Source organism: Ambystoma mexicanum, chromosome 4p (genome assembly GCF_040938575.1).
Source record: "Ambystoma mexicanum isolate Mex_15411 chromosome 4p, UKY_AmexF1_1, whole genome shotgun sequence".
NCBI lineage: Eukaryota > Metazoa > Chordata > Amphibia > Caudata > Ambystomatidae > Ambystoma > Ambystoma mexicanum.
The window spans coordinates 218,372,283-218,444,371 of record NC_090927.1 but is presented as its reverse complement, the minus strand read 5'-3'; positions in this window follow the sequence as shown (position 1 = coordinate 218,444,371).

The following is a 72,089-nucleotide window of genomic DNA, read 5'->3' as shown; positions in this document are numbered from 1 at the left end:
GGGCTGCATAAAGAGCATTGGAGGAGTAAAAATAAAGTTGAAAAGGGGCGCAATACTACCTAGAGTGAAGCAGTACCCACTATCAAAAGAGGCAGATGAGGGCATGTACGAAACCATAACAGCCCTGATAAAAAATGGCATATTGGTACCATCCGAATCAACATGTAACACGGCTGTGTACCCAAGGCGCAAAGCTAAAGGAGGGTCTTGGCGTTTCACCCAGGACCTCAGGCCCTTGAATTACATTGTAGAGGCAGAATACCCCATAGCAGCAAACCCAGCCACGAATACCAGCAGAGGCATCACGGTTCACCGTGATTGACCTAAAATGCCTTTTTCTCAATACCTCTGCACCCAGATTCGCAAGATTTGACAAGCTTCACATACAGGAATACAAAATGGAAACACACCAGGTTACCACAAGGGTACAGCGAGTCACCCTCAATTTTCAACAGAGTAATAAAGAGGGATTTGGGAAATATTGAAATGGAGAGCACGGTTCTGCAATATGTTGATGACATAATAATTTGCAGCACAACTGAGGAGAGGTGCAGGGAAGACTCAGTAAAAATGCTGACAGTGTTGGCTGAAAAGGGGTACAAGGTAGACAAGGAGAAGTTACAGTACTGTCAAGAACAAGTACTATACATTGGCCAACTTATTTCCCAGCATGGAAGAAACATTGCACCGCAAAGAGCTCAAGCTATAAACAACACACCACAACCATAAACTGTGAGGGAGCTGCAGCAGTTCCTGGGCCTATGCAACTACTGTAGAGCATGGGTTTTCGACTACAGCTCATACATAGGACCCCTGCTCAAAGCACTAAGAGAGGCACAAAAGGGGGACAAGAGGTTGGGGTGGACAAGAGAAATGAAAGAGGCGTTTGATGAGTTGAAACATGCCATATCCACAGCTCCCGTACTAGCCACTCCAAATTACGAACATCAATTTTTCATTTTTTCACATTGCGACTCAGCAGTAATGAAAGCAGTATTGACTCAGAAAACTAACATGGGACACAAGCCGATAGCTTTCTACAGCGGTCACTTGGACCCTGTCATGTTAGGACATTTCCCTTGCGAACAGGGCCTCGCCGCAGCTGCATTTGCGACGGAAAAATCATCATCGATAACAATGGGGTGCCCCACCACATTGTTTGTGGAATATGCACTGTTTGCAATTTTGAACAAACCTAAGTCCACACTGACCACACAGAGGGCGTCAGGTTATGAAATAATTTTTATCCAGACCCGAATTGACAATTGTCAGATGCAGTAACATAAACACAGCCAGATTCATAGCAGAAGTTGTTGAGGAAGGTGATTATGCCCACAATTGCACACAGACTATTGAAATGTACTCCAGCACAAGGAAGGTGGAGGAGGATGCCCTTAAGGGGGGTGAGATAATGTACATTGATGGGTCATCAACCATTGATCAGAGCGATGGGATAAGGAGAAGGAGAACAGGGGCAGCAGTAGTTAAAATGATGGAAGATTTGATGTATGTCCCAGTAAAATGCGTGCAATTACCGCAGCATTATTTGGCTCAGGCAGCGGAATTGGTTGCACTGATTTTGGCACTAAAGGAAAGTTTTGACAAAAGAGTTACTATATACTCAGCGCAGCGCATATGTCACCTCAACGGTGCACTCCGGGTTCATAAAATGGCAGAGAACGGGGTTTAGAAGAGCTGATGGCACCCTAGTACAACATGCCCTCTTACTAGCAGAATTGATGGAAGTAATTAACAACCCCCAAGAGATAGCTTTGGTTAAGTGTCAAGCACACACTAATGGAGATGACTATATCTCGATAGGTAATGAAACAGCAGACACACATGCCAAGCATGCTGCATATTTTGGTGAAATGTGGACCCCCCCAGATTCAGAAAGAGGGAGGGGGAGGTCAATGGCAAGACAGATGTTGTTGAAGGATGGGTACACTCATCTCCCTGCAACACAGATAATGGAGTTGCAGGCAGCTGCACCAATGGCAGAAAAAGAACTGTGGGTAAAGAGAGGATGTACGATGTCTCCAACAGACGCACTGTGGCATCAAAATAATACTGGAAAGGTGTTCATGCCATTGGCACTGTTGAACACCGCCCTGGCCCAGCTTCATCATCCAGCACATACGGGAAAGGAAGTGATTGCAGCACAAATTAGGGAGGCTTGGTTTTGCCCTGAGTTAAATTCTCATGTCATCTCATCGGAAAATGCCTCACATGCCAACAGTTTTCGGCCGGTACTATACCTCGGCCAGAAGGACCCTTCCTACACCTTCATATTGACTACGTTGATATGATCAATGTATGTCAAGGACATAGGTACATGATTGTAGTGGTATGTCCATTTTCCAGGTGGATCGAGGCCGGACCCTGCTCACACACGGGTGCGTTCAGAGCAGCTAAATTTCTAGTGAGAGAGGTCTTCCCCAGGTGGGGTGTTTGCGAAGTGCTGCGGTCGGACAACGGCCCACACTTTGCAAATGAAATGTTTGGGCACATCACATCTTTGCTGGGTATTAAACATAATTTTGCATATGAATACCATCCACATGCCAACAGTTTACGGCCGGTCACACGCTGCAAGTGATAAAAGGTACTATACCTCGGCCAGAAGGACCCTTCCTACACCTTCATATTGACTAGATTGATATGATCAATGTATGTCAAGGACATAGGTACATGATTGTAGTGGTATGTCCATTTTCCAGGTGGATCCAGGCCGGACCCTGCTCACACGCGGATGCGTTCAGAGCAGCTAAATTTCTAGTGAGAGAGGTCTTCCCCAGGTGGGGTGTTTGCGTAGTGCTGCAGTCGGACAACGGCCCACACTTTGCAAATTAAATGTTTGAGCACATCACATCTTTGCTGGGTATTAAACATACATTTGCATGTGCATACCGTCCGCAGGCCAATGGTGTATGTGAACGTCTGAATGGGCTATTTAAAGAGGAAATTGCAAAAATTCAGCAGACAACTAAAAAGAGCTGGTTGTACTGCCTTCCGCTGGCTCTATTTGAACTGAGGAATAGGCCAGGATCTGATCACCACCTCACTCCCCACGAGCTGGCGACAGGACGTCAAATGCGCCTTCAATTAACGCCAACATCAAGGGCCTTTACCGACCATGATAACACTGCAAATGTTTTTGGTGACGAAATGTATCAATATGTGTCTTCCTTGATTACTAGTGTTGCCTTTGTATCTCAACAGCTCGAGCGCACGCGGGGTGGGTCGAAGAGCTCTCAACAAGAAGACACCAACGAGGATCAAGAAAAGGAAGGACTATGCACTATTGCGGAGGGAGATCACGTGCTCCTCCGCAACTTCAATAGAAAGTGGAATAGCCCACGCTTTACCGGGCCCCACTTGGTAGAGGCAGTGGCTCCCAGAGCAGTAAAGCTACACGATAAGCGTGCCTGGAATCACCTAAACGACGTGAAGCCCTACAAACATCAGACCCACCCTGGCGTTGACGACAGGGCCATTACAAGGCCAGCAACATCAACAACGTCGGCTACAGACAAGGATGCGGCAACCACAGCCAAGGACAATTGTGTCACTGCCCCTGACCACTCCACAGTCACAAACACGGCCATAGACTTTGGACACTTGCCCATAGCCCACCCCATGGTCACGAGATCACAAAGTAAACAAACTTCTGCCCAACCCAGCCCCAGTCCCCCGAGCCCCAGCCCCGCCCAGGCCACCACCGATTGAAGGACATTGTACAACAAACTTGGATGTTACACACACACATATAATACACTTGTATGTTTTTCTTTTATTTTCTCTCGCACATGCAGGTACCGCATATCATTGTATTGTTTAGAAAGTGAAGTAACTAACAGTGTGCTCTGCCCAGGAGTAGATACTGCCCGCAGATGATAACACCCCTGAGGCCCTATCACACCAATTTATATAACATATAAGAAGGCCAAAGTACCTGAAAAGGAGGAGGGTACGCGTATATTACACCGCATTTGTTTTGGCCATAGAACAATCATTTCCCCATCTTCCCGAGCACTTGCCGGCTCTAAGAGATATGTCACTAAGATTAGCGTGGGGAAAGCTCTTCGCCTGGGCACTGAACGATTACTTGATAGGGAGAGCTTAACTAACAAATGCTAACAATAATAACAAGCACATTCAGGATTTTCAGGCGGGCACCATTAACGTCGCAAGAATAAGCTGCCGGACTGCAGCAAGGTAAGAGCAAAAATGCCAGTGAGATTAGCTCTTGTAATAAAATTGATAGGAGTGTTGGTCATCACTGGTCTATTGGCTGCCTCTGTATGGCAGAAAAAGTATGCTCCCAATTTTATGGCTGCATCCAAAACTAACCTACCCCGACCCACGGCTGCAACAGGTATGATAGCAGGTGGTACTAGCAACCTTAAAGGTAAGGGAAGTAGAGTTAAACGCAGCTCATATACTGACAATAAAGGTATTGATAATTACATAACAGATTCAGCACACGTTTCAAACAACATGTGGTACTAGTACATGACCCAAGTTGGTAAGCAGACAACTGAGGACAACTGCTATGTGTGCTCATTGATCCCATACGCCTTGAGTGCATCAAGAACATTTGTAGCCACTGAAATACAGGAAAAAACAGTGCAATGTATAATATATCTGGCACTATTCCAAACGAGGGAACGATTCCAAGGGACGATGGTGAGAATTCAGTGGAAAACAAGGGACACATACCCATACGAAAATAATTTCCTCAAGACATATTTGAACTACCATAAAAGCAGCTTACATGCTGAAGCATTCAGATACATGACGGATGGCCCCGAAAAAGGAGAAACGAAGAAAGTAACACTAGAACACCTGCCGTGTGATTGGTACGCCACTGAAGTTCCTGGTATACAAGGATGCTGGGAAAAAACACTGATAACAATAACTGGGAAAATATATATGAACAATGAATGGGAAATAGGGGTGGTTGGGAGCAACATGATAACAAGAGAAAATATTACCACCATACAGGAGCACAACGACAGATGTTGGACAACGTGGGGTAAATATGTACCCATGCTGACGTGGATGGAGAAGGACGAAGACCCAATAAGCATACTACCACTGACTGCACCCAAACTATGCTACCAACACAAAGGAGATGTGGATGTGGGATACAACACCAACTGTGGAAGCGTAGTGGAACTACCAGAGGGGGGTGCTGGAACGGCAGTTATAATGGACCACTATTGGGCCTGCAGTGATAAGGCATACCACACCTTGCCTCCATTATGGAATGGAATATGTACCATGGTACACATCAACGTACCATCACTGGTAGTGCCTCAAAAACATGTTAACATGGCCAATTTCCCCAAGATGGACGAAGGGAACAAGAGGAGGAAAAGGTCTATACAATCACAAGAAGGAGACAAAAATAACAACAATAACATTCTATCAAGAATGAAAAGAGAAGGAGAACCCCTGACAGGAAACTACCTGTGGGGAAGATCAGAAACAGCACTCACCTCCATCCCACCAGAACACAGATTATTTAGCAGGGCTGCAATGTTCTTCTCGTCAATAATACACCCAGGACTACAAGCATATGCGAACGCAAAATGGCTGCAAATCACCCGGTGGGAACTGATGATGACAATTAATTCGACGGTAAATGGATTCAACGCCATAAAAGAAGAGCTACGAGCGGTGGGAATGGTAGCACTACAAAACAGATATGTGCTGGATCGTCTCACGGCCATGGAAGGAGGAGTTTATGCAAAAATTGTACAATCATGCTGCACATTTAAACCTGCTAACGACGCAGATAATGGGACACTTACTGAAGCAGTATCACAACTGGCCCAGATGCACTCCAAAATGATGGAAGAAAGCAAAGGAGCAAAGAAGGATACCAGTTGGTTTTCATTCATATGGTCATGGATGCCATCATGGCTATCCGATGGACTGAAGATTATAGTTGGATTCATAATATTAGCTGCAGCTGCATTGATTGTAATAAGGTTCTGGAAGGCCAGAAAAGCATGCACTACAGAAAAAATGATAGAAATGGTCGGCATGCACCCCTTGATGCCAACTGATGATGATCAGCACACTGACATGATAATAAAGGAAAGAGAGAGACTGCGTAAACAGATCCTTAACAACCACTTGGAACCGCCATCTGTGAAAGTGGAGAATCCAAAAAACCCGAGGCGCTATGTCGGAAGGTAGGTGTACTACAAACCAGGCGGAAGCTGTGTTTATATGTACTGGTCGTTCGAAGATCATGTCAATCACTATGGACACTTGGCTGGAATAACTTAAGTATGGAGAGTAAGAGGAGATAAAGAAAAAGATATGTTTGTGGTCGACAAGTTGACCAGAGGGGGGACTGAAGTGGGAGAATGGGAAAACAAGCTCCCCCCAATCTTATCCAGACCATGGCCTAGAGGATCACGGCCCAGGCACCCCCCACGGGACAAATTCGTCTATCTACCAGATGACAAAATACCCTGGTTCAGGAACATAAGGGTATGCCCACCAGCCTGTCAGACTCAAGCCGACACCTGCAGCTTGGATGAGCTCGACTAAGACAACAGCTACAAGTATCCACATCGTTAGAGATGACATAACGACCTAGCCAACTGCCAAGAACACATGTGCCACCATGCACACTGGTCACTCACACACCAACCTACACAAATAACATATTCAGTGCTATGACGTAGGTGACTCACACACTCACTGACGTGCATCGTTGTTATTTTTCACATTGACCCTTTTTAATAGTAACGCAGAAACGCAAGACGCCTGAAGACCTCGTGTATACTCTTGCTGACGCTTCTCCCACTACTCGCCCTGTGACGACACCATCATGTATAACTAACACTGCTTGTGACGCCCTGTCAACCCACGATCTCCGTATAATGGATTATGTATCGCCATCCATGAACTAGGCCCGAGTAGGCCGCAAGCAAGAGCCTCGCCGTGAAAATCCTCTAAGAGCAAGAGTACAAGTGCTGATCATGCAGAACGAGCCCCACCGAGAGCTCACAGCCAAGGCCACGATGTTGCAATTTGCATGCTACCAGCCCAGCGCCAAGGTTACACCTGTAAAAAAGCCAAGCCCACAGAAATGAAATACAAATCTAATGTGCAGGATTCTGCTCCAGCTACGGTCTTTCCACACGTGACCAAGCCGATCTGACAAGGTGCCAGACCCACGAGACAGAAAATCTCCTGGGTCCCATGTCTGGGACACAGGTTGCAACAACGAAGCGGCAAGATGGACACCTACGGCGATTGGAACGATCCGCTCACAAGCCTATGAGCACACCTGTACGTTGCCTGCACAAACACATAGTTGCACATTGTTGCTAATGACAGGTACACCGCGAACTGGGAACGACGATGGTCCCAGGCTTGGGGGCTCGCGGAAGGACCAATCAGAACACAGGGGGGCTCATCACTGACGTCAGTAGTATTAGCCAATCACCAGGGGTCCCCTTGTAGCAGTTTTCAAGTATCCAATAGTAGGGGCAGCCCAAGTATACCACCTGACTCATCCTTAACCACTAACATCCTTCTCCATATGTACCCTATACTAACCCTACCACTCGGGGAACCAATCCAGAGTGGCAATAGGTTTTTTGCTAACTTTCCCAGGTGACGCAGATAGCGCGTCATACTGCTGTAAAAAGGGCCTGCAAGCTCCACTAAGAGTGAGAGTCTGGACGGATGCATACGATCCGAGACCCATCCCTGCCGTTGTTATAATAAACAGCAAAACCAACTTGCTCCTTCTGTGTGTCTCATACTCCTTTTGGGAAACACGGGAGGAGTTGGGGCCTCCCAGCCCGGAGGTCCGCGGATGGCTCTGCCGGCCCCGGGATAATCACCCAGACAGCCTGTTTCCCAATGATTTTCCCATTCACCCAACCTAAGCAGCACTACTATGGTGGTGATCCTACCAGACTTTGTAGACATATATCGTTTACATTCTCTCTCGGAAAAATGGTACACTAGTATGATGATGTCAATGTGTGGAAACTACTGGGAGAAGATCTACGCTTCCTGACCAGGCCATGGATTTATACTGGGCATATAATCCTGTGCCCCATAATTCTGCCTGAGACGTGCAAGTGATAGCAACTAGGCAATAAGCCAGGAGCAGAGGGGGCAAACCCGGTTCAGGTAATGCTCTCGCTTAGCTCGGGTCTGTAACTATGGGCCCTGGGGCTTTAACTGAAGTGGTAACGACCTCCCTGTGAGGGGCTTATTTCTATTAGTACCCCGGGACCGTAAGACCGGGGTACTATTTCAGTTGTGAAATACACTGGTGTTTTGAAACTGAAAAAAGAACAAAAAAATGGCTGCCAAGGAAGGGGAAACGAAGTCTGTTCTCCCTTTCCATGGTGGCCATTGAAAAAAGTAAAAATAAAAGCAAACAAACAAAATGGCCACCATGAAAAGGGAGATGGTGGCCATTAAATAAATGAGAAAAAAAAGTAAACAAAGAAAATGGCTGCCATGGAAATGAGAGAAGTGACTACACATAGTCCCTTCTTCCATTACATGGAGGCGTGTTGCAGTTCGGGAGCAGACGTGTTGGGGAAAGAAGTGATCCCAACGCATCCGCTCACAAAAAGGATACAAAAGGAGAAGGTGTGTTGGCTGGGGGGAGGGGATCACATATTTGGAGTTGGAGTGGGAGGAGAAGGGGGGAGTGGAGCACTTACCTTGTTCTCGCCGGGGAGGATGGCTACCTCCAACCCTGGGAGGCTTGGAGCAGTGGGATTACCATGTGGTAATTCCCCCGTTCCAAGCCTCCTCATTGACTGGGAGGCTGCCACCCCATTCCCCCCTGCCAGTTCTAATAAAGAATACGATGAAAGAACAGAAATTGCGGTTGAGATGTTACGAGTTGCACACACCCTTCGTTTACCATAAAAGTTATCTGAACTATGTACTAGACCTTCAACACCCACTTCCTTATGCTATCAAGCAGCACACCCCTCTACCCCCTCCCAAAGCCCCTTATGATAACTCCTAAAACCCTTCTCCAGCCCAACATCCTTTTGCTATCCCACAACACCTCCCTTTGTCCCAACCCCTTATCCTATACCACAACACAAACACCCACACACACACATCTGTGCGGTCCCACTGATGTTATCAGTGGTTACATGAACTTTCCCTTGCCCAGAGCGCCTGGGTGTGGAGGGTTAGACAGTCAGGCTGATTGACGGGTGGGGAGGTGGAATATCCTGCATGTATTCCTTCATTGGTGTGGCAGATATTGATGGTGTTGGTTCATTGAGCACAGCTATCCTGAGTTGGATGAGGGGCTGCTCCACCCTACCCAGTATTACGGATTTAGCTGTACTCTGTTTGATGTGGTTTCTCTGGCCTCCCTCTATTGCTTGTTTTCCAGTATCATGACCTGTGCTGGCTCACTGCCTCAGGCACACTGGCTGCCATTATGGTGGCCGCCTTCTTGACTAGGCCAGTGAGGGCTCCGCTGACATCCTGCAGGCCCTTGAGTGGCTTGGAGGAGGTGTCTGCCTTGCTTTTATTTCCCGTGGGCATGCACGGGTGGTCTCATGGTGTAAAACATATATGTTCTCTTGCCCAAACCCCTCAACTAAACCGGTGGTCATCAGCATTTCTGTTTTTAATACAGGATTGGGGTCATTGGTTGTCTCTGTGTCCACATGATGGTTACATGTCTTTATAACATTTTATGTAGAATGCACTTATACCAATAGATATTTACAAAGAAAAACATAACGATTTTTTTGGTGGGGGTTCAAACCGCAGTTTCCCACCCCTAAAAAACCACCTCAACTGTTTCCCCACACGATTTAAACCCTTACTCCACCCCCACATACATTTACGTGATGTTTTGTCATTGTAAATGTTTTCGGTTTATGTGCATGTCTACATAACATTTTAGTTATAAATACTGTATACCCCATGTGATGTGGATCATGAATGGGGTTTCCTCTGTTGTCATTCTGGGTGTCAGTCATGCAGGTGGTGTGGTCTTCTGTATCCTTGCACAAGACAGTGACCAACTAAAGATCATCCAAGGAGATGTTGCACAGGATGTCCTCCGACCACTCAACTGGTGCCAGGCAGGCACCCTTGATTAATACACTTCATAGGGGTCTTGCCTTTACCCTTTCCCTTACTCCCTTTGACTGTACAATGGGACTCGCAACCATTACTAAGGTGGACTTGCTCGCCATTACAGGGAGTGGTGCTGGCGAAGGTAGTGGTGTTACTAGCGACAGTGGAGTCAATGGACAGCCCTGCGGTCACAGGTGTTTGGGAGCAAGATGTTCCCTCCTGATGACTGGAGGTGACCTCTCTAAGGAAATAGAAGTGCGCAGGGGTGAGTGACATTGCAGTACATTGATGAGAAGGTGCATACATACGCTTCTTCAGCAGATAGATGCTTTGACATTGTTCTGTCATTGGCAGGTCAAGGGTTCCATTGTTTGTTAATGTATAGTGGTCCACGCATGTGGCTTCCACTTGTAGCACTGCTGCATCTGCATCTTCCTCACAATGACACATGCCTTCCATTGGGTACCCATTCCAGTGACGATTACTAGGATTGATTGGTAATCACCAGCAGCACGTAGGAACCAACCTTGACCACCGCATTGCCTGCCCTCATCACTCACGTAATGCCTACAACATTTGCTGCTTGAGTTTGCAGGTGTGCAGGAAGGGATCAGCACAGCGCCACCTTCTGCAGACATACGTTCTTTGCCTTGGTGGGATAGGGTGCCACATACACGTTGTTTCAGGTTGTACCTTCAAATGTAACACTTTTTGATACTGCAGGGGTATGATATGCTGAGACTGCCCTAAACAGTCATGGACCCTGTCTCAGAGTTCATAATGTTTTCTGGAAGCAGCTTTGGCCATGAGTATGCCAACCAACCTGGGGTCCTTTTGGCGACCTACTCTGCCAGGACTCACATCTTCAACTTGCTGAATGTTGGCTTGTATAGGCACCCATAAAAATCTTTGGATCCCTGCTGAGCCTATGGCCCTTTGGAACATGTATATAGCAATGGATGGGATTACACCCATACACTCAGTCTCTCAATGATCTTCACACTAAATATGGTCCTTATACTAAATAAAGCGTCAGAGTGACGTCATACTACGTGACAATAGTGAAAAACCTATCATGGCTCGGGATTGGTTAAGGGAAACATCTAAGTATACATTTCAATATGAGCTAGGATTGGTATTGGCTGCCTGTTATCAAGTGGGGACAACTTATGCCTACCTAATGTTAGATACCCAGTTTCTCATTGGTCTTCAAACTATAAGGTCCTTCATTATATGGACTGCTACAATTAATTGGCACGCTTGTGCCATGTCTGGAACATTCAGTTAATTAAGCAACAAGTAAGCCCAGACCCAGGTGCAGGGAGATAGGACACGACGCTACCTCATCACCCAATTGGCCCAGCATCCCTCATCACAGATGCCTTCTTCCATGAAATGGTGTTTGTACTTGGCCTTGTAGAGTATTCATGGCTTCGGGAAAGCACTAGTGTGAGGGCACTCACCATCGTTTCTGGAACTTCAAGTTCACGCTCTATTTCCATCATTGGCTCATGTGACAGGAGACCACAATCTGGTCCATTTTGCAGCTTTGAAATGCTCTAAATGAATTAACACTTGGCATCCTTCGTGTTCTTTCTTGCACCTTAACGTAAGAAGATTCCTCCTATGCACACTTGTTCTTCTTCAGAGTGGATAGCTGACCTTGATTTCTAAGATCTTGACTTCAGGTCAGACAACCTCGCCACTCAGCTCCATGAGCCTATTATTCTTGCTGCAACATGTTTTCCACTCTCCCTTCAAGGTTTCTGGCTTACTTGATTCATGATACCAATGTCCAGTTTCTGTACAACGGCGGCTTCGCCTGCATTCTATTCACTACTCATAGCTAGCTTCTATGATGACTTGATCTACCTTGCATTTCAGTATCTGTACATTCATTGAACTTTTGTTTTCTGCAACATTTTATTAATGTGTAATCCTCTTCTTTTACACTTGAGAGTTCACTCGATTCTTTACTTCCTTAGTTTCTTCAGGATCTATACATTATCCTCAGTCAATATCTCGTGACATAGTGCATACTTTCTTACAACGTCATTAGTTCACATGCTCAACTCCTCACATTCCTTGAGGGAGTTCCTCCTGCAGGTTGTCATCACTTTGAGGGTAAACTCGATAGGGTTGTCTCAATGGGTATCTTCTTTCAAATGCTCACTGCATCATTGGTACAATAGCTGGTGTTAGGCAAGGCACAATCTCATGTCTCCAATACAGGGGAGGTAGGGGGGCGGGATCTCCTGCAGATGTACAGAGCTGTTCCTCCACATTCCCCCCTCTGGTCCAGTCCTCGACAACCTAGTCGAGTTTCTCTCCTACTTTGTAAATTCTCTTTAAGAAGTGTCTCTTTGGTGTCCATATCTTCGTCACCCCCCTCAGGGTGCCTGCTGTTTTAACATGTTTATCCACACCCAGGTCATATAGCTGCATTGTCCATTTCGGGGTGCAATAGACCCATCATCCCACATATTTCTTATGGTCCATTGGATACCAGCATTTAATTCCTTCAGGTTCCACAATACTTGCTTATATGGTACCTCTGATGGCATCATCAGTCAGCACCTTGTCTTCTGATTCATCTTTTCCATCAATCATAATCTTCATTCCTACTGCTTTCCTGGCAGTTTTCTTACATTGTCCAATCATTATCCTTATCATACAGAACCCACATATTATTATCACCAATTCTGCTCCAAGGAACTTGAATAAGTTTGCAATTCAATGAGGAATACATGAAAACAGGAATGCGAACCAACTGCCATATTCAATGGCTGATGTCTCATCCACACTTTTTATGTGTAGATCTGTCAACATCGATATGGCCTCTGTCAAAGTCCTGTTCTCGCTGTCATGAGATGGTATGAATGTGCAACATGATGGCCTGATCTTGGCGGAAACACCTCCTGTTTCTGTAGGGTCATTAATCTTATGGACCTCAGCTCTTCTTTTATGGTGTTAAATTCTTTTATGGTGGCATTGTTTGTAATAGCTCCCATCTGGTGATCAGTAGCCATCTGGCATTCAATGCTGTTTGGATCGCAGGCATGAACATAGATGTAAACAACACTGCAGTTTTACTGAACAATTTGTGTTCATCAGGAATGTCATTATATACTGCTTTTGATTTTTCTGAGAAATAATTTGATCTCTTCTTCCACCAGAGTTCTATTGATGTTATTATTCTCATGTGATCGTCCACCTTTGGAAATTCTTCAATCTTTAGGTCACTTTGCGGAATCACCAATGATGGACCATGGATGTATACCAAAGAGCACACTCGACCCCAATTCCTGAACAGTTCCATATACGCTCTAGATCTGCAGGCCCAATATTGATCCATTAGGACAGCTGTCCCTCTCCTCATTCCTGGAACATCAATGGTGTTTTTGCACCTCTTGTTATGTCCAACATAATATTTCCCTTTGCCCTGAAAGCACCTTGTTGTATTAATCACTGGGACTACAGACACCGGGCCTGCCTCATCTTCCACCCATGTGAGCAGTTTGGAGTACTTAGCCCAAGATTTCAAACACTCATCATTCACCTTCTGTACTCCTTGCACTGCTTCCTTCCTCAGATGATGAGCAGCACAGTACATCATTCCAACTTCTCGTCCTTTATTTGTATGCACTCGTCCATAGGTCAGCAGTTGTGAACGTTTCCAGCATCCAAGCATTCTCGTCTTTTCTGTCATGTTTATTTCTTCAACAATCACCTCATCTTGTCCTGCAGCATGATACACAAGCATTCTGTCTGTCCATTCAGGCTCTTTCTCCATTTGGGTCTTTTTGATGTAATCATTCTGGTATGGAAACGACTGTCTTGACCTCCATCGCAAGGTTGCCCAGTTCACTTGAAATTGTCCTTGGGTAGCATATGCTCCTAGATGACTGAAGCACTTTGCATCATGCGCCGGCATCTCTTTTGAAATAAAGTGTTTTACTGTATTCATGGCATAGGGGATGAGAGAGCAGACATAGTAATTCTCATCAGATGCTCTCTCGTCACTTTTGTCATGTGCTGATACCACATATTATTCCCCAGGTGAACTGCATTATCAAGATAGGTATTTATCCCCTGATTATCTTCTTCTGCATCCCTCTTATGTCACCTGACATGCCCATAGAGGTTAAAGAAGTTGTCATAGGGGCCCGTAGTCCAAAGGACACTTGGCACCTTTTCTAGGTCTTCCTGGAAAAATGCTGGTCATTGCCGCATTATCACCATTCGCTGTCCGATTTCTCTTTTCTCGATCTTTATACAATATGTAATGCTCATAAAAAACACCACTTCATCATCGATACGTTCTTCTCTGAACATATCTTCTGTATGACTCTTCAAGAACTATCACTGTTCTCCATGATCTACCTACGTCATCCACCCCTTCAAGCATTGCTATCTCTCCTCGTCCTATAGCTGCTTCCAGTTCTATAGGAATAGTCTGTCCGTCTTCCTCATTCATAGGGATTTGTGGTCTAAATAAGAACTCATCAGGAATCCTCACACTCTTCCCCACCAGCCCACGTAGCCATGTCAATATAATGCTCACCCCATACAGGAAGATATCTGGATCTACCCGGACTCCTCGTAGAGCCACTTGCCCTGTGAATGCCAGTACGAACTCTCCTATGTTTAAATAGTATAAACTGGAGTGGAGCACACTATTCCCTGATCAGTGAATGAAATCGTCATATTAACTTTTGTCATCAAATCCCTTCCCAGGATGTTAACTGGCATCTGTCGTGAATATAACAAGGGAACTGACATGTCACATTCCTCTATAGAAACAGGTAACTTATCAGTTAAAGAAACTAAATTCGTAGCTCCAGAGAACCCCTGAGCATTCATGGCAATTCCTGACTTTGGATATTTTCCCTCCCGTATACAAGGGCGAGTTGGCCCTGTGTCTACAATAAAAGAAGAGGATTTGCCTCCTATCGTTACATGGACCCTTTGTTCCTCTTGGGGGTCTGGTGTCACAGATAGTACTCAACACATCAAGTCACCCGTGAGCTGTTCTATTGAGGGTATAAAATCATCCCTGTCTCAGTGAAAGGATTTCCTCCTACCACAGTGACACCCCCTATCCTAGGTGTCAGTATATGCCCTGTATTCGCATTTTGTTGTGTCTGCGTAGGTGCTTGTTGCGACTACCTTTGCAGTGGATGCATTTGTACTGGCACCTGCTGTTGTACCTGCTGTACTTGTGGCGCCTGTGCCTGATAGGATGTCTGATCCTAGACAAAGCCCTCTCTTGTTTGTGTGCTGTATGCCAGTGGATAAGCTGTCCCCCTCTTGAAAACGGTCTGTTTTGTTACGCATTCCGTTGGCTCCTACATACACGTGCAATATGCCCTGGCATCCCACAATGCCAACATATTATGAGTGTCCCTCAAGCAAACCCTCCTTGAGTATTTTGACTTGCATTCAGAGAGTTTTGAAATTCGTCTTGGGCATTCTGAAATCCTCCTCCTCTTCCTCAGAACCCTGCACCTCTACCTTGCGGCCAAAACCCATACCCACTTTGATCCATTGGGCGTTCATTATTCCCCTGTGACGCACCCATTATTTCTTGCGTTCCCCCTTCTTCTCCACTTGTCAATACTACCCCTTCTATAGAAAATGCAGACAATTCTTTCTAAACTAACGTAGCTACCTCTACTTTTCTGTTCTCGTCTTTCTTTTTCTTCTATTGTAATAACTGACAATGATGCATAATGGTTAATTGTATTTCAGCCCGTGGCTACGCTTCAATCCCTACTTGTTTTTTCATTTGTCTCTGTACTGGTTCCCAAGGTTCACGCATTTCAAGCTGCCATTTCTCTTGAATATCCTGAATATAAGCAATTGCATCTTCATCTTCCTTCATTTTACCTGTTATAGTTGTACCCATATCTGATGTGTCAGGATACTGTACCCTGAGAGCCCTCCAAACATCTGCCCTGCAATTATTAAATGGCGCTCCCTCATGCGCTGTGTTTGGTGCTATCACACTTGCATACCCCGCTTATCTCCGTATGTCGTCTGCTCTCTCCCCAAAAATAGCTGCCAGTAGACCTTTTATGTCTCCTATGGCTAGCGTGTTTCATCCTGCCATTTTCTCTAATTAGTATATCCATTTCCCAGCCCGCGAAGTCAAACTAGGGAGCTTACATTTTAAGTTATCATTATCCAGCTGTAGCCATGGAATGTATTGCGGCCTTGCTCCCCCATTTTCTAACAAAGGGAACTGTGAGAACCTCATTCCATAGTTCGATCCCACTAGTCGTCTATCTATGGCAGGAGTAATCATCCCTATTCGTCTTTTTGCTGGTAACAACCTTAACCTACTCACATACGGTGGAGACTCTCCTTTCTCACTACATGATCGTCTTCGGGGAAGCTCAGGATATAATATGGGATCTGGTGTTCTTTCCTTTGGGTGTTCCAGATCTGACCATCTTAATTCTTTATCCATATGTTGGCTTCCCTGGGGGACTCTCTCTCTCTCCCTCCCTCTGCCTCACAAACTGACTCTCTTGTCTGAACTGATGTTGCTAGACACCAACTGGTGACTATCACCTTCCTATTCCCTGTCTAAATGTAATGGTTTAGGTACCGGGGATTGGTTACCGCTCTCCTGAATTCCATACTTGCTGTTCTGCCTCAATTGCAGATAGACCTTATCCCTTTCTCCAATATTTTCTGCATCATATCTTTCTTCTTCTTCTTCTAGTGCTATTCTAGGTGTTTCTGGCATTATTTCCTTTATCGGGAGAACCTCTCTTTTTCTATCCCATCATATTCCTTCCCTCTTCCTCATTCATTCCTTAAGGATGAGACAGGCATCCACACCTCGCTGCCTCCTATTCTGTTTTATTTCTTCATCCACTTCCCTTCGCTTTCACGCATCCCTTCTTACCCTCTCTTCCTCTTGCCTTTGTTCCTCCCTTCTCACTTCCTGTCTTCATTGTTCTTCTTCTCTCCTTCTCTGGAACCTTCTGTCCTTCACTTTTTGTGTTTCTTCTTCCTCTCTCTTCCTTTCACTTATATCTTTTTCTTCTATCTCTTTCTTTCTACTGTCATACTTCCTTTGTTCCTCTGCCTGATTTTCGTCTTTGTCTTTGTCTTGTTCCTCCCTAAATATCTGTTCTCATTGATTCCTGCTTTTTCTTCCTTGCTCATCCTCCTTCAATCTCTTTTCTTGTTCTCTGTCCTTCTTTTCCTCCTCCTCTTTGCCTAACCACCTCAATGCTACTCCCATCTAATTTGAGTAGTACCTGTCCTCCCATTCATTCGTTGTGTACGAGCGTTACCTCGTCAGCCCTATCATTTTCTCCTTTCCATCACTCAATTTCTCGGTCTATATCTGTTGATATATTCGATCTCTTGCCTCATTCTTCCTTATCTCATATAGACTTACAGGCATCTTCCTTCCTTTTGCTCTCTTCTGGACTGTTGTCACTACTGTAAGTGGGGAGTTCATATATTGGGTTACTGTACCCAACGCTGCTTTTATTTATTTTAGAGGATAAACTCATATTTCCTCTGTAGCTACGCTCTTAATCTCAGGCAAGGTGAGAGGAGCAGAGGGCTCACTGCCCTCCCCTTTATGCTGATTAAGCATCACTCCTCTGGTGGATGGTCCTCCTTTTCCTCTTGATACATTTTCCAAAGTTCTAAAACTGCCAGACTTTTTTCTAATTTCTTCCCTTTTCTATACAGCATGCACGTATGTGGTCATGTGTTGCAATACAACTTTTGACAATGATCCCCCTTGTGACAAGTCGCAATTGACTGTTGATCCTTACCATATCATTAATAAACCTTTTATCTAACTCAAATCACCACTTTTAGTTTTAAAACAACAAATATGAGCAATCACCATCAATCGCTGCTCAATCCTCTTCTGTTTCAACAATCTATCCGTCTCCTGATTGGCGCCAATCGTTTACTACACCTTAATTTCAAACAACGTTATTTTCAACCTTCACAGATTTATTACTTCTCAATACTTCACACAACAAATAATACTTAACAGAATAACACACTACATATTAATAACCCCCATGATCACCTTCCCTTTATTTATAACCATTTGTAATAAGCAGTACATTTCCCACACCTCTACATATTTTACCCTGTGCAGGGTGTAAGACGTAAACTTTCACAGTCCTGACTGTGCCTATTCCCTTTCTTAATACTCCCGTTGGAGTTTGAGGTGTCTTCGTCTATCTCCCTCGAAATATGATTACTTAGGCGTTCCTTTATCTACACAAAATTTCCCGTTACTCAAAATATCACAACCCCGCCCCTTTATATTTGCCATTTCCCTCAACTACTTATATGCATTAATCAATGCGAGGCCTTCGTTATCAAATCAATCGGACCACTCTGCCTTCTGTCGGCAGAGCACCCGTGAAAACCGAGCAGGGATTTCTTCAAAGAGGGACCTGCCCAACGTCTCGGTTTTTCTTGCAAGTTTATTTCTATCAGCTGCTCTCCACAGGAAACTTGCGTTCTTTCCACTAATGGCAGAGGATGCCTGATCGTCCAAAACTCTGGCGCTGAATTCATTTGTATATGAAACCATCATCTGCTACCACGTGAGTTTATGGCCCTTTGGAATGTGCAAATGGTAATGGATGGGATTAGTCCAGAATAATTCTGAGTCTAAATAACCAAACCAACTCAGGAAGATGGCAAAGTACTGTTTTATTAATAATTATCTAAAACAGGGAGGTTACAACGAACATCAATGGACGTACGCTCAGTCTCTCAATGACCTCCACACAAAATGTGGTCCTTATACAAAATAATACTTCACAGTGACGTCATACTACGTGTCCATAGTGAAAAACCTATCAAGGGTTGGGATTGGTGAAGGGAAACATCTAAGTATGCATTTCCATAGGAGCTAGGATTGGGATTGGCTGCCCGTTATCAGGTGGACAATTTATGCCTACCTCTAAAAACATGTAATTTCAGAAATATTAGATACACAGTTTCTCATTGGTCTTCAAACTATAAGGTCCCTCGTTAAATGGACTACTAAAATTGGTTGGCACACTTGTGCCATGCCTGGAACATTCAGTTCATTTAGCAGCACGTAAGCCCAGACCAAGGTGCAGGGAGGTAGGACATGAAACTACCTCACTACCCAATTAGCCCTGCATCTATCATCACCCATGCCTACAGCCATGAAATTGTCTTTGTACTTGGCCTTGTAGAGTATTCTCGTCTTCGGGAATGCACTAGAGTGAGGGCAATCACTATTGTGTCTGGAACTTCAAGTTCATGCTCTATTTCTACCCTTGGCTCACATGACCGAGGACCATGATCTGGTCCATTTTGCAGCCTTTAAATGCTCTAAATGAATTAAAACTTGGCATCCTTCGTGTTATTTCTTGCACCTTAACATGAGAAGATTCATCCTCCGCACACTCGTTCTTCTTCAGAGTAGATAGCTGACCCTGATTTCTAGGATCTTGACTTCAGGCCAGACAACCTCGCTACGCAGCTCCATGAGCCTATTCTTCTTGCTTTGACAAATTTTCCAATCGCTCATTGCTTCTGGTTTACTTGATTCATGATACCAATTTCCAGTTTCTGTAGAATGGTGTCTTGACCTGCATTCTATTCACTCTCATTGCTAGCTTCTGTGATGTCTTGATCTTCCTTGCGTTTAAGCATCTGTACATTCATTGAACATTTGCTTTCTGCAACTTTTTGTTAAAGTGTAATCCTCTTCTTTGACACTTGAGAGTTTACTTGATTCTTTACTTCATCATTAGTTTCTTCAGGATGTATACATTATCTTCAGTCAATGGGCCTCATTATGTGTCCAGCGGTAGCGTGCCGGTAAAACTGGCAGGTAGCCGCCGGACCCATAATGAATTACCGGCGCCTGACTTCCCGGTGCCACTGGGTTATTCAAATCTGGTGGCCAAGAAGTCAGGCGCCGTTAATTTTGTTAGTCCCCATTCCCATGGAGTCCAATAGGACTCCATGGGAATGGGGAAACGGGAGCACTGGCACTGTTAACAATGGTGCTGGTGCGCCAGGGAGAACTCTGCGAGCGGGTGCCGTCCCGCCCGGCAGTCTGACACAGGTGGGTGAGACGGCAGCCGCCCGCAGAGTCATACTGTGCCGGCCCGATAACAACGGTAGAGGTAGGCTTACCGGAACCGTTGATACCAGACCGGCACAGTTAGAATGAGGCCCATATCTTGGGATGTCGTGCGTACTTTCTTACGATGTCATTAGTTCACATGCTCAACTCTTTCTCATATGTGCTCAACTCTTTCTCATATTCCTTCACGGAGTTCCTCCTGCAGGTTGGCATTACTTTGAGGATACATTCAATAGTGTTGTCTGAATGGGTATCTTCTTTCAAATACTTGCTGCGGTATTGGTACAATAGCTGGTGCTAGACAAGGCACAATTTCATTTCTCCAATACAGGAGGTAGGGGGGCGGGGTTTCCTGCAGATGTACACAGCTGCTTCTCTACACTGGCTTTCTGAGTGTGACTCTTTTTTGGATAATGCGTAAATCGCTTCTGTTAGGCAGAAACCTGTGCAGTTCCCTTGGGGAACACTGCAAAAGATTTAAGACTACAGGTATAGCAGTAAACCCACTTGGTAGCAGTCTGTACCACCCAGATTTACCTGGTAGCTGTGGCTGAGCAGTCAGACTTCCCTCAAGAAGAGTTAGGCAGTATGCAAAGTATACACAATATGTCCTCAGACACAATAGCACAAGCAAAAACTGACCAGAGCTTGGTTTCAATAGTATATAGTTATTTATTTATAAAACACACATAAGTTGAAAACACTCTAGCAAAGTATAGTAAAAAAACACTTCAAACACAGTTATGATGAAAGCAGTTTCAACCCTTACTCCTATCTAGACAACTCTAAGTTAACACCACATAATTAAAACAGAGGTGAGCGCTTAACGTTAGATGACATTCTAGTAGGTTAAGGAAAGGGGTAAAAAGAAACAGAAATGGGTTAAACACACCACTCTAAGATCCAGAACACTTGCAATAGGCTCAAAGAAGCACAGGTGAGCAAAAGTCACTAGGCAGGGCCCACTCTTAGAGTAGCCGGAGCGAAAATGTGCCCAAGATCACACTGTTATTAGGGATTCAAAGTCTTGCAAAGAGTTAGAAAGAGTGTAGAGTGGCTTAGAAAGTTTAGCCAGGGTGTCCCAGGCACTCCCAGGTTCGAAAGCCGGGGGCTAAATCTACCCCGTACAGTCGGTAGCAAGGGAAGCCAGGCGGAACACGGTACCTTAAGCGGAAAGGATCCTCCAGCGGTGGCAGTTGTTCCAGGCAGTGGCAGCAGGGCTCGACGTCGGTCAGGGGAGAAGAAGTTCTCGCTGAAGAGCAGAAGAAGAGGGTCGTTGCACTGCCCGGGAAGAAACCAGCCGCGGAGTCCTCCGGTTGAAGGGTTGTACCGACTTTCGTGGTTTGGGGTAAAAGTGGTGGGGTTCCGGTTGCCGGGGTGCTTGGCACTGGCAAGGCGGCCACGAGATACCTCGAGAAGCGAAAAGAAGGCGAAAACTGGTTGTCCCCACCAGTCAAGGGAAGGAGCCACTCTGTTAGGAGTTCTCCTCGGTCGTCGGGAAAAGTGGTGAGACGGTTCAGCAGGGCTCCACCGGGTGGTGTCGTCGAAGCAGGTCGGCTCAGCTCTTCCCTCGTCGGATTCTTGGTCCTGTGGCGACTTCTGAAGTTCCAGTCCCCAAAGCCCTGCTTTTATGCAGCAAACCCCCATTCACCCAGCCTAGCTGTCACTCAAACATGCTAAGTGGTGAGCCGGGCGGCTCACCACTTGGGCCAATCAGGACGGAGTGCGACTTGAGTTACCAAGGTAACTCAGTCCAGGGTGCCTAAATCCCCCTCCACCCCATCTAAGTACCCCAGACAGAGTGGCACCACTTTGGAGGGCTTCTGTGGAGAAGCCCGCCAAAAGTGGAACAAAGGGCTCCACTTTGGGTCAGAGTTACAGAGGCGAACACCAACGCCATTTTAGAATCAAGTTTTGGCAAAAAGTCCCAACCGGAGTTATAAAAATAAATATATAAACCGGTGGTATGTTTAAGGCTACCGTAAATAAATAATTAAATGTGTTAGCCTAAAACAATGGGAAATCCCATAGGAAAATATTCGCGGTCGAATATAAAACGTAGTTTCCACTGCCACCAGCCAAAACTCGATCAGGGGGGACGGAGACGTGCCCCCTCGACTAACAGACCCTGGGGCAATCGAATTGCCCCAGCCAGTACGTCCACAATATGATGGTTTGTACTGGTTCTGTTCAGGATTCAAGACTAGCAAAGTCTTTGGTGACTTTACATGCCCTGGGAGACAGTAGTCAGTCCCAGGGTATGGAGTCTATGTTGGGGAGTCCCTAGGACACCCCTGGGTCACGGCACAGAGGGTGCTGTGTAACCCACATCACAAAAATACATGAGGCCCTATGGGGTAAAAGACCCCATAGCCCATTCAACACAAGGTTTAACCAAGAAAATACACTTCAACATGTCCAAGAGTGAGGGTAAAAGAGTCTCACTCTTGGCAGGAGAAAAAAAGAAACCCCAGAAATCCAGCAAAGCTGCTGGGGGACTCACTAGGTAGGGGAATTCAGCCTAAACAGAGAATTCTCCCTAACACTCGCCCCCCCCAGACTAAGGGACAGGAGGATTTAATCCACTCCTGGATGAACCTCATACCTCTAGTCGATGATATACATCCTAGAGAGTCCATCAGCATTTTGATGGTGACACCTTGACCTATGTTCAATGGAGAACTCAAAGGTTTTCTTTTGCAAGCTAACGGACCTGCAGACCCTTTGAGGAACATCAGTCTTTTTGTTATAGGGGATCTGGTTGACCAGTCCCTCAGAGGTTGGTACAACTTCTGAACCTATGTTAGGCTTTTTCAAGGGGTCCTTATAAAGGATTCCCTTAGATCTAGAGGGGCCTCCAAGGTTCCTCACCACCTCTCTTGTGGGAGCAGGTTGGGTCTTAGGCCTCTTGGTTGGAGGGGTTGGGGTTAGGCAATGTACCTGCTTCCCCTTCCTCTTAGATCTACCCTTACCTATTTTAGGAGTTTCCCCCCTAATATTAGGATTTGAGTTGGGTTCTTCAGTAGAAGGGCCAACAGTCTGAAGGTTTTTGGCCTTAGACTTTTCTTTTCTGGTTTTCCACCAGCACTGAGAATTACCAGTTCTCTCAGGTCCAGATAGGGGCCTAGTTGGTCTATCCACCTCTTCCTCAGAAGCAGGGGGAGTCAGAGACTCTGAGACTAGGGGAACAATGATGGAGCTTGGTTGGGGCTCCCATGTTCCTAGCATACTATCCTGAAAGGTGCCTGGGTCAGAGGTCAACTTACTAAACCCAGGGCTTGTAGTGGGGTTCTCAGTAGAGGGTCCCATAGGCTTAGAAGGGTCCTTCAAGGTAGCCTTTCTAGCCAATTTGGTTAAGTTCTGCTTCTCCATACTGGGAGGCCTGGGGGTATGTGACACTACTCCTAGAGTTCTTAGGTCATTCCCCAACAGGACCTTCCCAGGTACCTCAGCCTGAACACTGACAGGGATCCTTACTGTCATGTTGTTACATTGAATGAGGGCTGGTAGAATAGGAACCATTTGGACAGGGCCTCCAGACATCTTAGTGGGACCTTTGGGTGCTTTGGCCACATCCTCAGGTTGAAAGAAGCTTTCATCCACTACTGTTCTGCTGGCCCCAGTGTCTCTCCTGGCAGGAGTATCCTGGCCATTGACAAGAACACTGTCCACATAATACACCTTAGAGTTAACAGGTAGGGAGTTATACACAACCCTATTCTGGGGACTAACCAGACCCATAGGCTCTAAGTTTACAGTTGCTTGAAGACCCAAGGGTTCTTCAGCAAAGAGTTCAAAGTGGGCACTAGCCATCTGTACTTCATCCTCAGGAGTGAAGGCTAAGGAGACTGTGCTGATCCCTGCAGGTTTACCCTTGCACTTGGGATCTCCTTTGATATGGTCAGTACCCTGACAGACATAGCATTGTCCAAATGCTCTCTGGAAGGGTGGCTTGTTCTGACCTCCTTCTGGCTTGTGGCCAGAAGGTACAGTAGTATGACTCGGTTTCCCATGTGGCTTACCCAGGTTATTTTGTGGTTTGGGGCCCTCTTTGGGATAGGAATTATTAGAATTCTCTTTGGAGTCCTTTTTAGGCTGTTTCTCCCCATCCTTCTTCTGAGTTACCCCAGAATCCTTGTGAGTAGCCCTGTTGGCAACCCACAAGTCAGCAGCCTTAGCTAGCTTCCTAGGATCTAATTCCTGTGAATCAGCCAAGTGCTGTCTGAGCTCAGGAGAGCAGGCATCATAAATTGACTCCAACATAAAGAGATTCCTCATTCCCTCATAAGTGTTCACCTTGTAACCCTTAATCCATCCCTCTAAGTTTTTCAAACATTCACTCACCCAGGTAGCCCAAGGGGTACCATCATGCTTTTTGAGGTTCCTAAACCTCTTAAGATACTGGGAAGGGGTCTTCCCAAACCTAGCTATCAAAGCTAGTTTCACACATTCATAGTCCTTCCTATCCTCCTCCCCCATCTCCATTACCACATCAGTTGCAACAGGGGGAAGCCTAGAGAACAACCAGGTGAGTAAGTCATTTCCTGTGATGTTCTGGAGCCCATGATTATATTCAAACAGAGACAACCAATCCAACACATCCAACTTAGGCTCATACATACCAATCAATTCTTTAGGCATCCGGGGTCTTTTAGGACTGGAACTTCTAGAGGAGCCAGAGAGAGAAACATTCTCAACAGATAATTTCTTCATTTCTAAGTCATACTTGAGCTCCATTTCCCTTAGCCTTAGTTCTTTGTCAGTTTGAGCATTAAGTTTCTTATACTCCAATTCTAGCTCCATTTTCTCCAGTTCAAAGTACTGAGGACTAAATGTGGGACCTGGTAAAGGTCCAGTAGGCACAGCAGGTAGAGCAGGCAGAGGCCTAGGGGGGACAGTTACAACAGCCTCACCCTCCTCTTCTGACTCTTCCTCAGAATCATCAACATTTTGCTCCATGTTAACTTCAATACTGTCATCTACAGTTGCTGGAGTGGTAGGTTCCTCTGAACCATCACCCAGACTTTGGTTAGCCAACAATCTTTCAATCAGCTCCATTTTCTTGCCCTTAGTCAGGAGATCCTTATGTTTACAGAGCATTCTTAAACAATCAGCAGTTTTGGCTGCAAGGGACTCTTGACTATAGCTTTCTATAACTGACATGTTAGAGGATTACTTTTACAGTGCTAAGCTTTGTGGTTAGTTGCACTAAGGTATCTAAAGCACAATAAAATGTATACTCAATACAAATCCCACCGCTGTACACCAGTGTTAGGCAGAAACCTGTGCAGTTCCCTTGGGGAACACTGCAAAAGATTTAAGACTACAGGTATAGCAGTAAACCCACTTGGTAGCAGTCTGTACCACCCAGATTTACCTGGTAGCTGTGGCTGAGCAGTCAGACTTCCCTCAAGAAGAGTTAGGCAGTATGCAAAGTATACACAATATGTCCTCAGACACAATAGCACAAGCAAACACTGACCAGAGCTTGGTTTCAATAGTATATAGTTATTTATTTATAAAACACACATAAGTTGAAAACACTCTAGCAAAGTATAGTAAAAAAACACTTCAAACACAGTTATGATGAAAGCAGTTTCAACCCTTACTCCTATCTAGACAACTCTAAGTTAACACCACATAATTAAAACAGAGGTGAGCGCTTAACGTTAGATGACATTCTAGTAGGTTAAGGAAAGGGGTAAAAAGAAACAGAAATGGGTTAAACACACCACTCTAAGATCCAGAACACTTGCAATAGGCTCAAAGAAGCACAGGTGAGCAAAAGTCACTAGGCAGGGCCCACTCTTAGAGTAGCCGGAGCGAAAATGTGCCCAAGATCACACTGTTATTAGGGATTCAAAGTCTTGCAAAGAGTTAGAAAGAGTGTAGAGTGGCTTAGAAAGTTTAGCCAGGGTGTCCCAGGCACTCCCAGGTTCGAAAGCCGGGGGCTAAATCTACCCCGTACAGTCGGTAGCAAGGGAAGCCAGGCGGAACACGGTACCTTAAGCGGAAAGGATCCTCCAGCGGTGGCAGTTGTTCCAGGCAGTGGCAGCAGGGCTCGACGTCGGTCAGGGGAGAAGAAGTTCTCGCTGAAGAGCAGAAGAAGAGGGTCGTTGCACTGCCCGGGAAGAAACCAGCCGCGGAGTCCTCCGGTTGAAGGGTTGTACCGACTTTCGTGGTTTGGGGTAAAAGTGGTGGGGTTCCGGTTGCCGGGGTGCTTGGCACTGGCAAGGCGGCCACGAGATACCTCGAGAAGCGAAAAGAAGGCGAAAACTGGTTGTCCCCACCAGTCAAGGGAAGGAGCCACTCTGTTAGGAGTTCTCCTCGGTCGTCGGGAAAAGTGGTGAGACGGTTCAGCAGGGCTCCACCGGGTGGTGTCGTCGAAGCAGGTCGGCTCAGCTCTTCCCTCGTCGGATTCTTGGTCCTGTGGCGACTTCTGAAGTTCCAGTCCCCAAAGCCCTGCTTTTATGCAGCAAACCCCCATTCACCCAGCCTAGCTGTCACTCAAACATGCTAAGTGGTGAGCCGGGCGGCTCACCACTTGGGCCAATCAGGACGGAGTGCGACTTGAGTTACCAAGGTAACTCAGTCCAGGGTGCCTAAATCCCCCTCCACCCCTCCTAAGTACCCCAGACAGAGTGGCACCACTTTGGAGGGCTTCTGTGGAGAAGCCCGCCAAAAGTGGAACAAAGGGCTCCACTTTGGGTCAGAGTTACAGAGGCGAACACCAACGCCATTTTAGAATCAAGTTTTGGCAAAAAGTCCCAACCGGAGTTATAAAAATAAATATATAAACCGGTGGTATGTTTAAGGCTACCGTAAATAAATAATTAAATGTGTTAGCCTAAAACAATGGGAAATCCCATAGGAAAATATTCGCGGTCGAATATAAAACGTAGTTTCCACTGCCACCAGCCAAAACTCGATCAGGGGGGACGGAGACGTGCCCCCTCGACTAACAGACCCTGGGGCAATCGAATTGCCCCAGCCAGTACGTCCACAATATGATGGTTTGTACTGGTTCTGTTCAGGATTCAAGACTAGCAAAGTCTTTGGTGACTTTACATGCCCTGGGAGACAGTAGTCAGTCCCAGGGTATGGAGTCTATGTTGGGGAGTCCCTAGGACACCCCTGGGTCACGGCACAGAGGGTGCTGTGTAACCCACATCACAAAAATACATGAGGCCCTATGGGGTAAAAGACCCCATAGCCCATTCAACACAAGGTTTAACCAAGAAAATACACTTCAACATGTCCAAGAGTGAGGGTAAAAGAGTCTCACTCTTGGCAGGAGAAAAAAAGAAACCCCAGAAATCCAGCAAAGCTGCTGGGGGACTCACTAGGTAGGGTAATTCAGCCTAAACAGAGAATTCTCCCTATCAGCTTCCCTGCTTCAAACTGGATATTAAAGGGTCTGTAACATATAGTTTTCCAGATGTTTTGTACTACATGACCTACACCCACATGTTGTACAAATTTTTATTTCTGCATCCGGTATCACTCATTTTGCATGTGATAAAGTGCTTCCAGTAACATCTCATGCTGTGTCATGGTCTAATTGATATCAATACAAATTATTGTAATATGTGCTTTCGCTATGCCTCTATTATAATGGCTTATAGCCATTCATTTGAAGTCTCGTTCAATCTATGCACTGTTGCTTTCCATTTGACACAACTCCCTTTTGGCGTGTCATGGTTATATCACATGCATAATTTTACCATTAACACTTCTATGGTGGTGAACGCTGAATCGTGTGGTGTGCCTCATTGTGTCCTTTATGGTAACCTTAAATGAGACCCCTAATCTTTTACTAATCTTTTACTTCAATGATGGGCCTTGCATCTTTTATTTAATGTATCTTTATTGAAAACCTGACATTGAGGAAAGCAATAATGGATGACTAGCAGAAACACACATCTATATATTCTAGAAAAAAGCAAAAAGCATGGTTACTTTTAAATTGACATAGGGCCTCATTCCGAGATTTGTGGTAGTCATGGCGCTATTTGCGCCATGACTGCCACTAATAACGGGTCCGGCGCTGGTGTAGTTCAATGGGGGCTTACTGGTGTAGTCCGACCCTGGCGGGGCCGGTAAGTCCCCATTGAACAACCCATTCCCCATTCCCATTTGAGCCCCCATAGGGCTCAATGGGGAAGGCGCTATTTATGGGCCTGCTAATGGCAGGCCCGTAATTAGCGGCCTGGTCCCCTAACAGGACCCGTAAGGGACGTGTGGTCCGACCACACGTCCCTTAGGGTTCCCGTTAGGGGACCTCGGAATCGGCCGGTAGGGGATTACCGGCACCGGTCTCCTTACCGGAGGCTGGTATTCCCTACCGCCTGGCTCATAATGAGGCCCATATTTTGCAAATGAGTCCACAGGGGTTGTACTCCTTAGTAGGATGCTTTCACCATCTTTGCTGAGCGCATAGATGCTGCCTCTGCACTCCAGGGTGGACCCTTATTGACCCCTCTGTGAGGCCTATCTCTGCAGTTGGAGACTTTACCATTTCTCCCTGATCATGGTTCCTTTAAGGGGCCAGAAAGCCTTCACGTCAACAGTAATGTCAATATGAGATTTTATGTTAGGTGGTACTGCATTTCATCACTTTTCCAGTCTTGGGTCAAGTGGTTCAATGTATCTTTACTAAGACTGCAATTACCAGAATCCATTGTGTGCTCAAGGAAAGCCAAGGTCTGGAACGGTGGTGTTCTTATAGCATGGAGTCATATGACCACGCTTAGTTTAGGGCTATGCCTATGGTAACTGCATACCGATAAGCAGGAGCAACTGCATGCCCTGGAATCACAGTAGGGTTGGAGCACATTTCTGGTTTTCATGCACAACAACCCTAGCCCCAAGCAGAAACACATCAAACCTGTGCCTTGTCCAATGGCTCCCCCCGCCTGCAGGATCTGTCCAGCTGTATTGACATCACACTGCACAGTGACAAGAACCGAGTCCCATGATTGCATCCCTTGTCCGATCCTGCACTGACACCCAACATGTGCCAAACCCAAACAGGAGACACATTCTGGCCTATAACATCCAGACAAGTCAACAGCGCTATAAGGCCGATGAGCGCTATATAAATGCCTAGTAACATAGCTCGTGTTAGGGATGCAGAAGAAGGCTGCGGTGCAAAAGCCGGAGTTCTTTTCCCTGTTGAACAACAGCAGATAAGATTATGGAAAATGCAGACTCTAGGCTGAGAGGTAATATTGGAAAGGGTAGTGGATGTCTGAAGTGTTCTGTTGTGGCTGCTGCCGCGCAGTGCCTTCAAGGCAGCGCACACTGCAATCATGCTCCGGCTTGGGCTCTTGCGCCTGTGATAGCCGTGTTTGAGTGGTTAGAATCAGCCCTCGCGGTTGGTGCTCAGACCGTGGCCAGAGTCGTTGGGGAAAACACAGAGTGAGGTCCTTTAGGCGCGGCTCACCATGTTTGTACTTACCAGGGAATAAAGCTGTAGTATTTAATGTTCTGCATGTCACATTCCATGCTGAGGTACGTGTGGAGTGTGGAATGTAGAACATGGAATACAAAGAAAGAAAAATGCATAACAGAAAAGGGATAAGAGAAAGGCAGTTTAAAGTAATGCCTGTTGAGCCGGTGGGCATAAGAATAAACTTCATTCGACAACTTGCTTCTGTTGTACCGTAGACTGCTTCAGTGGCGATGGGGATATTAAACAGTGCCCCACAGAGTAACCGTTCCCCAAAGAACCCGCCGTTCTCCTAGTCCCAACTGAGACAAAGAGCCAGCAAACCATTGCCGCGACGCCCTGCAAGCCTGCTTAACTCCTCAAGAGTAGGGGGTGGATCTGGGGACACCGATGGCCTGGAGATGGAGCGAGAGCTGTTCCAAGGCTGAAGAAGCTCCACCATTTTGAAAGTAAGTTAAAGGGTCATGAAGCGCTGTATTCTTCCTTTCTAGTCAGGAGGTGCAATAACATTTTGGGGGCTAGAGCTAGCCCTACGCGAGACAGAACCCGCAAAGGCAGCGCGAGAGCAACCATCTCCATTAAAGCAATGCACACCGAAGCAACTCTCATTCTTTCGAGTAAAGGACCCTGCGGTGTCACGTTGCATGCCGCCATTTGGGTTTCCTTGGAAACCTACATCAACATAGTTGATATATTAGAGAGCCTTCCTTTACAGCAGCTTTCAAACACCTCCATTTAAACAGCGTGAGCTGTGGCAACTCTCCTTAAAGCAGTTGTTGAATGCATCGATTCTGAATTATCAAGGGTGAGTTGTTTCATTACACATATATATATATATATATATATATATATATATATATATATATATATATATATATATATATATATATATATGTGTGTGTGTGTAAATTTATGCAATTACTGAAGGTGGTTTAAACAGATTGTACACACTCTCTCTACTACTCATTGTTTGGCATTGACCTGCATTGCAACACTGCACAAAGCAGCATTTGCAGTTATTATTAAAGGAGACTTAACACCTTTTATTGCCCATTGTTCTATTTTATGAAGGGGACATCAAGGATGTGCAGCAAGGAGTGCATAATTAAATAAGGAAGCAAAGTAGAGTTTCCCTCTCGACAGTTTACCATTGTGCTGATGCCATGAGAAACCTGCCCAGAGCAGACGAGACAGGAAGGATCACTGTACTCAACACATTAACCAAACTCAGTACTGTATCACTGTATGAGATCTTCTCACACAAGACGAAATATAAGCGACAACTCAAGGAACACAGTTGATTCCCTCATCAACAACCATGCAAGGTATACCTCTGCCTAACTACTTTTTAGATACAAGGGGTGAACCCCGTACCCTGGAAATGTTGGAAAAGACGTTTTGATCACTATGTGTTCGCAGCCCATGGTTTGAATTTTGCAGGTGAGCGGAAGACATTTTTACTCATGCACTGCCTAGGCAATTACCTAGGCAATTACGGTCAATAACAGGTTGAGAGCCTTCCCACTCTCTCTGACAAAGAATCTGTAAATCTTACAGAGTATGAAAAATGCATTAGACTGAAGGAAAAACACTATGGCAAATCTGTCAGCATCATACTTGAGAGATATCACTTTGAGAAATGGAAACAAGAGATCGGAGAGCCAATTGAGCAATACATCACTGCTTTGAGAGGTCTAGCTGCCTTGTGTGAATTTGGCAGCACACTTAATGAGAGATTACGAGACCAGTTTATGTTAGAATGCAGTGATGGTAAAGTGAGAGAAGCGTTATGGTAAGACAACAACCCTTCTTTTGATGAAGTACTCAAAGTAGACAAAGAAGTTGAACATTCCAACAAGTATGCAAAGGAGTTGAAAAAAATGACTGAAATCAAAATAATGAAAGAAGAAGTGACAGAAGTTCTGGCAGTACAAGAGAAAAACTCGACTAGGAGGAGACAAGGAGTTAGAAGAGAAAACATCACCAAGAGAAGAGGAGCAAAGTTCAAGGAGAAGAAGGATGAAAACCAGAGAAGACTATGCTTTCGTTGCGATAGCCTATATCATTTAGCCAGCAGTGACAAATGTCCTGGAATTAGAGCATTATGCAAGAGATGTAACAAAAGAGGCCATTTTACCAACTGTTGTAAGGCAAAGGCTGAGAATATAGAATGTGTGGACTAGCTGTGTGAAGAGTTGAAGGAGGGTACCTTTGTCATTGATGGTGAAGTAAACAATGTGGAAGATATAGACACTGATGTTGAGAAACTCATGTTCACTATAGAAATCAGGAATATATAAATGGACATGGTAATAAACTCTGGAGGCAAATATACCTTACTGCCCAGATCCTTATTTGAAGCAAAAATTAAAGAACACATTGTTAAGGATTTCAATCAGGCAATACACCCTGGTCTCAGCCTAGTATGTAGTGCACAAATGAAATATTTATTGTGTCTATAGGTTCAGTATTCTGAGTGATATACCACACATATCACACCCCTTCTCAAAATACCCCCAGGTCACAATGGACCACAAAGGAATCCAGCTGGTTGGTAAAGGTAATATTTATGTATTTAAAATTCAAACCAAACATATGTTTTAATATATGGGGCAGCAATCACCAATGTAGTGACAATACAAATAATAAAGTAGGTAATGCAGTTGAATTCACTTCCTAGCAACACAGAATATAAAACACAGAGAAAAGAACAGTTTTGACTTGTTTGAAAAGATAGCATTTAAGTTAAGATTTCAGGAATATAGGACAGTGTGTGGGGTTTGAATGCAATCTTCCCTCCCCTAACAAGAGAGAAAACAATGTTTTGGACATTTTACACTTTTAAAGTTACAATGAATTGAAAATGGCTGAGCAAAACAATGAAAAGTGTGCAAAAAGTCATTAGATTGATATACATCTCTGTGGGAGCAACACTAAAAAGATCCTAACAAGCATAAGCTACGACATGAATACAGTACACATTTTGAATCAGAATGGGAGTTTGGAAGTAATAGAAATTGAAAATCACTTGCATAAAACTGTGCAGAAATGCAAATTCCTGCCTAAATTTCACTAAACAGTTTTTAAGAAAAACAGGTCAAATACACTGTTTAGGATGGGGTCTGTGGATAGGGATGTAGCTAATGGTCTTCTGTTTAAGTCAGAGTTGATATTAAGTCTCTTGCTATTAAATTGAGGAAGTTATGCAAGTTTGAATGAGAGGCATTTTTAGAAAAATAGAACAGAGAAAAAACAGAAAATCGGTTTTTAAATGACAGGTTGATTTTACTTAACCTAGATAAATGGCTACGAAAAAGAAGAATGCCACCCATGAATCTCCAAAGTTAGACATGGCCACTTGTAACCCTTCATGTACGGAGAAAGAAGAATGCCACCCATGAATCTCCACAGTTAGACATGGCCACTTGTAACCCTTCATGTGCGGAGAAATCATTGCTAACACTCACAAATAGGGTTTCAAGAATGGTTCGGACAATATTATAAGTTCTTAAGTTAAAGATGGGATAGGTTATAGATTGGGATAGGACAAGACAAGGTAAATATAGTATGGTTTACTATGGTTTCTTTTGATACTTAAAGTCCACTTTAATTTAAGATTTTGGACCATCAAGGGCTCTGGTCATCTCGGATCGGGTCTAAGGGCAGCAGGGCGCATCTGGCGGAATTGGATCAGCGGACTGGCACCTTGGACTGGACTGGCACCTCGGACTGGACTGGACTGGCCCTTCTGGTTGCTGGATACTGTAGATCAGTTGTATGGCGAGTTTCAGCAGGCAAGCCTTTATGGTAGCAAGCCAAACTAGATCAAAATTGCTTCTCTTAAGTTTTGGGATTGCTTCAGGATTTGGGCCTAACTGAAAAAGAGTTCAGTAATGCTGAGGCATTGGCTTTGCAAAAAAATCTGGAATCAGGAACAAGATGGAGAATTCAGGAACAGGGCGCCACGCAGGAATCAGGATGGAGTCAGGAATCAGTGTGTATCTGTGTGTTGTGTGTTGTGAGGTTCCCTTATTTATCCTGCCAAATGACATCACTCAGTTTATGGTAGGAGCAGACTTACAACCCACACCCACAAGGCTATGATTGGTGAAAGGCACAGTTCCCACCTTGCTTTTTTTCTGGTTGGATGACAGAAAGGGTTGTCATGTTTTATGATCTGGAAACCTCCCATAGTTATTGGGATCAAAATGTAACTTTCCCACAAATAAATGTTTATGTACTTATGACCTATAAGAAAATTGGACGCGTAGATAACATATTTCATGGGTCACATTTACATCCAACTCCCAAGTTGGTGGGACCTGGTCTTGTCTCTCTATTGAATTTTGGCAATTTTAATCATAAAGGTTTGGCCTAACAATTCCCAATTCGGTACATATATGAGCAATCACCCCTAGCATATGGGTACACAATATTAGATTTGCAGCATTAATAGTTTCTGCACAATTAGTCGTTTTTCATAACTTCAGTTCCTTATGCAGTAGGAAATCCTACCAAGACTTCAAATGGCTAGCCTAAGTTCAGATTGTTTACTTATTCTGGCTGCCAAGTTAAATGTCTTGAAGTTCAGTGGCAAATAAGCATTTTAAATCCAAAAATCACAACGCAGTTTTTTTTTCTTCCTTCAAAAGTGTGTGCAAATGGCAAGTCCTTTGAAGTTCAATGAGAAGCATCTTCATGGAGAGCGTGGCATCCTGCTCCTCCCCTGGAAGGATGAGTGTCCAAGCCTTCTATTGTCTGTGCCTGGGGCAAAGATGAATGTCTAATGAGGTCCTTTGCCATGAGTATGCAAAGCCTCGCAACAGCAATTGGCCTTTCCTGCCAGAAGTGAAGTGTCAACCTTTCCCAGGCTGAGGACAGTTAGAGCAGAATTGTTTTTTTAAATAAAAATAGTTAATTAATACAAGACTGGGTTTTAGCTTTAAGTTTCACATAAATCTTTAATTTAAACATATAAAATGAACACAGTTTATAGTTGGATTTTTACATTAGCAATTCTTTGACATTTCTTAAAGAATTAAACCTTTAAACAAAGACATGCTTTCACAACAGGCGACTTTGCATTTCATTCATAAAAACCACATCAGACTGATCTCTTTAAATCCAATTTTCCTATGCAACACATAAACATTTTATTCAGCCTTAGTTCCTCCCTTGAGTGCTGGGATTGTTTGCAGTCTGGATACATGTATCCTGCCTTTGTTTGGAGTTTCTCTCTGCACAGCTGTTTCTGTTACTTGTTGCAGTTTTAGCCGCATTTGTCCCATGGAAATGAAAACAAAGGTTCCTGGGCTGCTTTTTCCTTATATAGATTTTATAGAGCTGTCAGTCAATGAGGCTCAGTGCCTCTGAGCCACACTGGATGATCCTGGGCATTGCAGTACCCTTTTAATCTCAATGATTCAATGGAAATAAATGGATCTAGCACCAAAAACAGCACCTTTAAGGTTGCAAAGCTACCATTTTAAAATGCATTTTCGGTTTTCAGCACAATTCTGCTGCTTTGCTCCATGTTGAATGCGGCAGAGCCCACCGGCATGCTCCTGCAGTGATAACTCTGTTTTCACCCCCCCTGACTGTGTGTGGCGAGGTGTGCAGCCTTTTCTGGTTGTGAACCAAATGCAGTTTCAAGATTTTGGTGCGCACAGGAGTCAGCACATCCATTTTAGGCTGTTTCTTTCACTATTTGTGAAGTGGTGCAGTGGGGCAAAATATCCCACAACATTGTTTTAAACATAGTAGATATAAGACCATTAGCTTATGGTGGAAAACACATTGATTTTGAGGGTTGGTTTTGGTCTACCATGCGTTTCAAAGACAGATCAGCAAAAGGAAAAGTCTATGTTTCTAGCAAAGGAACATCTCCTTTACTCAGTTTGGTCACATCAAAAAAGACTCAAAATAAAACTGGACCCCAATGCTGAGGAAGCAGTTCACACTGTAGACAATGACAAAACTTCTGAACTATTTGACCAACACTCTGTATTTCGAGAAGAATTGGGCAATCTAAAAAACTTTAGACATAAACCTTGCGTGAAATTCAATGCTATTCCTGTTGTACAAAATGTAAGACCAATACCTTGAGCTATTAGAGCCAGTGTGAAGGAAGAACTTGGGAAAATGGAGGCACAAGGTGTGATAGAGTACAGTCCTCTGAGTGGGTTTCACCGTTAGTAAACCCAATGGAAATCTTAGGTTGTGCATAGATTTGAGGTGTGTAAACAAATGTGTTATACCAGACAGACATCCTTTACATCCTTTACCCAACATAACATAAATGCTGGCAACAATTGATGGGGCGAATGTGGTGAGCACTTTAGATTTAAAGTCTGCATACCATCAAACTGTATTGCATCCTCTTTCTGGGTATGCAACTGCTTTCATTACTCCTGAAGGTTTGTTTCAATGCAAACACATGCCTTTCAGTCTTGTATCAGCAGCAACTGTATTTGAACGCGTAATGTACCAATTGTTTCACCACATGGAGGGAGCTTTGTGTTTCGAAGATGATTTGTTGTTACAGAGAAAGATTCGGGAAGAACATAATTTTAGACTTCAGAAGGTTTTAGACCCTTTTAAAGAAGCTAGCCTAACACTCAGTAAAGACAAATGTAAATTCAGTGAGTCCCATAAAGTACTTAGGGCATGAAATATCTGAATGAGGTATTGGACCAAAGAAAGATTTAGTGAACACCATTTTGAAATGTATCAGTCCTAATAGAAAAGAAAAATTAATTTCCTTCGTAGGTATGATGGAATACTATGCCAGGTTTATTCCTGATTTAGCCGATAGGACATTTCACATGAGGAAACTTGTGAAGAAGGGTATAAAGTTTCAGTGGGATGATAAATGTGAACATGAATTTGAGGAAATAAAAACAGCCTTAAATAATGCAACCTTTGAGAGGTTTTGATCCCAGTAAGAAACACATTCTCACGACTGATGCGAGCAATCATGTCCTGGGAGCATTATTGTCTCGGATAGATGGAGGGAAACAGTCTCCTATCACTTTTGCATCTAGAGTTTTAAGAGAGGCTGAACACAATTATTCTACAATAGAGAAGGAACTCCTAGCAATTAAATGGGCGATTGATAAGTTTCATTCGTTTCTCTGGGGTATGAGATTTGTAATCAGGTCAGATCATAAACTGTTGAAGGAAACTTTTAATGAAAAAGGGTTTAGAGAAAGTGTCATAAAAAATGCATAGGTGGATTGCAAGTATGCAAGATTATAGTTTTACAAAGGTAGCGGGCGCCCCTCTCTCGCAAGAACAGACATGATAACCTGTTCAGTGGTTATTAACCACTTGAGAGTTCGCAGCCACTGCTTTTACTCACTGTGCCTTTCACAGATGGGAAATATCAATTTGCATATCAGTCTTTGTCCTGCCCAGAGGCAGTCCAGCACCGAAATACAATGGCAATTCCAATCTGAACGAGAGTACCACCAGCAACCCCATACACGTGTTTCACCCTTGTTGGGGATCATCAGTGAGGTGAAGCTGATGCCTCTCTAAGCACAGTGAGAGGGAGACCACGTCTGGTTGCCCCCAGGAGACCTAGGGTTACCAATCCCAGGTTCCTTAAAAAATAGTTTTACAAAGGTAGCGGGCGCCCCTCTCTCGCAAGAACAGACATGATAACCTGTTCAGTGGTTATTAACCACTTGAGAGTTCGCAGCCACTGCTTTTACTCACTGTGCCTTTCACAGATGGGAAATATCAATTTGCATATCAGTCTTTGTCCTGCCCAGAGGCAGTCCAGCACCGAAATACAATGGCAATTCCAATCTGAACGAGAGTACCACCAGCAACCCCATACACGTGTTTCACCCTTGTTGGGGATCATCAGTGAGGTGAAGCTGATGCCTCTCTAAGCACAGTGAGAGGGAGACCACGTCTGGTTGCCCCCAGGAGACCTAGGGTTACCAATCCCAGGTTCCTTAAAAAATAGTTTTACAAAGGTAGCGGGCGCCCCTCTCTCGCAAGAACAGACATGATAACCTGTTCAGTGGTTATTAACCACTTGAGAGTTCGCAGCCACTGCTTTTACTCACTGTGCCTTTCACAGATGGGAAATATCAATTTGCATATCAGTCTTTGTCCTGCCCAGAGGCAGTCCAGCACCGAAATACAATGGCAATTCCAATCTGAACGAGAGTACCACCAGCAACCCCATACAAGGAACCTGGGATCAGAGGCATCAGCTTCACCTCACTGATGATCCCCAACAAGGGTGAAACACGTGTATGGGGTTGCTGGTGGTACTCTCGTTCAGGTTGGAGTTGCCATTGCGTTTCGGTGCTGGACTGCCCCTGGGCAGGACAAAGACTGATATGCAAATGGATATTTCCCATCTGTGAAAGGCACAGTGAGTAAAAGCAGTGGCTGCGAACTCTCAAGTGGTTAATAACCACTGAACAGGTTATCAAGTCTGTTCTTTCGAGAGAGGGGCGCCCGCTACCGTTGTAAAACTATTTTTCAAGGAACCTGGGATTGGTAACCCTAGGTCTCCTGGGGGCAACCAGACGTGGTCTCCCTCTCACTGTGCTTAGAGAGGCATCAGCTTCACCTCACTGATGATCCCCAACAAGGGTGAAACACGTGTATGGGGTTGCTGGTGGTACTCTCGTTCAGGTTGGAGTTGCCATTGTGTTTCGGTGCTGGACTGCCCCTGGGCAGGACAAAGACTGATATGCAAATGGATATTTCCCATCTGTGAAAGGCACAGTGAGTAAAAGCAGTGGCTGCGAACTCTCAAGTGGTTAATAACCACTGAACAGGTTATCAAGTCTGTTCTTTCGAGAGAGGGGCGCCCGCTACCGTTGTAAAACTATTTTTCAAGGAACCTGGGATTGGTAACCCTAGGTCTCCTGGGGGCAACCAGACGTGGTCTCCCTCTCACTGTGCTTAGAGAGGCATCAGCTTCACCTCACTGATGATCCCCAACAAGGGTGAAACACGTGTATGGGGTTGCTGGTGGTACTCTCGTTCAGGTTGGAGTTGCCATTGCGTTTCGGTGCTGGACTGCCCCTGGGCAGGACAAAGACTGATATGCAAATGGATATTTCCCATCTGTGAAAGGCACAGTGAGTAAAAGCAGTGGCTGCGAACTCTCAAGTGGTTAATAACCACTGAACAGGTTATCAAGTCTGTTCTTTCGAGAGAGGGGCGCCCGCTACCGTTGTAAAACTATTTTTCAAGGAACCTGGGATTGGTAACCCTAGGTCTCCTGGGGGCAACCAGACGTGGTCTCCCTCTCACTGTGCTTAGAGAGGCATCAGCTTCACCTCACTGATGATCCCCAACAAGGGTGAAACACGTGTATGGGGTTGCTGGTGGTACTCTCGTTCAGGTTGGAGTTGCCATTGCGTTTCGGTGCTGGACTGCCCCTGGGCAGGACAAAGACTGATATGCAAATGGATATTTCCCATCTGTGAAAGGCACAGTGAGTAAAAGCAGTGGCTGCGAACTCTCAAGTGGTTAATAACCACTGAACAGGTTATCAAGTCTGTTCTTTCGAGAGAGGGGCGCCCGCTACCGTTGTAAAACTATTTTTCAAGGAACCTGGGATTGGTAACCCTAGGTCTCCTGGGGGCAACCAGACGTGGTCTCCCTCTCACTGTGCTTAGAGAGGCATCAGCTTCACCTCACTGATGATCCCCAACAAGGGTGAAACACGTGTATGGGGTTGCTGGTGGTACTCTCGTTCAGGTTGGAGTTGCCATTGCGTTTCGGTGCTGGACTGCCCCTGGGCAGGACAAAGACTGATATGCAAATGGATATTTCCCATCTGTGAAAGGCACAGTGAGTAAAAGCAGTGGCTGCGAACTCTCAAGTGGTTAATAACCACTGAACAGGTTATCAAGTCTGTTCTTTCGAGAGAGGGGCGCCCGCTACCGTTGTAAAACTATTTTTCAAGGAACCTGGGATTGGTAACCCTAGGTCTCCTGGGGGCAACCAGACGTGGTCTCCCTCTCACTGTGCTTAGAGAGGCATCAGCTTCACCTCACTGATGATCCCCAACAAGGGTGAAACACGTGTATGGGGTTGCTGGTGGTACTCTCGTTCAGGTTGGAGTTGCCATTGCGTTTCGGTGCTGGACTGCCCCTGGGCAGGACAAAGACTGATATGCAAATGGATATTTCCCATCTGTGAAAGGCACAGTGAGTAAAAGCAGTGGCTGCGAACTCTCAAGTGGTTAATAACCACTGAACAGGTTATCAAGTCTGTTCTTTCGAGAGAGGGGCGCCCGCTACCGTTGTAAAACTATTTTTCAAGGAACCTGGGATTGGTAACCCTAGGTCTCCTGGGGGCAACCAGACGTGGTCTCCCTCTCACTGTGCTTAGAGAGGCATCAGCTTCACCTCACTGATGATCCCCAACAAGGGTGAAACACGTGTATGGGGTTGCTGGTGGTACTCTCGTTCAGGTTGGAGTTGCCATTGCGTTTCGGTGCTGGACTGCCCCTGGGCAGGACAAAGACTGATATGCAAATGGATATTTCCCATCTGTGAAAGGCACAGTGAGTAAAAGCAGTGGCTGCGAACTCTCAAGTGGTTAATAACCACTGAACAGGTTATCAAGTCTGTTCTTTCGAGAGAGGGGCGCCCGCTACCGTTGTAAAACTATTTTTCAAGGAACCTGGGATTGGTAACCCTAGGTCTCCTGGGGGCAACCAGACGTGGTCTCCCTCTCACTGTGCTTAGAGAGGCATCAGCTTCACCTCACTGATGATCCCCAACAAGGGTGAAACACGTGTATGGGGTTGCTGGTGGTACTCTCGTTCAGGTTGGAGTTGCCATTGCATTTCGGTGCTGGACTGCCCCTGGGCAGGACAAAGACTGATATGCAAATGGATATTTCCCATCTGTGAAAGGCACAGTGAGTAAAAGCAGTGGCTGCGAACTCTCAAGTGGTTAATAACCACTGAACAGGTTATCAAGTCTGTTCTTTCGAGAGAGGGGCGCCCGCTACCGTTGTAAAACTATGCAAGATTATAATTGGGAAACAGTGTATGTAACGGGAGTCAGGAATACAACAGCTGATTGTCTGTCGCAGCTAACCAATGTTGTTGAAAGTGATAATGTTGAGAGTGAAGAGAACCAAATTCTAAGTGTTAACCAAGACATTGTGTCAGAGAGAGAGTGGGAAGAAGCCATGTTGGAGGATGAGGTACTCAAAAATGTCAAGGAATGTCTGGACTGTGGCATTTAATGTAGTGACATTAGGAAAGGGACCATGCCAGATGCTGTCAGACATGTATTTGATGAATTATTAATAAATAAAGACATGATTTAGAGAGGAGACAAAGGGCCTCATTACGAGTTTGGAGGCAGCCATGCCACTATTTGCGGCATGGCTGCCTCCAAACTCGGGTCCGGGTTCAGGTTCCTCAAATGAGGATTTACCGGCCCATTCCAACCTTGGGGGACCCAGTAATTCCTCATTCGAGGAACCCAGACCCGGTACATCCCATTCCCATTCGAGCCCCTATAGGGCTCAATGGGAATGGAGAGGGAGTTAACAACAGGCCCGTTAATAATGGGCCCATTGTTAGCTCCCTGGTCTCCTCGCGGGACCCGCTAAGGGCGCCTGGTTTACCTGAAGAGGAGACCTCGTAATAGGGCGGTAAGGGGTTAACGGCGCTGGCACCGTTAACCCCTTACCGCCCACCTCGTAATGAGGCCCAAAGTGTTTCCACCCAAAAATGTAAGAAAGAAAAGTTTAGAATTAGCACATGAGGGACACCAAGGAATGATATAAACCAAACAGCTTATAAAACAAGATTACTGGTGGCCTGGAATGGACTTGCAAGTAGAGAGACTAATAAGATATTTCTGCAATTGTGAAGATGCCGCAAAGGGTTGGTTCACAAGATTTGAACCTATGACAATAATGTCTATTCCATCTGTTCCTTGGGAGTGTGTGGTTTAGATATTGTGCATCCTGTAAAAAGTCAAAGGACCTTACCCTTTTGTATTGTAGATAATAGATATGCTATCTAGATTGGTGAGGGTTGCATGGGTACAGAATGTCTGTTCAAGGTATTATTGCATTTTTAGAAGACATTTTCAAGAGAGAGGGTTATCCCACAACCATTGTAACAGATAATGGAGTTCAACTTGTGTCTGAAGAAATTGAGACATTTCTTAAACAGAATGGTATAGATCATAAAACCAGCTCTTTTTATCACCCAAAGGCTAGCGGGATTGTTGAGAGATTCAATAGAGTAATCAAGAACAACATCGAGGGTGCCAATTCAGAGAATGGGGATTGGAAAAAAGTAGTAGAGGACAAAGTAGTGGCACATAGATTTACACCTCATGCCACTACGGGAGTTTCTCCTTTTGAGGTTTTGAGGGGAAGGGAACCCAATACCAGAGTTTATCCCCCATGGTTGGGCAGGGCGTGTCAGAAGGACATTGACTTGATATGATCAAGGAAAATATTATCAAGAAACAAGTGAGTAATTAAATTTGCTTTGATATCAGGAAGGCAATACAAAAACGTTGTGTTAAGGAAGGTGACTGGGTAAGAATAAAAGTAGGAACAGGAGGAGGTGTTGGCTGGTCTGAGCCAATTGAAGTTTTGGAGAAGTTTCATGGAGCTGTCAGAGTATCAAATAGTAGAGTGTGTAATGTCAACATAATATTAAACAGACAGTTTCTGTATTTGCATCATCGAGGATGTATATATATATATATATATATATATATATATATATATATATATATTCAATGAAACAACTTTGTTAAAAGGGACGTTATGGTTACGTTGCGCTACTAAAAACCTATCAAATTCAGTAAACAAACTTTGTTAAAAGGACGTTATGGTTCAAAGTAAAACCGAAAAACCCCTGAAATTCGGCAGTTATGGTAACCATAACTCGCGCCACCGTGCACTGCTAACACTAACACCCAGGACATCAAAGATGACATCACAAATGTCATTGATACACGTCCTTATGAGCATTTAAGTTTTTTTAAAGTGAGATACCAACTGTGTTCTATTTTCCAATTCAAATCCAGTTGTTATATTATTTAAAAATAATTTGTTGATTTTGTATCGTTTTATTCGCCATATGCAATGTTTCACATGCTCTGTTGATTTGTAATTTTAATTTAAGAAAGGGAGAGCTGTAGTATTTCATGTTCTGCATGTCACATTCCATGCGGAAGTAAGCGTGGAATGTGGAATGTAGAACATGGAATACAGAGATAGAAAAATGCATAACAGAAAAGGGATAAGAGAAAGGCAGTTGAAAGTAATGTCTGTTGAGCCGGTGGTAATATGAATACAACTCATTCGGCAACTTACCTCTGTTGTACTCTAGACGATGGCCAGAGTCGTTGGGGAATGGACAGAGAGAGGTTGTTTAGGCGTGGCTCACTATGTTTGTACTTACTAGGGAATAAAGGCATGTTCTTCAGATCTCCCGGCCCCGTCTGTGTTCTTCCAGCGCCTTCACTCGACCACTGTAGACTGCCCCTGCGTGGTAGCAATGCGTGGTATAAATCAACATAACATAACATAACATAACATAACTAAACAGGATCCCCGCAGAAGAGGGGATCATTTAAAAATATCTGGGACGCACAGGGTGGAGAAAATGTGCAGGTAAGAGTGAGGAAACGCTGGAAACCATAAAGGGTCTGTGCAGCAAGGGCATGAAGAGAAATTGGCAACTGCACGAGGAGTGGAATGAAAAGTCACCATTAAATTCTATCCTTTAATATCTGCATGTTAACATCGGATGAAAAATATGCTTCCCACATCAGCACCAGCAAAATCACAAAACCACGAATCGCCTAAAAAAAGCAAGACAAGCTCAATTTGCATAAAATATACAACGTCAAATATACAACGTGCTGCATTTGGTCGATGATAGCCAAGGGCTGATTTTAGTTCTGGCAATCAGGTGTCACTTGCGACACCTATAAGCTAGTGAAATGGCATATGAGGAAGGACACAGCCTGTAGGTGTTGTTTGGTTGTTCGCATACCCATTGACTGCGTATGGTCATGATAATCCCTATGGCCATTCTCATCCAGTTCCTGCCACTCCCGCCCAAAACACCTCCTCAAGGGAATTCTTTTAGCTCACTGTAATCAAGCCTTATCATCAAACTTTGAACGAAGTGCCTGCCAGTGTTTTTTCAAAGCAGTCTTCTGAGAGTTAATGACCTAATTGGAGTTGCAAACCCGCTAATGGTGTAATAGAAATGTCTAAAACAGGCCTGGCTTCAGCCACTCGATTTATAAGCACTGTGCATGGCCTTCAGTCAAGTCCTGTTAAAAACAAGCATTGACAAAGCCAACAGTTCTGGCTGGTGTAGAAGTATTAAGCATTTCTCAGGCATTGATATTAGATGCCAAGGTACTTGCACCATTTTTCACCTGCTACTATCAATGGGCAGTTAACACCACTACGGCGGTGCCTGGCAAGTGCCTTTCCGATGCCTACCCAAAATCCCAAACTGTTGGCATTGACAACACTTGTTTTCCTATGCATGGTCTCCTTCTGGGATGTTTCACCGCCATTCCACCGCCGCAGCTGAAAGGTCCAGTGCCTGGTCCTGTCCCCCTGGATGGACTGAGCAGGCACGTGACTGATATGTGACCGCTATTTAGGAGGTACCCCAGGAACTAGCGCTGCCACTCCTGACTGTGCACTTTACAATTTGCATCACTAACTCAACTGCCGTGCTGCCATCTCCATCTGCTGCCTATGCTCCTGTTCCCCAAGGTCTGAAGGTCTCCTTCTTAGTCCATTGTCTGGCCCTTGTCCCCATGGATGGACTGAGTAGTCACGTTTCTGTCACGTGACTGCTACATAGTGGCTGGCCCTAGGCCGTCCTTCGCCGTGGGCGTCCCATTCAAAGGGCAACCACCTAAGGGCATTGTCTCTTACTGTTTGCCCCTGTTAGCGCTTGATAATGCACCCTCTTGACATTTACCCGTCCTTTTATCATTTGACCCTTTTCTTTTTAGTTTTTTCTATGCCTACCTCTATTACATGTAGGGTCTCCCATCGCTCCTTTCCCCAGCCAGTTTCTGCTCGCACCTGAGACTGCTCTTATTTTTGCTACCCTTCTATTTCTCTTGATGGCCTTGCTTGCGTTTAATTTTGGACTTTTAAAAACGTGTTCGGTCTGCAATAAGTCCCATTCTATTCTTGATTTGTTCTTCTGTTGTAATCTACACTTCCTCTGTCTAACGGAAACCTGGACTACCGCAGATAATTCCTTTACTCCTCTACCCAGTTCCCACAGTTCTCGCTTGCCTAAGCGTGCCAGAGGACTGAGACTCTTTTTAATTCCTCTTGATCTCTTTTACCCTCTCCTCCTGGCCTTCCAACCTTTACATCCTTTGAGTATCATTTTTTTTCCTTCTCCAATCCTTTTCCTGTTTTGCTTTTTCTTGTTTACCGCCCTCCAGGCTCGGCTGCTGACTTCATTGATCACCTTGATCTTCTCTTATCCTTTTTTCTCCCCTCTTCTTCACCCCTTATTCTTCTGGGGGTCGTTAATCTCTCTTCTACCAATCCCTCTTATTATTTGCTGATTTCACTCACTGATTCACATCATTTACATTTCTTTCCATGACGGCCTTCTCGTCAATCTGGTTCTTGTCTTGACCTCATTTTTTCTACACTTCCTTCCTCTGAATCTGTTTCCTCTCGCCCTTTCTACCCATCTGATAATTTTCTACTTTCATTTTCACTCTCTTTTCCTACTCTATCCACTCTTCCCCCTTCCTCACCCACCTTCACTCATCATAACCTTCGTTCTTTTAACTCAGCTTCATTTCTTTCTTTGCTAAATCCTTCTCTTCCACCTATCCCTACCTTTTCGTCTCTCTCCTCTGATGCGGCCACTATTACGCTGCATTCCCCTCTACTATCCACACTTCACTCTGTTTCTCCTCTTCGCCCTTTCTCACCTATTTGTAAATCTCCCCAAACTTGGCTCACTTCTGATCTTTCCTCCCTACGTCGCCATCTATGTAAAGCAGAATGGCACTGGAATAAATCTCACTCCTCCTCTGAACTCAATAAACTGTCTTCCCTACATTCCTCCTACGATTCTGCCTAGCTTTCGGCAAAGTTCGGAGTTCACTGTCTCTCTTTCCCATCATCCTTGTCCTCTCATTAATCTCCTTCATACTATTATGTCTCCAAACCATCTGATCCATCTTTTCTGTCCTCTCTTTCTTCCCCTGACTTTACTATTTCATATCTAAAGTTGCCATCTCTGTTTCTCCTTAATCCCTTCTGCTTCCCCTCCCCCCTTTCTTCCTATAGGTCCACCTTCAAATTCGTGATCTTCCTTCTCTCTTCTCTCTGACACCTCTGTTCTACTCACTGATGCTCATCCTACTGCCTCCGATCCCCTTCCCTCTACTCTCCTTCCTCAGGTCTATCACCATCTTCTTCCTTATGTTACTTCACTCATTCATTCTTCTTTTTCTAATTCCTGATTCCCCGCTCTGTTCAAGCATGTGCTTATTCTTCTGATCTTAAAAAAGCCATCTCCAGATCTATCTGCTCCCGCTAACTTCCGTCCAATCTCACTTCTTCCATTTCTTTCCACACTCCTTGAGAGCGCTGCCAATGCTCAGGTTTCTACTCACGTGAAACTTCATTCTCTCCCACCACCTCTCCAGTCTGGGTTTTGATCTTCTCATTCTACAGAGACTGCTCTCTTACATGCCTCTAACACTCGTCATTTGTCTCGTCATTCTAAATTCTCTTCTATCCTCATTCTCTTAGACCCTTCTGCTGCTTTTGATTCTGTTGAACACGCTCTCCTTATTTTTTCTCTTTACACTCTTGGTATTTCTGGCTCTGTTCTTCAATGTTTTCGTTCTTACTTTTTGTCAGCAATCCTACTCTGTGACCTGGAATGGCTACACCTCCTCAACGCTTCCTCTTCTGTACGGCATGCCTCAACAGTCAGTTCTTGGTCCTCTCCTTTTCTCTCTTTATGCTTCCCTCTTTTCTGCCATTATTTCTTCCTTTAATCTTTCTTTCATCTGTACGCAGATGATACTCAAAACCTTTTCTCTTTCTCCTCTTGTGATACCTCTTTACATTCCACTGTCTCTGTCTTTCTGCTGCCCAAAATTGAATGTTGTCTCATTTTTTTCACCTCAACCCTTCAACGAGGGAGGTCTTATTCTTCCCTGCCTCTGCTATCTCTCCTACCCCCTCCATCTCTCCCTTTTTGTGCTCTATCTTCTCTACCATTCTCTTCTTCTGCACGTAATCTGGGTGCCATCTTTGAATCCTCACTTTATTTCTCCTGACAAATCTCCTCCACTGCTCGCTCCTGTCATTATGCCTTGTTTAATATTCACCGGGCCTGCAGCTAGCTCTGATTTCATGCTACCAAGCTTCTTCTTTTCTGTTTGGTTTTCTCCCGTATTGACTCCTTTTCTTCTCCTTTGTCTTCCTGCTTCACGTCTTTATCCTCTTCGTTCTATCATTCCTCGGTTTGTCTCCTTTTTTCTCCGTCTCCTCGTTCCTCTATTACACCATCTTTTCTTTCAATATCGCTTCTCCGTTAGAATTGCGTCGCCTTTCCCATTTTCTTTCAATCGTCTTTACGTGTATTCATGGCCTTGTCCCTACTTGCCTCTGCTTGCTGGTTTCATTCTATTCTCCTATTCGGTCTCTCCGCTCTCAGACCCAGTTTCCTCTTCCTCTTAGTAATCGTCTCGTTTCCGTTCCTTTACTCTCCTCGCTCCCAAGCACTGGAACTCTCTCCCTCTTACCATCTGCTCTTCTTCTGCGCATTTCCAGATCAATCTCACGGCCTATCTTCTGTCGCTTCTCTCAACTAGTCGAAATCCTGGTCCCTCCCCTTCTTCTCTTTTGAGTGATTTGTAGTGCTCATTTATTGTACCAGTGTTTGTGTCAGTGCGTTTAGTGAAACATCAAATTTATCGCATATATTGTAGGAGTTGTAGAGCTGTATTTGTAATGGGGGCAGGCAAGTGGGGCAGCATAATTTAGCATCTACTGAATGGCGTGGGGCATGCTGGCCAGCTGCTGAACAGTATCTGTATCACACAGCCAATCACTGCAAGGGTCACCAACGTAACGAGAGAGGTGGGTGGGCAATTGCCACGTTGGTGGGAGGGTCGCCTCCTGTTGCGCAAAAGGCAAGTCCTGCACAGAGCCACAATACACACCTGGAAAGAGCGGGATGATTAATAGCTGCCGTGTGAACTGGCACATTTGCCCACGCCTGCCTGGTTGCGGCTTTTCAGCATCCGCCTGGTGGTGATAAGCTCAGGCCAAAGTCCTCCCTTTCTCTGGGCACGCAGAGCAAACAGGGCCGCTGATGGAGCAGTTATTAATCCCGACCCTGAGCCGGTGAGCTGTCTCTCGGCAACTTGGCTGCCAAGTGTCCATTCACACGCCAATCAATACCCCTGAGGCCCCTCTGACGGTTGTCAGCTCGCCGTGCGGCGAACTAACGGCTTTCTGATAACTAAGTACTCCATTTAATATCGAAAGGATTATAGAAGGGCCTGTCCATCTGTGCGCAAGCGCGGGAACACGGGTTGCCATTTTGTTGGGCTGTACTCTGAGCGCTAACTCAATCTGTGTGACAGAAAACGGCCCTGTTTACCCTCCCTCCACCCTTGAGTAAATCCTACATTTTAAGCACTCCTGCATGTCTTAAGGCACTGAACCAGGAACTTCCGTTTGGTGTAGCATTCATTGGCAGGACTTACACCTGCGCCAGCCACATACCTTACCCTGCACTTCTTCACTGCCTCCTGCTGGTGGTGGAGATGTGCATTCTGCCCTGCCCACATTTATTAACCGATTCAAAAGTTTGGGAAAGTGCCGCACGTCACCTCGCTGCCAATTTAGAACGCTACATTTTAAAAAGGGGCTCTCTGTGAGAATGAGTCACTGATTATGAGGTGCAAAAACGGGAAAGTGTTCTTCCATGAATGAAGAACACTTTCCTTAAAAGCGCCATATTCTGTTAAAGGGATAATGTGGCGCCTGGCATCCAAGGTATGACTTTTGCATGTGCTGATTTACTGCTTGACAACAGAGCAGAGCAGGCACTGTGAGGGAATACTTTTTTCAAAAGCACTGATTTATCACATAAAAAGAAGGCGATACACTACACCACGTCTGAGGTGTCATTATCCTCTACTGAACCCTTTCCCCTGTGTAAAAATAGTGTTTCCCAGACTGTAGCAGCACTTTTCTAAATTGCTGGAAGCTTAAGGACACTTTTGCAAATTAGAAAAGTGTCAGTCTTTAAAGAAATGCTCGTACTACCACTGATGTACATGTTACTCCCACACCGGGAGATTTTAGCAGCTTTTTCTCCAGGACAGCACACATCCACCACCCAATACTTCCAACTACCATAGAATGGTGGTGCTGGAAACTGGAGAGGGGAAGTTCGGCTTTCCACACTAGTTTTTGCAGGAGCTCAGAATCGGGCCCTTAATCGCTTGTTAGAATCCAACTGGAAGTGTGACCGACCTATCTGTTATTCCTCAGCCGCTAGCCCCTTCGTCGCATGTCAGTGACTCTGGTCTTCTGTATGGCGAAGGGTTGATTTATCAGGGATAAAAAAAATTGCATTTTTAATACATCGACAGCAAATCCGTTATCGAACAATGTTCCAAGCACTTGATTTTCTCTTCATCAAAATGGCACCAAAGTCTGATGTTGTAGAATGCCCCGGAAATAGTCTGATTGATCCCACGTTCGACTGCGTGCAGCATTTCCAGTCAGTTTCCCTGTATTACTGTGTGACGCAGCTTTTGTGCGCAGAGTTGAGTTCCCGAAATTAAAGTTTGTACGCAACGCATGGGGGAGCCATGTGGCTAATCCAGACTGAAACATCCCTGCCATGATTGTCCACTCCTGTTTGTTTTCAGAGCATGGGAGCATCACGGGAGCAGCACGCAGGATTCCAACCATGTGGAGACTAGTAGAGGAAGAACCCGACCCTCATAGAGCGCGATAAAGAAGGACTGCACGTGAGACGCTGAGAGGACCTGGTCTCATGAAACGCTACCCTTGATGCCCTATGTAAAACCTCAATTTCTTTTGAGGACTGCTCAGACATCTCCCCCTGCCCCCAACTCCTGGAAGACAAACCACCTGGTTCCTGCTGCTAAGAATCTGCCCTGCTGACCCCCCTACTGCTCCACCAAAATGAGCCCTTCGCTGATTCCTCCTGCCACTAGAACCACCGCTCCTCTGGCAACATGCTGTGGCCTGCTCCCTGCCTAACCAGCGTTGCTCCTTCAACAAACACAATTGGGGTTTCCACCAGGACCATGGCTGAGAAGGCCAGAATGATTTACTTGTCCTGGTGGAAGGCGTACTGAAGGAGGAGGCACGCCACTTTGGGCCTGAGGTGCGCAGGGCCGTACTGCGTCTTGCTCCCAGGTTGGGAGGGGACAATCAAACCGCAGCCAATGTGGTGGCTGGCACAGCCCATAGTGGGGATAAAATGTGTTGCCAACACACAATTTGCACCAGTCACCAATCGGTTTATTCCAACATAGGTAACGTCTGTAAGGCAACACCTGTTTCGCCCTTGGGCCTTCTCCAGAGCCAGACAGATACCAATTAGTTAGTGATAGGTATTTTCTTAACCATTCATGCAAACTTGAGTTACTGGGTATAATCCCTGTACCGATTATACAGAGTTCTGTTCTCCTCGTGTCCACACATTGTGGAAAATCAGGTTGCATGCTAAAATGCGCCTTTTGAATCGGGTAATGTTGGAAATCAGGTTGCATGTAAAATGCACCTTTTGAATCGGGTAATGTTGGAAATCAGGTTGCATGTAAAATGCACCTTTTCAATCGGGGAATGTTGGAAATTAGGTTGATGATGAAATGCTCCTTTTGAATCAGGGAGCTCATGCTCAATTAAAGTTTTACAAACGTATGATATGATATGGCATTTATAACGCGCCTATACTCAAGTGTTTCAAGGCGCGACAAGGCAAGGGAGGGGGAAACAGAGGGAAGACAGACAACGATCCTACTAGGCCAGGTGTCATTCAGATCGCACAAGTGCATGGGAAGGGGAAGGGGGAGAAATGCGAGGGGGAGGGGAAGAGGACAGCGCAGTACATGGAAAAAATAATAAATAGCAATAAGTAAAGTACGGCCAGCAGGTGGCAAGTGCAAGGGTAAGTGCAGGCATCAGGTGTCAGGTGATGGTAGTGGGATTGTAGGGATACAGACAAAAAGTCCCCAAGTGTGAGGGTTGCCAGGAAGGCAGTGCAGGAGTGCAACTGGGGGGGGAGGGGACCTGGGCCCGAGATCAGAGGGTGGCCAGGTAACCTGTGCAGTTCCAGAGTCAGCCAGGAAGTCAGCAGGGGATAGGAGGAGAAAAAGCAGAAGCAAGGAGAAAGGTTTTGAGGTGCTTCCGGAAGCGAAGATGATTCTCCTCAAGTTTAAGGGAGGCAGGGACTTGTTGCTTGGAGAAGCGACCGACCCTGAGGGAGTTGGAGACAGATGAGCAAAGAGCTCGAGAATAGAAGGTTACTCAGTTCAAACATGGCGCGTAAAAATTAAAATCAGGATCTCTGAGGACTTTCTTCTTTAGGACTACCTCTGGGCCTACCAGGCACTTAGGGGCTGTTACTGTAACCTCTACAGTCCCTTGCCTCCTTGCACTTACCCAAAGCAGTGCTGCACTGGCTGCACTACTCAGAGCATTGCTGCCCTGTTCCCCTTCCCTCTCCTGGGCACCCCCCGCCCCCACTTGCACTTCTCATTCCCTTGCCTGGTCGCATCTAGAAACACTTGTGTAGAGGGGCGTTACAAATTAAATGACGTATCACATCATATCATTTAGATATACCTCTGCGGTTGTCATTGCTGCTGTGGGATCTCCTGTATTCCAGCAACTGCGGAGGGGAGATATATTTCATATGGTAGACATCCTGGACAAAGTGGCAATGCCATCTCTTGGGGAGTTTCCACTCAGGCCAAGTAGGCACTCAAGTGCATCAGCTACATGTTGGAACGGGGGTGTCCCAGCTCCAGTACCTTTTCTTCTTTCAGAACCCTTCTTACCTGCCCCCTAAGCTGACCCTATCATGCATAACATCCTGGACTGGCCGTCAGCCATGGAGGCAGGTCAGCAGTGCCCAGAGCAGAGTTGGAGGTCCCTGGAAGGCACAGGAGCAAAAGGTCAGCTTTGGTGTCACTGCACCTACACTCTGGAACACTCTCAGAAATGAACAATCTTATATGGTCTTCATAAAGCTTGTAAAAACTTGGCTCTTTGATAAGTATGAATAATTCTTTGTATTTGTATGTACTTTTACTATTTATGTACCTTTTCTGCTGGATTACTGTACCAAACACTGTCATACCCTGGGGTTTGGGCATTATATAAATACATAAATAAATAAATAAAATAGCTATGCAATAAACACTGCAGATGAGAACAGAACAGGAAGTAATTTTACGTTTTAAATGTGAATCCTTTTTTAAAATGTGAAAAACGTTTTCTTTAAAAATAAACTAAGTGCAAAAAAAAAAAGGACAGGAAGTTGAGCCCAAAGCCACGTGGGCGAGGAGGCAGCCTGACAGCAAGTCATCAAAAACAATTCGATCTTCATCCATGGCTCACACAGCACTGCAGGGCCTTATGAGGTATGGACCGCTCTAACACCCCCTCTGCCATGAGACACCAGCCTTCATCATACCGAGTCACGTGCAGTCTTCACATGGCTGCTGGTCTGCCACAAGCTGCTTCTCATCTTTATTCAAGAATGCGTGTCCCATGGCAGCGGAACCCGGACATCCACTGTCCCAACCTCCACCACCCCCACCCCACTATACTCAGTACAGAGATCCCTTCACCACCCCACCCCACTATACTCAGTACAGAGATCCCTCCACCACCCCACCCCACTATACTCAGCACAGAGATCCCTCCACCACCCCCACCCCACTATACTCAGTACAGAGATCCCTCCACCACCCCCACCCCACTATACTCAGTACAGAGATCCCTCCACCACCCCACCCCACTATACTCAGTACAGAGATCCCTCCACCACCCCCACCCCACTATACTCAGTACAGAGATCCCTCCACCACCCCCACCCCACTATACTCAGTACAGAGAACCCTCCACCACCCCCACCCCACTATACTCAGTACAGAGATCCCTCCACCACCCCCACCCCACTATACTCAGTACAGAGATCCCTCCACCACCCCCACCCCACTATACTCAGTACAGAGATCCCTTCACCACCCCACCCCACTATACTCAGTACAGAGGTCCCTCCACCACACCCACCCCACTATACTCAGTACAGAGATCCCTCCACCACCCCCACCCCACTATACTCAGTACAGAGATCCCTCCACCACCCCAACCCCACTATACTCAGTACAGAGATCCCTCCACCACCCCCACCCCACTATACTCAGTACAGAGATCCCTCCACCACCCCCACCCCACTATACTCAGTACAGAGATCCCTCCACCACCCCCACCCCACTATACTCAGTACAGAGATCCCTCCACCACCCCACCCCACTATACTCAGTACAGAGATCCCTTCACCTCCCCACCCCACTATACTCAGTACAGAGATCCCTTCACCACCCCACCCCACTATACTCAGTACAGAGATCCCTTCACCACCCCACCCCACTATACTCAGTACAGAGTTCCCTTCACCACCCCACCCCACTATACTCAGTACAGAGTTCCCTCCACCACCCCACCCCACTATACTCAGTACAGAGATCCCTCCACCACCCCACCCCACTATATTCAGTACAGAGATCCCTCCACCACCCCCATCCCACTATACTCAGTACAGGGATCCCTCCACCACCCCCACCCCACTATACTCAGTACAGATATCCCCAGAGCAGCCCCACAGGCATTTCACCTGCACTGGGAGCGGACACTGCACTGCTGCAAAAAAGGGGAAACCATAAGGGATGGGGCTATCGACTTTTACTTAACAACCTTGCACAAATTGAGTTAAATTATATTTATTTTATGGACATTCCCCTTCCAGTTGAACATCCCCAGGGATTGTTTTTCTTTTCTTTTCCTGACCTGCAGACCCTCCCTTCCCAGATTGCTTTTCCTTTCTTGGAAATGAGCCTTTAGGTGGCCTTGTCACCAGCATAGATGATTCTTTTCGTTTTGAAGGATCATCTACGTCATCTTTTCTCTTATGTCATCTTTATTATTTTTTATAACCACCCCCTCTGCTTTCCTACACTAATGTTTTGTTTTTTTCATTTGTGCTCCACTCCATTCCAGTTGGAGTAATGCAAAAAAAAACAATGGATCTACTTTCTGGAATCAACATCACACTTTAGAATGCCAAACAGGCAATGTGTGCTTGAACAAACAGAACTCTGGTGCCATATATTGCCAACCCAACGAATTCAGAAAGTGCCCAATTCGTGTGTTACTGCTGCATCACCAATTGGCACAGATATTTAGCTTTGCAGGTGTGGGGTTTCTTCTAAAAGTCCTCTAGGAGAGTCCCCGCCTACAATGAAACGAGGTGGGCCACCTGTGTGTGCCATCGAAGCGTAACCTGTCTGCATAAGTTAGTACTTGTCGGACATGTTTTGGCTCTTGTGAAACCTGACTAAGGGCCTCATCAGGAGTTGGGCGGAGTGGGAAAATGCAGCGGTTATGCTATTACCGCTGCATATACCCCTCCGCCCAATCCCGAGTATGACCCCACCTCGACGGATTCAGTTCCAGCTCTGAGCTGGAGAGGAATGCACCGGCGGTATGGGCATTTTCAGTGCTATTACTGCTGGTGGTATTTGCAGATGTGCTAATTGCGTCACCCATCTCTGGCTTCAATGGGAATGGGGACTTACCCCCTCCCCGCACCTGGCATCTTGGGATCTGGCGCAAAGTGTGCCGGACCAACTTGCGGTAATGCTAATTGCGTTGGCCAGTATCCCGGGATACCGCCCAATTTATGATGAGGCCCAATATTGCTTTAGTTGCCAGAGCCATGCTGCAAGTGAATCTCTGCCTCCTTCTCATCACGATAGGAAGAGTGGCGACTGGTCTCTAGTGCTACCGTATAGCTTTCCCAGTATGTGGACTGGTGGGACTGGAGGCAGGAACCCAAACTAGAATCCCAATCCAGCCAAGGTCTCGAATTACAAACGAGGAGCCATGAGGAGACGGGACTAATTGTTTAGGTCCCAAGCCCCATGATAATGATAATGATTTGTTATTAATATAGTACCTTTATCCAAAGCACTTTACATAGCACATATTTACATACCCAATATCATCCATCCGAAATTGGTACTCATTTATGGTACTCATTTATCGACCTCGGAAGGATGAAAGGCTGAGTTGGCCTTGCCGGGATTCGAATCTGCGACCTGTAGATCACGCTCAGATCTGGTGGGTTTCCTTAACACTGTTGGGTTGTATTCTGGGCAAGACAGAACATGATTCAGTAAAGTGACATTCGAGGTAGACAGCGGTTTTCAAAGAAGGCTTAAAAGTTTTAAAAAAACAACAGCAAAAGAAAGTCATCAATGTTACCTAACAAAGACTCGTGAAAAAACTGGCTGCAACAGGGTCTGGAACAACGGGAAAATGTATCATTGCGAGAGCACTTTCCCCTTGTGTCTGCCATTCTTAAATGCAGGGAGTGGACTTGTGTATGGTGTAAAGGAATAGACGCTGGCTGGTAGAGGAAAGGACCTGTTCGCGTCTTGATGCTCCATGTCATTCTCATCTAAGAAGGATCCTGTGTGACAAGATATGGAAATCTTTTACCGACAGTGCCAGCTACAACCCAATCTCCATGGACTGTGGTAACTCCTCTGGTAGTAATCCAGACTGGAATCACTAAAATGCCCTGACGCTACTTAGAAGCTGCAAAATACCTTTTTAGACTGTGATTAAAATAGAAGCGCATCCTGTTTCCCAACTATGTGTTTTCAATCCCCTGATATGATATGATGTGGCATTTGTAACGCGCCTATACACAAGTGTTTCAAGGCGCGCGAGGCGGGGGCGGGGGGCAAGGGGAGACAGACAACGATCCTACTAGGCCAGGTGTCATTCAGATCGCGCAAGTGCAAGGGTAGAGGGGAAGGGAAAAGTGCAAGGGGGAGAGGGGAAAGTGCAGTACAGGGTTAAAAGCAAACAGTTCAATACACATTTTAAAATAACATCAGTTTTTTAGGAAACTAGCAGGGGCCCCCTTAAGACTGCTTAAACCTAACATAATGGTTGTATATGAAAATAATCCATATTTCTCAATTTTTTCTGTTAAATGCAACTCTCAGAATGTGCACTGTTTCCAACCCCTTGTTTTCCCTACTTCCAGGATTCTTTATGGACGTTTAGATAAGAAAGCAATTTCAGGCCCACATTCCATTCATTCTGTTCCTCCAATTAAATATTCATTTTTTCATTTTGAGAATTATCTGTGCTGTGGCTTTCCTCTTCTAATCATTTCACTTTGCAACATCTGATGGAGAGGTCTGTGGGACTTTATAAGCTAATGTTTTCTTCCATGTTTATAAGTTAATGTTTTTCAGTTAGTCCAATGAAAGACATCCAAATATGCAACTTGTGTGGTAATAATCCAGATATTTGTAGGCAGTTTGGGGAATAGACCTGCCCCAAATCCTAAAAAGTTCAAGATGAGGCAGGGTGGTGCATTGATTGGAAAAATGCTGATTAAGCATTACCAAAGCTTAAATCTATATATGCTAGGTAAATAGGAGTGTACTTACCAACTATATTTTGCACACAGAAGATGAACATTTTGATTTTTCTCTAAATCCCAGCTTTGTGCCAGGCAAGATGCATGCTCATAGTCTGGCATATATTTTTATTACCAAGTAATGTTGTAATTTCACTAATTGGGTGGCAGGATATAGGGACTGATCTATGTCCTTTTTGTAGATTTGAACAATAATACTAGAACTCCAATTTTCAGGCAGTGGATCAGTCAACATCAGGGCATGAAAACTAATTGCAAGTTTTAAATGACACGCCAGGATTCAAGCAGGGCATGGCGCATTTCCACCTTCTTCCTTTGCCAGTGCCAATGCCTCCTCTATAGGAATTTTATAATTAAACGTATTAAGGTTATGTAAAATATCCTCATTTAAATGTGGAACTTCTATTGAACATACTAATCTACAGTCGTCCTTAGCCCCTTTTTGTAAGCGACATTCAATCAACACTACAGCTAAGTCAATACCTAGTCTGGGATGCTGAGGAAAACCCTTATTGATGTATTTTTATATCCAGTTCAGTACTCTGGATGACAACCCTTGTATAACACCCCCCTCTTAGAATCCCCCTGACCTCACTGAGCCAAGAAGTAGGTTCGTTTTGCAAATGAAAAGGTTTATTTGAAAATGTAAACAATATATATATATATCACACTTCTATAAATAAATTGATAATGGATATTACACTTGTGAATATGAGCAGTAGTCAGCAAGAGGTAACTTATGAATAGGAACAGAAGAATAAGGTGGGAAAGAATGCTTTATATGGTTCAAGGAAACGCAAGGTGGAATAAAATGCAGTACAGAAATAACTTGTTATGATTTTAGCAAAAGGTAATATGATCACCTTTTCTTTTGACAATTCATTCCCCCCCATGCAATACAAGAAATAGAAGGAGAGCACACAGTCTTCAAGAATCCCAACAAATCACACTTTATAATGCAATACACAGTTCCAGTTCTCCCAGAAAGCTTAGGGAAAACAGGGATGCGTTTTAAACACAGGTAAATTACTTTACTGTGGTTTGGAAGGAAGTGAAAAGGTGCTAAAATTGCTTTTAATTCCCTCTAGAGGTTCAGGGTAGGTGATGGCTACTTTATATTAGTTCAGGCTCACTTTAACAATACTCTATGAATGATTAGCAGATTGCAAACAAATTTTAGCCAAGAGAAGCAAAAAGCTGCTGATTTCCACAGATGAAGAAATCGGGCCAAATCGCAAATCGCAGTGAACTTTGTGAGTGCGTGTCTCGCGATTACGGAAAAAGTATAGGGAGTAGGAAGTCGTTAAAGTAAAACTCAAAATGACAGGTGACAGCTTGCAGCTGCAGAATTGACAGGTGACAGTTGTGCAGCTTTACATATGACAGATGACACGATTTCTAGGAGGCTGTTCTAATTAGGTTAAAATAGTTTGGATTAGATTATTTTAACTAAGAGATTGGGTTCTGCACAGTTCTGGCGGATGCTCACTCCTAATTTTGAAATGAATGGGCCTCGTCACGGATCTGGTCAACTGGACTTGACTGGGCGGTTCTGCTCACAGCGTCTGGGTCAGCTCTGCTCTGCTGGTCTAGCCTCTCTAGATACGGCGGGTCAATCAGGCACCGGTTCCTCTCACAGTGGTCTGGGTCTCTGGTTCTGCTCACAGCGGTCTGGGTCAGCTCTCTGGATACAGCGGCCTGTGGTTCTCTGGATCTCTGGTCTGGTCTCTGGCAATTGTTCTTGGCAAAAGAATTCAGACAGCTCGCCCGGCTGTGGAATAGTTTGCAAATGACTTTAAGGATGCTGAGGCCTGCTGAGAAGAGTTCTCAGTTTGTGGGTTTAGGCCCTTGCTTTAAGTTCTGAAGTAAAGTTCTGGTCTTTGGAGATTGATGGATGTGAAGTCTGGAGTCTAATGGCAGAGCATCCAGCAGAAAATGGAATTGAATGTCCCTACCTGTCCCAGCAGTCTCTATTTATGTGTTTTAAAAAGTGGGTGGAGAGGTTAGCATCCTTAAGCCTGCCCCTCTCTTGATTTGATAGGTCAATAGATTCTTTGGTCCCTGATTTGGGAAGGGATAGTGTGTCAGAGTGATGTAATTTTTATGACCTGCAGAAATGACACTCCCCTGGTCAATGTGCACACAAATCTATTCCTGATCCAAATACATATTTCCCAGGTACACAGTTGTTTGACATCACATACACACATCATATATTACTAAAGATAGTCCCTGTCCCGACTCTGGCGTTTCTAGGAGCTTGCATTCAAAAATGGCAACTTATTTTCGATTTTAGTGGGTTTTGCAACATTGGTTTTTCATCAAAAATTATACAAAGGTACATTTCCCTTCCACATATATCCCAGTAACTTTCCATGTCTCTAGCTTAAACACATTTTCTACAATAATCATAATTAGCGGGGTTTTGCCCCAGAACATGATACAAATTGGAGTTTGGACTCAAATCGTGAGGGCATTTTTCAAACTAAGACTCTCAAAGTTGTACAATACCCGTCATTTGGTTACAATAAATTATCACTGTTTCTATAAACTATATATTTGTTGCACTTCAACTCCCCAAAGTGTTTGGGTCCGCCTCCAGGAGTCTGGGTGGGTCAGTGATCACATGTCTCTCCTTGCTGGCAGAGGGCTGTTGACAGGAAACACTCAAAATTAACATACCCCATTCAACAGAAAGAGCCTTTTGTGTGGGCTCCAGCAGGCTGCCTGGAAGTCTCTCCTCAATCAATCAACAGGGTCATGTGATATCCTGCCTCCTGGTGTGGGAATCTCTGAGGTGTTAAGGTTTCCCAGCCTCTTGGCCCCTGGGAACAGCAGGTGGCTAAGATTTCCAATTAACCAACAAGCTTTGAAGTCCCTGCCCCTCTTGCAACTCCTAAATACAGTTTCCCTGTCACAGTTTAGACCGCTAGTGCCACCTTGGGGAATTTGTCGGTACTGCATCCATTTTTGAGTTGTCTTGAATTACTGCATTTCAATAGAGTGGTCTTTTGCTTCATAGTATAGGACCCTTGCTTAACATTGTTTTGATGGCATCCTTACAGTAGAGTGGTGATGTGGAACCCCCCACAAGAAGGTTGTATCTTTGGAGTGGTCTCGTGCCAACTGCGCAGTTCTCCTATTCTGGCATGAATGTGGGCGGCGATAGCTCATCCCCACATCCACCCAGTCTATTGATTTAGTTTGTTCTGTGATAGAATAATGGGCAGCGACAGCTCATTCCCACATCTACCCAGTCTATTGATTCAACATGGGTCAAAACCCTTGACATTTTTCATGTAAAGAAGTTAAATGGTCTTCCCAGTTATTCCAAAAATATAAGTTGGAATTTCATTTTTTGTGGTTGTATTAGTTGTGTGTTCCCTTCCAATTTTCGTAACAAATGAGAATTACAATTTTCAGCTGCCGCTGATAGTTTCGTCCAAGTATCTGGTTGATAAACACTCTTTCCTGAAAAAAAATCTTATATTTATTTCTAAGCATTGTAACTATTTCCTTAACTTTAGGAGATTTCATTGAGCGCCAATAAACATTCTCGCTTTAAAAGTTGGAAGTTAATGCCTAACCAGGATTTCTTTATACGGATGTTTGATATTTTGGGACTAGTGAAAAATTATCCGCCTATAGTTATCATTAATTCATATAAGCGTTTTATTCTCTAGTCTTCCTTCTCTTCACCAATGAGTTCATTCAAAGCCTGTCACCAAATTGATCATTTGATTGTCTGACCGATCTAGAACCTGGAGAATTGCTGCCTATCACTACACGAGCACTCTTGCGGAAGCAGAAAACCAACATCTAAAAGACTATATCGATAAAATTGTCAAAAGTGGCAACACACAGCATTCCGTTTCACAAGTGTGTTCACCATTCTATTGTTTTTTGTGCCCAGGAAGACTTGAGACCTGCCATGTACATCATCTAGAAAATAATAAACATCATCACGGCAGAGAAGACGAATCCTTGACCTTTAAATCCAGTTCTTTTGGATCAGGTGAAAGAATCAACTATACACACACACACACACACACCAAATTGGGCTTAGGTGATGCATAACACCTGGTGTGGGGGCATGAAGGAGACGAGTGGAAGGGCTGTGTTTAGAAACCATTTTGGTCTGCACGAAGATCATTCATGCCATTCAGTCTCTGTAATGTATCCACCAGCTTCCCGCACTTCCCAGATGAAGCCATATGTGGATAACTAGATATATTTTCTGTAATCTATAGAAATTATATTGAATCTGTTTGCACAGTGAAGAGAACACCAACAGCACATCGAGGCGGCTCTCCGGCCTTTAATGGAAACGTAGACTTGAGATGTATGACTTATATTGCTCTCAGATTGAATTTCTAGGTTTCATCTTCTCACCAGAGGTTGTGCGAAAGGATCTGAAGAAGACGGGGGCACTCCATTTCTGGCTGGCACACACATCGGTAAGAGGAGTACTCGCCGTCTTAGAATTCACCAATTTCTGCAGGCAATCCATTGGCGCTTTCTCAGGGTTGGTTGTGCCCATTACTCAGTTGCTGAAAAAATGTGTGAATTTTTGTTGGACATCTAAGGCCACACATTGATTCCACATTGGTCCATACACTGTAAATTCATCTAGATGTATGGGACAGTTCCATTTCTTTATAACAACAACACAAATAACGAAAACCTTTTCAGTGAAATAAAAATAACAAAGAATTGTTGAATTTATTTCTCTTTCTTAATTTGGGCGGGTCCACCGCTGAGCCCCCTGTTTCCACAGCTGTCCCCCAAGTTCCCCCACCCTTTTTAATCCCTTACTCCAACCCCTATATATACTTTTACTAAAGAATGTGTCATTTGTTTCGTTATTTAGGTTACACTGAAAAAGCTTGTAGTTATTTTTGTAGTTATTTTTATTTCGTTATAAACTCTGTAGACCGTACGAGACATACAAGTTCATCACAAATAGCCCTACCGCCAAACACCCCGGCGCTATCAGCGCCGGATCACGGGTTTGGCGGAACGGTTATTGCCCATTCCCCATTGGGCCCATTCGGGAATTCCTCATTCCCCATTGGGCCCAATGGGGAAAATTTGCGATATTACCACAGGCGGGAAGTAAACGCGTCGAAAATCAGCAAATTTGCCGCAGATTTCCCCGAGCTCAGAGCTGGGGGGAAATCCGCCAATGTCATGATCTGGCGAACCTTTAAATGCGGCGGTAATAGCGCTACCGCCGCATTCAAGGGTTACCGCCAGACTCGTGATGAGGCCCATATTGTCGGAAGAGATTGAAGCCACCAGCTGTGGAATCGGTCCATTATATCTCAGTAGCATAAATAAAGTCACCAACTGCGCGCACCAGCTTTTTTTTTAAAGGATTTAGGGAAACTGATAGAGCCAGAGCAACATTTTGTATTTACAAAAACACTTGATGTGGTTACTGTTAACCTGTGTCTGCTCCATCTTATTATTCACCCAATCGGAATTCCAAGTTGCAATACAGCCTTCTTGGTTTTTGTGTGTTTTTTCATAGAATTCTGCAGGAGAGTAAAAATGTTTTTTAAACACACTCAACACAAGAACTGAAGCCTTGGTTATGCGGTGTGCAGGGCAGAGTTTTAAAGATGACTGCCCAGCCCTTCTTTGTCAGCAAGTTAATCCTTGCAATGTATGGGATTGAAGGGGTAAATATTACTAATGCAGATTTGCTATTGCATTTTGGCCAGCACACCTTTACATTACCTAATTAATTTTCATAGGCACAACTTGAATTTCTTTTGCTTTGCAATGCATTGCTTTGCATAGAAAAATGATTAGATGCCATTTTCTCAATCAACCAGTTGTTTCCCTGATGAAAAACATGAAACATATGATAGCTGTTCTGTTACATTCATAATGACTGGAAACATATATGTAATTAATGTATATTTGATGTCTTTTAATGGATGCATGTATGCATCTTGTAAATAAATGAAGTAAAACATGTCATTTGCAATGTTTAGACAAGTGCTAAGATGAAATGCTTTTATTAATTCACTTTTTATAAAAAATAAAATTAATTAATGTATTAGTGTAATTATGCAAGGTGTGCTGACTTGTATTACAAATGAGGAATACAACATTTTCTTGTGATATTTATATGTATGGGGCTTGTAAAGTTGCTCATTTCCTTTGGCGCCCTATCTATGTAATGTTTGCAGGGGGGAAATTACGCCATTGTCATCAGAAAGCTCCAGGAGATCAAGGCAGCATTTGAGGAGTGGTGACATTACTTGGTGAGGGCCCAGCACACAATTCCTAAGGACCACAGAAACCTGCAGGTTCTTAGTTCAGCATGGTCATTTATTATTTAACACTTTGTGGTGCACTTAACTTCGCAGACTTTGATTGTATGTGGACTCACTGGCCAGGAAGAAAAACAGCTACACATTCGCTCTCAAACTCAAGCGATTATTGCAACCACTGGCGTGGACCAGTTGTTTGAGGATATCAGCAAAGGCATGATAATTCAAGGATCAGTTGACGGATTTTAGTACGAAACACACAGAACAGAATTGGTTTCCATATCCGGGAACATAAGTCTTTTTATCTACCTCTGTCAGTCAGGTCTGAGTGCTACGGTGGTGAGGTTCGCTTTAGGGCAGGATGTCTGGGAGTTTTCAAAGTTCAAGATCTTGTAACACATCACATTTAATGACCAAAGTTAAGAAGGACATACAAGCCCATCTTCATAGTTGTGAGACCTGTGTACCTAGAAGTCAGAGCATAGTTAACCATCAGGCCTACTACAGCCTCTTCCTACACTTCACCCATGTAGATCACACTGACTGCGCTCCTGATTGTACAGCTAAGGTATAGGGGTACGCATTGAAGTCTCATGCTTAGGGGTCTTGGGATAAAAAGGCTTGGTTCAGTGATGCAGGTACTGGTCGGCACTCACCACCCATAGCCATGAAGAGTGTCCTGACTCTCCACGAGGGCGGAGTAAAACTCTGAAAGTGAGTAGACGGTTCCTGCTTGTCCAGTCCATTCTCCCATCCTGTTCAACGGTTTGGATCCAGAATAGAGACTCGGGTAGGCGTTCTCCAAACAAGGCGGCCCTTTTTTGGCATGAGTGTCAGGCCCACGGCTTTTCAGAGGGCAAGGATGCCGTGGTTCAAATTTAGCGAACTCTGACTTCGCGTCAAATACCGAAAAAGCTTTCCCAATCCACAAGTAATGATGTGACTTCAAGCTCATTATCTCAAACAACTACAACCTCTCCAAATACTCAAAGGGTGGCTTTGCTCAATCTTTCTGGAACACCAGTTGCCGCCACTCCATGGTTTTGTTTGTCACTCTCAGTTTGGATTCCAACATGGTAGACACAAGGGCCACTTTGGTTTTGACAGCAATGCTTGTGAGGTCCATATGACCATAGCCCAAACACCACAATCAATCATATCCACTTGAACAGCTGTAAGTATGATGGCTTCATCTAACTTCATCATCGGGTCCAGTTGGTACCAATAGAGTGGGAAGCAGGGACGTCATCTCACCAAAATGCCAGGGGTAGCAGAAGTGACATCACACGACCCTTCACCTCTTGTGACATCACAGGAAGTGATGTCATTTGACCCCATCCCAAAGTGACATCAGAGGAAGCGATTGAACACAACCTTTCACCCCTTCACAAAACAGGAAGTGGCATCACACAGCATTGATCCCAAGTACACTACGAAAATATGGTTACGATATCACTGTAATGTGAGATACATTTCATACAAGAATGGATCACTATATGTATCGTTAATATCAGTGTGCATAGGCCCATATTACCAAATTACTGTGAATGCAAGCAGACCTCCAAGGCCAAATGATAATGATGTGTTATTATATAGCACTTACGCTTATGCACTTTATATAGAACAAATATACACACAATATCACCCAATCTGTGTTGGTCCTCATTTATGAACCTCAGAAAGATGAAAGGCTGAGTTGACCTGGTTAGGATTCGAGTCTATAACCTGCCCATCACACACACATCGCTGCAGCGAGCGCTCAACCTACTGAGCATTCTTACCGGCTATAGCTATCTTACCGGCTATAGTAAAATTATCAATTGCATGTCTGAAGTCCGAAAGCAAATTCCACTCTGTAGTGGATACCATTAAACTGGTAACAGACTTACCAGCAGGGCAGTTCATCTGCAGGTCTGGCGCAAAGTTGGCCTCATGTTAAGCCGTGGATCTACTTTTCATGCTTCAGAGGTTTGCCTCACACATCGTCCCGTACTCTGGGTGCTCGTTACCTCATACATGCAAACAAGCATCCTGAGCAGCATGCCATGGAGATAGGAAAGATAGACACATTACAATAAGGCATTTATTATGGTCCAATGAAATCAAGGGTCACTTTATGTGCTATGGTCAAACAATTCTACACTGTACACAAGCATTTAGGCACAAGAATATTGTCAAGTCACCAAAGACACCGAGATGAAATGTCTTGTGATGATCCCAACAGAGACAACAGTAGAAAATAACATGCAATTACTGCAACTTGCAAAAAGCTAAATACATGGTCCGAAATGGATGCTTATTCTACTCTAAATGCTTTTTGTTAGTGTGACGTTCTGATGTAACTTATGTGGCGTTCTGATGTAACTTATATAGACACTTATCCCGAGTTGTGATGATATTGAGAACCAGGAAGTCCCTACTGTATGGCCTTTCCTCTAATGCCTGAAAATCTTTGTTGTTGGTCGCCTAGGAGATGAGAGAGCGGGAGGACGGGAGCGAGACGGACGGTTTATCCTGGGCGTACTGAAGAGTGGAGAGGAGAGACCTGAAGAGGGGAGTCGGAAGCGGGCCTGTGGGGTGTATGTGAGAAGACCCCAGAGTGTGAAGCTGGTCATAGCGTGTTATCACCATTTTATTCAGGAGCGCTGTTCCCTGATAACCAAGGCCGTATGTAAACGAGAAAAGGGAAAGTGACAAGGTAAACATTCAGCCGAACCTGATGCGACGTCAGTTGCGGCCGTCAGCTGTGTAATCGAGTCTGACGGAAACTACGCAGTCGGAGGTGAGTGAGCGAAAGAGAGAGAGAGAAAGGAAAACTCTACCGCTTTACTCAGATACAGATTGAGTACAGAAAAGGCGACCGTTGTCGCTCGAAAGACCATAAGGAAGTTAGCGCCATTGCGCTTTTGCTAGAGACATTAGTATGATCAACCAAGTTGAAAGGATTTTATAAGTTTAAATACGCGCCATTGCGCAATCAGCGTTTGGGAACTGTTAAGAAAAGAAAAGGTTTAAGTCTATACCAGTGAAGAAAAAATTAGCATCCAGGCAATACAAGGTTTACTAGAAGAGTATACATTTAAAATATAAAGTGATTCGTTATGAAAGGGGGAAAGAATATTCCCATCTGAGAAACGCTGAGTAACAAAAGGAAGCTGGATCGCATTACAGTCAAAGGCGACATCAGAGCTCATGAACAAGAAGAGACGTATACAAATAAAAGAGTGTGAAGTTGAGAAAGAGAGAGAAAAGGAAAGATAAATAGTTAGAAACCAAGACAGAGAAAGGAGAGAAGAACAACTCAAAAGTAGAGATCATAAAGAGAAAGAAGAAAAGGGAAACCTTGAGAAGGAGAATTATATGTTTGTGACTGAAGTTTGAAACTTTATAAGGAAGAAAACTATAGACTCTTACCTGATCTGCTGACAAAAAACCTCCGTCCACATGAAGCTGGAAGTCATCAAGAGAAGTTGTATCCTTTTCAGTACCTAAAAGAAAGAAAGTAAATATTACATTAATAAAAGAATTGGATTCTCGTTGTAATCCAAACAACCTACGTATTGGCTCTGAGTATCATTCATGTATTAAAGGCCATTCTCACAATTGGTGTCAGAAGTGGGATAGGAGAACGCTATGGAGGACCTTATTAAAACCCTAAGTGAGGGACAACAATTATTACAACAAGCATTACAATTACAGACTAAGCAGGCCCAAGCAGACAGACTAGCATTTCAACAAGCCTTACAAATGCAGCAAGCACAACTGCTTGAGGTTACCACTGCCAGGAACAACGCTCCAGTACCTACCTCTGTGTTACAAAAATACTCAACAGGAGAAGACCCTGCACATTTTTTTGTGAATTTTGAAAGAGTTGCTCGAAATGCACAGTGGCCAGCCGAGAGATGGTGCCATTACATTGCACCATTGATGACCGGGGAAATGCAGGCAGCTTATCAAACAGCCAATCCAACAGGAGACACCACGTATGGAGATATGAAGAAAGTAGTGTTAGAGAGGATGGGACACGATGAAGAAACGTATCGCCTCAAATTCAGAGACATCAAGTTGGGTGGAGAGGAAACTCCTAGGCAATTGTACTACCGAGTTAAAGAACTGGCAGAGAAATGGTTACAGCCCACTGTGTCCTCTCCAAATGAAATAACGGAGAAAGTGATATTAGAACAATTAATTGAGGCTCTTCCCGGACCTGTTCAGAGATGGGTTAAACAACATCATAGACTATCTTTAAGGGAAGCAGTAGATGTGGCTTGGGCCTATCAAAAAGCTGTACAGGGTCGGATAATGACATATCCAACAGCTAACAAGTTACAACACCCTGTGAATAAAGCTATGCCTCAATCCAGATGGCCACATTCTATGTTGAAGAAACCTGAAGGAGAAGTTTTACGTGCCCGACCAAACAGTGAGGGCCCTAGCAATTATCGTCCTTTTACATCCACAGTTCGAGGGCCTCAATGTTTTGATTGCGGTGAATGGGGTCACCTTGCTAGGTTCTGTCCAAAGAAAACAAAAACGGAACCAATGGATGTCGGGGCCTTCGACTCCTTGAAAGAAAGTGAAAATTTGGAACATCTACCTGGAAAACAACCCCAATACCTGTATACTTGTGATGCAGAAGTGGATGGAAAGCTGACAACTGCATTGATCGACTCCGGGAGTCTACAGACCGCTATAACACAAGAGTTGGTAGGTGAAGCTTATCGTTCTTCTGGAGAAATTCCAATACGCTGTGTACATGGGGATGTAAAGTCTTACCCGTCAAAGAATATCCAGATTAAGTTAGGCGGGGAGACCATGGGGGTGAAAGCAGCTGTTCTCCCCAATCTACCGAAGCCATTATTAGTCGGGTCCGACATACCTGAGTTGCCTAAATTAATACATGAAATTGAGAAGAGCTGGTGGGAAAGTGCCCCTTTCTTTGAAGAAGAAATCGACCCACCAACCAATAAAGCATTTAAGAGTAAGAAGTTAAAGAAACTTCAGAAAGAAGAATGGAATAGTAAGAATGTACTGCCCATAGCAGTGGACTGGAAGATAGAGGAAGATGGTGACAGTTTCAGGGCTGCTCAAGATCTAGACCCCTTACTTCAGTATGCCAGGGAACGAGCTTTGGAAGATCACAAGGGTCAAGGTCCACATTTCATCAAAGAGAAAGGGTTGTTATACCGAGTGAGTAAATCCCGGACTGGGGATGAGTTGAAGCAACTTGTAGTCCCTCAGAAATATTATCCAACAGTACTAGAAGTCGCTCACGTGCAAGTTGGGGAGGGACACCTCGGAACAGAGAAAACTACTAAGAAAATTTTGGACAGATTTTACTGGCCAGGGGTTTACCAACAAGTATTTAGATTTTGTCAAGCCTGTGAGGACTGTCAGAAGAAGAATAGAGCAAACATAAAGAAAGCTCCACTACAACCAATGCCCCTAGTACAAGAACCATTCAGCAGAATTGGTATCGATATTGTCGGACCTACTGATCCCACGAGAAGAGGTCATAAATACATCCTCGTTGTGGTAGACTATGCCACTCGCTACCCAGAAGCTTTCCCCTTAAAGGCCACTAATATACAACAGATATGTGACGTACTAATTCCTTTTATAGGTCGAGTAGGGATTCCAAGAGAAATTGTTACAGACCGAGGAACCAACTTTATGTCCAGTGTGATGAAACAAGTCTGCAATACATTAAAGATAGAACATCTGAAGACCGCAGTATACCATCCACAAACGGATGGATTAGTAGAACGCTATAACCAGACTATCAAGCAGATGATTCGGAAAACAACCTCACCAGAAGACAAAGACTGGGACCGAATATTACCATGGATACTAATGACCCTCAGAAATACTCCACAATCTTCCACAGGCTTCTCACCCTTCGAATTATTGTTTGGAAGACCCGTGAGGAGTTTGTTAGACGTGTTGAAAGAGAATTGGGAGGAACAACCAGACAGGAGTTGTCCCTAACTGAATATGCCTCACAGCTGCAGGAACGAATAGAAAAACTACGGATTGTAGCAAGAGACAATCTTCTCCAAGCTCAGTTGAACCAAGAGAAGTATTACAACCAGAAAGCCCAACTTCGTACCTTTAAGAAAGGAGATCAGGTTCTAATCTTAATGCCCACATCAGACAACAAGATGTTAGCCAGTTGGAAGGGACCGTTCGAGATCCAAGAGGTTTTGGGACCATTAACCTATAAAGTGAAGCAACCCGGTAGTAGACTACTGTGTCAGACGTATCACGTGAATTTGCTTAAGAAGTGGATTCCACCAATACGGAACGTTGCTATGATCACAAACGATGTACCGTTAGAAGGAAATTTTCCCCAGATAAAAGAGAAAATAGGTGTCGAAGGGTTAAATATCAACATGGAGTTAACGACGCTGCAGAAATCTGAGTTGTCTCATCTTTTACAAGATTTTGATGACATATTCTCTTCCCTTCCAGGCAGAACTAGTCTAACCTACCATCGTATAGAAACTAAACCAGGGTCTATAGTAAGACTCAGACCCTATCGGATACCTGAGTCAAAAGTAAAAGCCATCAACCAGGAAGTGCGAGAAATGCTAGATTTAGGGATCATCGAACCATCATTTAGCGACTGGAGTTCCCCAGTAGTCCTGGTCCCGAAGCCAGATGGTAGTGTAAGATTCTGTATGGACTTTCGGAAATTGAATGAAATTTCTAAATTTGACGCTTATCCGATGCCACGCATCGACGATCTCTTGAATAACCTAGGGAAAGCCAAGTTCCTGACTACCATCGATCTGACCAAGGGCTATTGGCAGGTACCGTTATCAGCGGCCGACAAAGAGAAAACAGCCTTTGCTACTCCGACCGGACTTTACCAGTTTACGGTATTACCCTTTGGCCTACATGGCGCACCAGCAACCTTTCAAAGATTGATGAATCATTTGATAAAAGGACATGAAGGATATGTTGGTGCATATTTGGACGACATCATTATATATAGTAACACCTGGCAAGAACATATGATTCATCTAAGAAAGATGCTCGGAACACTGAAAGGTGCTGGTTTACATATAAATCCTAAGAAAACACATATGGCTGAGTTCCATACGAAGTATTTAGGGTATTATGTTGGACAAGGGATAATTAAACCCCAAGAGGAGAAAGTAAAGGCCATCAAAGAGCTGAAGTTCCCGGAAAATCTAAAACAAATACGGGCCTTCCTTGGTTTTGTGGGGTATTACAGAAGGTTTATTCCACACTTTTCTACTTTGGCTACTCCACTAACAAATCTGTTGAGAAAACCCTCCTTACCAAAGAAGGAGTGGCAGAATACTGAAGCTATGGAAGCCTTTAATGCTTTAAAGGAAGCTCTTACCAGTAAGGCAATGTTACAATGTCCTGATTTTGAATCCCCATTTGTTCTTCAGACAGATGCTTCAGGAACGGGACTTGGGGCAGTCCTTCTCCAGAATCAAGGGAACGGCGAAAGACCTGTGCTGTTCATCAGTCGTAAATTATTACCTCACAAACTTAACTACCCAACAATAGAAAAGGAATGTTTAGCTGTTAAGTGGGCCATTGATGCTCTTAGATACTATCTGCTGGGACGTGAATTTACTCTAATAACGGATCATGCACCGTTGGTATGGTTAGCACGTAACAAGGACTCAAATCAAAGAGTACTAAGGTGGTTCCTTTCCCTCCAGCCCTTCTCTTTTAAAACTGTTCACCATCCTGGGAAGCTGATGTCACAAGCCGATTATTTATCCAGGGCACAAACCCTTCCCGAACGTAAGGGTTTAGTAGAGGGGGTGTGACGTTCTGATGTAACTTATGTGGCGTTCTGATGTAACTTATATAGACACTTATCCCGAGTTGTGATGATATTGAGAACCAGGAAGTCCCTACTGTATGGCCTTTCCTCTAATGCCTGAAAATCTTTGTTGTTGGTCGCCTAGGAGATGAGAGAGCGGGAGGACGGGAGCGAGACGGACGGTTTATCCTGGGCGTACTGAAGAGTGGAGAGGAGAGACCTGAAGAGGGGAGTCGGAAGCGGGCCTGTGGGGTGTATGTGAGAAGACCCCAGAGTGTGAAGCTGGTCGTAGCGTGTTATCACCATTTTATTCAGGAGCGCTGTTCCCTGACAACCAAGGCCGTATGTAAACGAGAAAAGGGAAAGTGACAAGGTAAACATTCAGCCGAACCTGATGCGACGTCAGTTGCGGCCGTCAGCTGTGTAATCGAGTCTGACGGAAACTACGCAGTCGGAGGTGAGTGAGCGAAAGAGAGAGAGAGAAAGGAAAACTCTACCGCTTTACTCAGATACAGATTGAGTACAGAAAAGGCGACCGTTGTCGCTCGAAAGACCATAAGGAAGTTAGCGCTGTTGCGCTTTTGCTAGAGACATTAGTATGATCAACCAAGTTGAAAGGATTTTATAAGTTTAAATACGCGCCGTTGCGCAATCAGCGTTTGGGAACTGTTAAGAAAAGAAAAGGTTTAAGTCTATACCAGTGAAGAAAAAATTAGCATCCAGGCAATACAAGGTTTACTAGAAGAGTATACATATAAAATATAAAGTGATTCGTTATGAAAGGGGGAAAGAATATTCCCATCTGAGAAACGCTGAGTAACAAAAGGAAGCTGGATCACATTACAGTCAAAGGGGACATCAGAGCTCATGAACAAGAAGAGACGTATACAAATAAAAGAGTGTGAAGTTGAGAAAGAGAGAGAAAAGGAAAGATAAATAGTTAGAAACCAAGACAGAGAAAGGAGAGAAGAACAACTCAAAAGTAGAGATCATAAAGAGAAAGAAGAAAAGGGAAACCTTGAGAAGGAGAATTATATGTTTGTGACTGAAGTTTGAAACTTTATAAGGAAGAAAACTATAGACTCTTACCTGATCTGCTGACAAAAAACCTCCGTCCACATGAAGCTGGAAGTCATCAAGAGAAGTTGTATCCTTTTCAGTACCTAAAAGAAAGAAAGTAAATATTACATTAATAAAAGAATTGGATTCTCGTTGTAATCCAAACAACCTACGTATTGGCTCTGAGTATCATTCATGTATTAAAGGCCATTCTCACAGTTAGTTTTTGTCTGCATTGTGAATTTGAGGTGTTTAAGAACAGACTAAGGGCTTGATTCAGGGAACTTTTTCCTATGGGATTGCGCTATTATAAAACACTTCCATGAATCAGGCCCTAAATCAGTGACTCACCCCCTGAAGTGTGCCTGAAATAAACCTTTAATGAGTCTAGCAATTATTTTAAAGAGTACCAGAAAGACAAATTATTTGTTATTCCTTTTCTTTCTTATTTAGGG